Source organism: Vitis vinifera, chromosome 8 (assembly GCF_030704535.1).
Source record: "Vitis vinifera cultivar Pinot Noir 40024 chromosome 8, ASM3070453v1".
NCBI lineage: Eukaryota > Viridiplantae > Streptophyta > Magnoliopsida > Vitales > Vitaceae > Vitis > Vitis vinifera.
Genome location: NC_081812.1, coordinates 11,817,269 through 11,889,357, shown reverse-complemented (window position 1 = coordinate 11,889,357; position 72,089 = coordinate 11,817,269). Strand labels below are relative to the sequence as shown.

The following is a 72,089-nucleotide window of genomic DNA, read 5'->3' as shown; positions in this document are numbered from 1 at the left end:
TTAAAATTAAACACAAGAAGCTATACAAAAAGAACTTTCATTTCACAACCTTGTTTATTTTTATATAAAAATCAATTTCCTTGAAAAATGCACAAAAATGAAGAAAAGACTGTTTGGTAGGCATGCTAATCTAGACCTTGGAAATGATAAATGTATACACCCGAATTGGGAGCTACATTTATTAGTTTCGTACATAAATGTGTGGCACAAAATTCCCCATGATTCCTATTCTTTGGTTGACCCCCAATCACACTACGAGGTAGCAAATATTAATGTATTTGGAGGTAAAATTATAACCTAAAAAGGCTTTTATCTCCGATGAATACGAGGACTGAATTTACAGTAAAATTAACAAGGCATCCTTCTGATAACCTTGCTTTCATAACTTTTTTTTTTTTTCTTTTCAAAATTCTTTTCAAATGCATATTTTCAAACTTAACAGAGGAGTATGGTCACTTTCTAACCCCACGTCCCAAGTCTCTAACTACATGATTTTGATACTTGTCTTACATGGGGTTTGTTTTTTGAAATGATGGAAAAAACTAAAATATTTTATTTCTTCCGATAAGTTAAAAGTAATATACTAATATCTATCAATATAACTAAAGTAATTTGTTGATAAGAGAATTATCACTTTCTAACTTCATGTCTTTAGTTTCTAACTATATGATTTCAATTTTGAGGTGTTTGTTTTTTGGTTGAATAAAAAAAAAACTAAAATATTTGATTTTTTTATATTAAATATTTGATTTTTTTATATTAAAAAAGTAATAATATAAATCAATATAACTAAAATAAACTTATTAACAAAAGTATTGCCACTTTTTAATTTCGTCTCCTTAGTCTCTAATTACATAATTTCAATATTTGTATTAGGTAATGTTTGTTTTTTAGTTGAATATAAAAAATCGAAATATTTGATTATTTTTATTAAGTTAAAAGTAATATGTTGATATTAACAATAACTAAATTGAATTTATTTTTATATTGATTGATATCAATATGTTATTTTTAACTGAATAGAAAAAATTAAATATTTTGATTTTTTCTATTCAATTAAAAAATAAACCCCATCTTAAATTAAAAGTATTTTTAAGTTGTTTTTATGCATCTTTTCTAATAAAGGCCTTACTCTATTCCATACTTTTGGTCTGGAATAGCGGCCTTTGATAGTGCCGGCAATAATGTTCCTCTAGTTGTCCCGAATAGTCAAGTTATATTTTCGAGTTCGATATAAACAACTAGTTACTAGGAATTTCGCTACCTTAGGACAGGTAGAGTTACTGCCGCCGTTTACCGGGGCTTCCATTCAAAGCTTATAACACTTCTCCTTCCGACCTTCTAGCACCGGGGAGGGGAATGATCCTTAGAAGTTGTCGCTCGATCGAAAGGATATAACACATACGAAACCTTAGCTTCACTGACTTTCTAAGGTATAACCTTCGCCACGACATTGGGCTCATGGTAAAAGCCCCCTTTGGAATTACCACACCAAGCTGAATTATGAGGGAGTTACCTTCTAAAGGCTAGAATCAAGCTTGTTTAGAAAATCATTTTATATTTAACATAATTTGTGCAATGCCCCTTCTAAAATATTAAATTTTTTTTTACTTTGATTTGAGATTATAATTATGACTAATTAAAGCTAGTCAGCTCACATGGACATCAGTCATTTTCAATATTATTTGATAGCATGCACATAATGCATACTGTCCATGGTGAGTCTAATGAATTTTTATGATTTAAAAGGTATTTATATAATTAAAAGAAGCCTATACATCCACTTTGTGAAAAATATTTTTTTCTTATCCTTCTTTCCTATTGTTTCATGGTCATATTTTTCTAGTTATCTTAAATTTGATTCCAGAGACCTGTTTGTTTCCTTTTCTTTTTTCTGTGTTTTTCTCTTTCCTGGACACTAGAGAGAGAGAGAGAGAGAGAGAGAGAGAGGGTAAAAGTTATATAATATGATAGGGTCCAGCAACCAGCAGGGATATTTATTACATGCAAGTATGCAACCGCTCCAGTAGATGTCATACAACCACAGAGAGGAATATGACGCCAGTACTAGTACTACTAATACTAAAGGCTGAGTGGTCCAAGTGGAGCCTCTACCCTCCACTTCTTTATTCTTATGCTAGTTGCTACCATAGCTCATCCTACTCCACCTTTTGCTTCAAGTCACCCTGAACACATTCACAAAAAAAAAAAATTCAGTCGCAGAAATCTTATTGGTTAATCAAGCTGAATTCTATATAAATATATCATGAGTAGTGAGAGATTAATAGAGCATACTTGGAGCAGTCAGTGGAGGGGCTGATCTTGTAAGGAACGCTGACACCACACTTGCCCGGAAGCCCACTTGCAAGACCGAAATTGATGCCAGGGATGGAACCAGAAAAGGTTTTCAAGCACTTACAAGCGGCCTGGCGATCAACTGTGGTCTTAGCCGCGCTGTTGAGGCTCTTAATCCCACTGCAGCACCCAGCTGGCACTGAACCACCTTTCTGCAAGTAGCTAGCGCACGGGCCCACGGCAGATGCCACCTGACCACATGTTATGGTTGCTTCCACCGCCGCCGGTGCCGCCACCACCATGCATATCACCATCACACAAGCTAGCTTCACAGCTCCGGAGCTACCCATGATGACTACTCAGTGTCTGAGAAAATTAGTAAGGCTAGGAGAGAAGAGAAAGTGAAGGTCTGGAGAGTGATGATGGAAAAGGTTTCAACGAGGGATGTGTTTATATAGAGAAAGTGGTGGGTCTGGGCACCACTCAGTAAGGGGCATGCATGAGAGATGGGGAGGAATTGGTTGGCAGTTGGATTTAATTCCGTGATTTAATGCGCTTGCTTACTTTTCAATGTGTAGTTTGACATGCGATAATCATGGAGGATCGACACCCAACTTTTGATATCAATTACCCCTTATATATTTTGTACCATTGCCCTTTTTTTTTTTCTTAATCCTTCCAGCGTTTTCCATTTCTTGGTGGCATACTTCACATTTTATTCATGTTTGAGTGAAATTGGACGAAAATATTCAATACGATACTAAAAGAGTAATATTATTTAATATTAAACATCGAGGCTTTTGTTGCTGGAAGTATTTTTTAAAAACGGTTGTATGATATTTTAAAAAATAAAAGTCTATTTGAGAACTTCCCCTTCTTTTAATTTGTGTTTTAAATGTATTTTAAAAACATAGTTATTAATTTGTTGATAAGTTAAAAGGAGAAATATTTAGATTATTCACCTGTCAAACTTAAAAGATTTCATCATAATAATAATAATTATTTAACAATAATAACAATTTAACAAGAATTGAATAATAATAATTTAAGAATATTCAAGAAAAAAGTGTATTAAATATAACGGTGAAAAAACCTTTCAAATGAAGGTAAAAAATTATAAAGAAATTTTTTTGGCTTCAATAAAACTGGTATACAAATAATCAAATCCTTATTTATTTGTTCATTTTAAAAACTTATATAAATATATCTTAATACTTGAGGTAGAAATCCATCATCTCAATAAATAATGAATAGAAAGAGATTAAGAAAAAATCATATCACAAGAATTTTTTTAAAAGATGGATGAAAGAATTTATAACTTTACCCTTGAACCCTAGTAAACAACCTTAATTTATTTTATTTTTTTAATATATACTTGTTGAATATTAGAGGACACACTCATCAAGGAATTATTATATGCTATTAATGTATTAATTGAAGATGTTTATATTAGAGATGAATCATTCAATTCCGTAGCTTACAACCACAAATGCCATGCTCAAGATTATAGACTACCATTTAGGGTGGGTGGCCGGTGTAAATTTCAAATCTAGGTCGTTTTCAACTACTTATACGTGTTAAACCTAGGGCAACCAGACAACCCTTGATCCTTGTTTTTTCCTTTAATTTTGTCTCGATATATATATATATATATTTATCATCAATTTGGGGATTAATACTGTTCATATAAATGGTTTAGGATAATAACATAAGGATGTGAATTATCAGAATCGTAAGTCTTACATGTGGGTAGACGAATTCTTTGACCATTTGTCTCGTCTCAAAAAGCACGCCGGACTGAGAAATAGAAGTAATGGAGAGAGGCCCAACATGTTGGCCACATTAAAACCCAATGGGGATGGGCGACTTTCCACCCATACGGCCATACGCACCGCAATTTAATCACTGCCCCTTGTGTTGAAAAGTCTTCTTGTATGGTAATTTTATTGCACAAGAAAAAAGGAAACCAAAGAAAAGGTCAAAAAACTTACTCCAAATTTTGTCGGCAACCAAACACAGTGACAAGTCTTCGAACCAAGATACCTCAATAAATGCAACACCGTCGGTTTTTGTTGTTCTTTATTTCATGAAAGTTGGTTTCTTTTTCTTGTTAATTTACATTCACTCTATTTTTACTGAAGCTTTTATTATTATTATTATTTTTTCACCAAAACACTTTGGCTTTGTATAACAAAGATACAATGTAGGTGTAATTTGGAGATTGAAAAATGAAAGGGACAAGTACAATTTGCCAACATATTGTTCCACCAATTGGTTGATGTGTACACTCCTTGAATTTCAAGCCCAGCGGCCCTGGGCCCGTAGGCTACGTGTGCCATGCAAGAGGTAATCAAGTCTTTAAAGTTACAAATGGCGGATTTTTTTGGAGTATCCATCTCATCTTGTTTTTAATGGGATACATTTGTTTATATATTTGAAATTTAAATAAACGATTAAGGATGTGTTTGAGACTTTTTTTTTAAAAACTCGAAACAAGTTTAGATATTTTTTATTTCCATTATATATAAAATTAATTTAATTTTTATTTCTCTGTTTTAATATATAATAATAAAAATATTTTAAATAAAATAAATTATAAAAAATTATAATATTTTAATTATTTATAAAATATATTTATTTTAATGTAATTAATTTTTTTTTAATAAAAATAGTTAAATAAGATGAGGTAAGGAATTCCTCATACTACTCTCATCTCATTTTAAATTTTAAATAAAACGAAAATAAGAATTATTTTGAATGAAGGGATGAAGTTGGAACGTGGTGATCCACTCGAGCTCACCTGTTGTTATTCTTATATGTATTTAAGAATATAAAAAATATAATAATATATGTATAATTATTTTTTATTTAAAAATATTGATAATTTTATTTATAAGTTTATAATTTTTTTGTATTTAAATATATGTGAATATAGGAAAAATCCACTATAATAACAAAGTCAATGAACGATTTACAATTCAATTTTACTAGTTTGAATCTTTAATGAATTTTCCAAATTTGTCAAATATTAAGAGAAATATTAGAGATGATAATTTATATTAATGGATCATGTTCGTATCATATCAAAACTTAAGTATTTTACCGCAAAGGTTAATCCAAACCCAATATTAATTATTATTATAGAAAAAATATAAGCCCAAATACCACTTGACTATTAAATGGATAACACATTATATAACCTATTTAACTCATTTAATAATTAAATTGGGTTAGGTTTTATACACGTCTATAGGATTAATGTTTCAATTAAACATGTTTATAATTTAATTGACCTATTTATTTAAAAATAAATTTAATACTATTAAATAATTCAAAATTATAATTAGATAATCAATAGAATTATTAAATAAGTCAATTTTGTTCACATTTATGTGTTGCCTCCAAAACCTATTTATTTATTAAATGATTTATGTAACTTAACATGATTTTAACTAAAATTCAATTATACTCTATCAAAATCCGTGAAAAACATGTTAAGTTTGAGTCGTATCGATAAATTGTATCAAATTTTGTCACCTTCAAGGAAAAGATGATAAAATCCAGAAAAATATCCCAAAAAAATTTCTGGTTGTGTTTTGAAGTCCACACGGGCCAAAATCCGAAAATATTTACCAATATTCCCTTCATTTCAAAATTTGACAATGTGGCGGGGTTGTTACGACCAGGGAAAGAAAATCTCAAGCTATTGTATGATTCTCAGTGTCAAATCTGAGTCCATATGGTAGATGTAACAAAATCTAAATTAAAATAACATTAAAGTTTTTAAAAAATAAATTTATAAACGACAGGATTTTTTTTTTTCAAAAAATGTTATTTTAAAAAAATAAATATAAAAGTATAATATCTTTTATCATTTTTTAAAAAATTTTATACTAAACTCGTGGTTTCAAAAACTAAATGCATTTTTTTATATTAAACTTGTTTTTCCGCTGAATTTATTTTTCAAAAGATAAGTTTTATTCTTACTTTAAAATTTTTAATGTTGACTTCGTCTGTCAAAAAAACGAGTTTACTTTATTTTATATTAAAATCGTTTTTGAAGAAACGAGTTCATTTTTATATTCAACTCATCTTTTCAAAGAGTTATTTTTGATGTTACGTTGTTTTAAAAAATAATTTAAAAAAATACACAACTTCAAAACGCCTTAAATGGCTCCATTACTATGCTTACCTAACTGTTCATTTAATTTTTATTTATTTATCGTAATCATAGACCCATGCCTTTTTTCTGCTACCAAACAACCCTAAGATTTTGAACAAGATTGGGGTTTGGTCTCCAATGTGGTTGGGCCTTTAAAACAAAGAGCATTAATTTTTACCGGGAGGTCATCAGCGACATCCATGTCCACACCAGGGATGGAAGCAACATCATTTATCAAGCACCGGCAAGCGGTCCTGTGGTCATCTGGGGTTTCGGCAGATGTTTTGAGGCTCCCAACACCGTTGCAGCACACCGAGGGCACTGGACCAGCAACCCCAGATCAGGTAGGAGATGCAAGGGACCAAATAGGTTGCTACCTGATGACAGGACAACCCTTCGACTGCCATGGGCGAAGCCACCAACATGCTCATGACCACCAGGCATGTGACCTTGACACCTACTCTGTAACACCCCAAAATTTACATTAGGGGCAAAATAGTAAACTAGAAGTAATTAATTAATTAATTAAACTCTAAAAGAGTCATTTTACAATTAATAATCTAAGTATAAATTAGATATTCCTCTTGTCTTCTTTATTCAGAAAACTTTATCAACCAAAATTATAGAATTGAAGATCGCAGAGTTCAAGGGTTAGAGATTTTTGAAAAAAAAAGGATGGTTGAGAAGTGAATATCAAGTACAAAGTTTGATTAATAATAAGATGAATATATATAGGAGTATAGGCTAAAAAACAAAGTTTTGGGGCAAAATAGCCCTTTTATGTAAAAAAAAATTTAAGCTTTAACTCCTTTACAAAACTTATGTTCAAATTAGCCCATTTATTATCATATAAGAGTTAAGTCATATTTTTTTTCTTCAAAATTTAAGTTGAAGTCTCAGTTGCCAACTGATGCTTCAATTTTGAATTAAAGCATCAGTTACCAATCGAGACTTCATTTTTTAATTAAAGCCTCAGTTGCCAAACGAGGCTTCATTTTTTAACTGAAGTCTCAGTTGTCAACTGATGCTTCATTTTTTAACTAAAGCCTCAATTGACAATTGAAGTTGCAGTTAATTTTTTTTATTTTAAAATTTAATTAAAAAATTAAATTGTAAATTATTATTGAAATTAAGAATATATATTTTAATAATAAAAATTTATATATTTAAACTTTAAGATCTAATATTACTTCAATAAAGATAAATTGATAAATACAATAATAAATAAATATTTTATTTATTAATAAATTAATAATCTTAAAATAATAAAGTTATATGAAATTTAAATAAGATATGCCAATTTGCTTCGGTTATTTTATTTTATTTTTACTTTAAAATTTAATTAAAAATATTAAATTTTAAATTATTATTATTGAAATTAAAAAAATATACTTTAATAATAAAAATTTATATGTTTAAACTTAAAGATCTAATATTACTTCAATAAAGATAATTTGATAAATATAATAAATAAATATTTTATTTATCAATTAATTAATAATCTTAAAATAATAAAATTATATGAAATATAAATAAAATATAAAATCATATAATTTATTAATTTAAGTTATATCACATATAATATTAGGGAGAGACATTTTTTTTCTATTATATGAATGTTTAATGGATATTTTTTGTGACTATGATGAAACTACTAAAAATTACATTTTGTAGTAGACTTTTTCTAATTAATTTCATTAACTAATTTCAAAATGTATCTTCAAGCCATATATATTGTGTGTACAAATAATAGTTTTTATTTATTTATTTATTTATTTTTACGTTAAACTATAAATATATGCTTTAAAATAATAATAATAAAATCTATATACGAAAGTTAAGAATATACTATTATTTTAATAAAGATAAATTTGTCAAAATACAAATAAATTAATATCTTAAAAATACAACAAATTAAATATCTTAAATTAATAAATTATATAATTTTATATCTTATTTAGATTTCATATAACTTTATTATTTTAAAATTAATAATTTATTGATAAATAAAATATTTGTTTATTATTATATTTATCAATTTATCTTTATTGAAGTAATATTAGAAATTTAAGTTTAAATATATAAATTATTATTATTAAAATATTTTTTAAAATTTTAATAATAATTTATAATTTAATTTTTTAATTAAATTTTAAAATAAATAAAAAATTAACTGAAACCTTAATTGTCAATTGAGGTTTTAGTTAAAAAATGAAACCTCAGTTGGCAATTGAAACTTCAACTTAAATTTTGAAAAAAAAAAAATATATGATATGACTCCTATGTGGTAATAAAGAGGTTAATTTGAACATAAGTTTTGTAAATGGGCTAAAATTTATATATATATATTTTTTTACATAAAAGGGTTATTTTACCCCAAAACTCTAAAAAACACATCATTATCCTTCTCTTAAAGAGACTTTACCCATAAGATAAAAATATACTTAAAAAAAAAAAAAAATCAGAGAATATTCTGTATACTAAATTCATGTTTTTAAAAGGTAAACTTTGTTGATTTTGGATTGCTACCGAGCCCTCAGAAAGCCACTCTAATGCCTCATTCCCTTGAATCAACAAAAATGTGTGTTTAAATGATTTTGGACGGACCTCTTCGATGTTTAAATCAGCTTTGAGGTTTTCGGAAAAGATTTCTTAAAAAAAATTGAGGTCTGTTTAAAACCATCCAAGCACACCTTTTTATAGGTTCAAGCGGACAAAGTATTGAAGTAGTTGGTCGGAGTATCCGTCTCAGTCCAAAATCAACAAATTTGAGATAGAATTATAAAGTGTTGAGTTGAACAAATTCGAACCCTACTAGGAATAGGTAGCGCCATGATGTATAGAGTACATGCAAATAAAAAATTATTTTATAGATAAAGTAGCATTAGGCTTCTTATTCATCTTATGTCTTCATTGTGTTTTGGTCATTTTCCGAGTCAATTGTTGCAAAGGTGATAGTGATCCATCAGTGACCATGATATTCATTCATGCTGCATACACTTCTTGATAAGAAAAGTCCCTGTAGCTCTGAATTCTGAATTAAAACGTCGTTTGTTTATCATTCAAATATTAAAAATACTATAAATACTTTATAAAATTATTCTTAAACACATTTTAACTTATAACGTATTTGATAGTAATTTTATAAAATGTTTTTAGTTTTTTTAATATTTAAAATCTTTTATCTTTTAAGCATTAAAAATATTAGAAATACTTTCTAAAATTATTATCAAACTTACTCTTAAAATATATTTAATAATAATTTTAAAAAATATTTTTAATACTTAAAATATAAAAAAATTTAAATATTAAAAAAATATATAAACAATTTCTTGTATTACTACCGAACACATTCTTAATATTTAATAAATATCCACTCACGAAATTGGTTCTCACCTTAGTAGAAAACATATCCATTTATTGCCCCGGCCCCACTAGGCATGAAATGAGAAATAAACTAAATATATATAAAAAGGAAAATTATGCCATGTTTGGAATGGGTTTTTGAAAACAACGTTTAATTTTTAAAATTCAAAACAGTTTTTTATTTCAAAGAATATGTTAGAATATATTTTTTATAAAAAAAAATATTATTTTAAAAATATGTTTTGAGGTGGTTTGTTTGCCCATATGAGGTCCTATAATTCTATGTTATACAACAAAAATGTGTTAATACGGAAGGTGTTTGTGATAATTTCTTCAGCCAAGTAGATATGTTTTAAAACGGTGAGGATCATTTTGAATCCAAATGTGATAATTTCTATATGATTGGTTGTGAATGGATAAACCCTATTTTAAGAAATAGGGATTCATTCAATATCCCTTGGAGAACTGCATTTGGTGTTCTTTTAAGAATATTGAATTTTTGGAGATGGGTAGTTGTGGGTTTAAGTGTCTTAGTGTACTTTTAGATATTGATGGAACAGACTTTTTTCAATAGTACGGTAATTTAAAAAAGTTATGCTTAAATTATAGTAGTAGTAGAAGTTATTACAAATATATGGTAGTTTTTGCTACTTAGGAGAGAGGAGAGTGAATGAACAGATAAATTTCTTTTATACCAAAATCATCTTTTCAAATTTCAAAAGACGAAATCGTCTTTTCAAAAGACGATTTTAAAAAAATTTCAAAAAGGAAATCGTCTCTTCAAGAGACGAGTTCCATGAAAAAAAATATATATTTTTTTAAATTCCCCATTTATAAAAAACAAAAAAAAAAGAAAAAAAAAATTCCTCAAGAAAACTCGTCTCTTGAAGAGACGAGTTCCATGAAATATATATATATATATTTTAAAAGAATTCCCAAATTAAACAAAAAAAAAAAAAAAAAAACAATTCATCAAGGGAACTCGTCTCTTCAATAGACGAGTTTCCATAGAAAAAAAAATTCTCAAATTAAAAAAAAAAAGAAATTCCTCAAGGGAACTCGTCTCTTCAAGAGACGAGTTCCATGAAATATATATATATATATTTTAAAAAATTCCCAAATTATTAAAAAAAAAAAAAAAAAAAACAATTTCTCAAGGGAATCAAGAGATGAGTTCCCATAGAAAAAAAATTATTTAAAAAAAAAATTTCCAAATTAAAAAAAAAAAAGAAAAAAAAAATACTCAAGGGAACTCGTCTCTTGAAGAGACGAGTTCCATTAATTTTTTTTTTAAAACAATTCCCAAATTATTTAAAAAGAAAAAACAATTCCTCAAGGGAACTCGTCTTTTCCCCATGGAAAAAATATATATATATATTTTTTAAAAAAATTCCCAAATTAAAAAAAAAAAAAAAATTCCTCAAGCGAACTCGTCTCTTAAAGAGACGAGTTCCATGAAAATATATATATATATATATATATTTAAAAAAAAAAAAATTCCCAAATTAAAAAAAAAAAAAAACCAATTCCTCAAGGGAACTCGTCTCTTCAAGATACGAGTTCCCATGAAAAAATATATTTTTTTTTAAAAAAATTCCCAAATTAAAAATTAAAAAAAAAAAAAAAACAATTCCTCAAGGGAAAGAGACGAGTTCCCATGAAAAAAATTCCCCAATTATTTTTTATTTATTTATAATTTGGGAATTTTTGTTAAAATTTTTTTTTCGGGAACTCGTCTCTTGAGGAATTGTTTTTTTTTTTTTAAAATATAATTTGGGAATTTTAAAAAAAAATATATATAAAAAAAATATATTTTTTTTAAAGAGTCGATTTCCCTTGAGGAATTTTTTTTCATGGGAACTCGTCTCTTCAAGAGACGAGTTCCCTTTAGGAATTTTTATTTATTTTTATTTTTTTTATAATTTAGGAATTTTTTTTAAAAAATATATATATTTTTTTCATGGAAACTCGTCTCTTCAAGAGACGAGTTCCCTAGAGGAATTGTTTTTTTTTTTTTTTTTTAATTTGAGAATTTTTTTAAAAATATATATATATATATTTTTTTTCATGGGAACTCGTCTCTTCAAGAAACGAGTTCCTTGAGGAATTTTTTATTTTTTTATAATTTGACAATTTTAAAAAAAAAAAATATTTTTTTCATGGGAACTTGTCTTTTCAAGAGACGAGTTCCCTTGAGATATTTTTTATTTTTATTTTTATTTTTAGTAATTTAGAAATTTAAAAAAAAATATTTTTTTTCATGGGAACTCGTCTTTTCACGAGTTCCTTGAGGATTTTTTTTTTTTTTTTTTTTTAATTTGGGAATTTTTAAAAAAAATTATATATATATATTTTTTCATGAAAACTCGTATCTTGAAGAGACGATTTCATCTTTTGAAATTTGAAAAGATGATTTTGGTTTTAAAAAAAATTATCCGTTCACCCTCTCTCCTCTCTCCTCTTTCCTATCTTCTATATGACAAAAACTATCATATATTTGTAATAACTTCTTCTACTATAATAATTTAAGCATAATTTTTTTAAATTAGTGTACTATTAATGGAACGGCCAAGAAAATACATGAGTCACAAGGGAGTGTTTAACAATTAGTCATATTTCAAAAATATGTTCATTTTTGGAAATGAAATAATGTCTTCTTTTTACTCACATTCCATCTTCGATTTTCTGTTATGGGAAAAAGAAAAGAAAAGAAAAAAAATCTATTTTCTGCTAACAAACAACCCTAAGATTTTGAAACGATTGGGGTTTGGTCATCTATGTGGTTGGGCATTGTTACAGTAACATAAACTTCAATTACTTACGGAAGAATGGGGCTGAGCTCCAGTTTTTTCCTTTTAGAAAGTGGCCCTATGTGAAAATATGATTTGTCTGCCCCAACTCCCAGCCATTAATGTTCAATTGGCATGAGTGTGTGCCCTTCTCTTCACATGTCTCACCCACCCATGTGCCGCTTACCTAGCAGTGGAACCCTTTTCATTTCATTGTAGGGTACCCCTTAGTTCAGAGAGAGAGAGAGAGAGAGAGAGAGGAGTAGTATAGAAAAAAGTAGACAAGCATGGTTCCCGTAAGGATAATTATAGGGTACCCCTTAGTTCAGAGAGAGAGAGAGAGAGAGAGAGAGAGAGTAGTAGTGGTATAGAAAAAAGTAGACCAGCATGGTTCCCGTAAGGATAATTATTACATGGATAGGCACTCACTCGCTCACTCACTCAAGCAGATAGATAGATGGCAAACAAGTAGAATGGGACACGGACACACATTACTACAAATACTACAGGTCACTTGCTGGAGTGAAGTCCCGAGCACTGGACTCAACGTCCGCTTTATTTTCATGCTGCTAAACAGGTTCCTCGCTCCTCCAGTCACCTCAATTCACTCTGCAACAACAAACACCACGAGTTAGAAAATATGTAAAATTTCATGTTAATTCCTTATGAGATAAGGAGAGAAGGAAATAGAGAGAGAGGGTAGATACTGGTCGCAGTTGGTGGAGGGGCTAATCTTGTAAGGAATGTTGACACCACATTTGCCAGGGAGGCCAGCAGCCAGACCAAAGTTCACACCAGAGATGGATTTAGAAGCATTTATCAAGCACTTGCAAGCGGTCCTGCGGTCTTGTGTGGTGGCGGCAGAGTTTTTGAGGTTCTTAACACCATTGCAGCACGCCGGAGGCAATGGGCCAGCACTTCTCAGGTAGTTGATGCACGGGGCCAACTGGGTTGCTACGTCACCACACGACAACCCTTCTACTGCCATGGGCGAAGCCACCAACATGCACATCAACACCAGGCATGAGACCTTGACAGCTACTGAGCCAGCCATTCTGTTGAATTAAACTCAAGAATCACTACTCTTGGAAGCTGGGTTGAGTTCGGAAACTGATGAGTGAAGTGGGTTGGAGGCCTGGTGCTTATATAGAAGAAGTGGTGACCCTGGTGGGTGTGAATCAGAAGGAACATTGGTTAGGCGGTGGTTGGATTGAATTCAATGCCTTAATTCCTTCCCACTATTTTAAAAATCTGGTGCAATGCTGTGACATGTAACGCTGCTGTGCATGCATACTAAATGATCCGTACGCTCCCCCTAACAGAGATCCCCACGGCATGACAATTTCTTGGCTCCAAATTCCAATGCACCCTAATTTACTCGCAAGTCACAACCACTAATGCGTCTGACGAGAAATATGACTTTCAACAAAACTTACAGAACTCTGTCACCTCACATGGCCTCTTTCGAAGTTGGAGAAGTTTTCGTCGTTCACTCTACTTATGATCTCCATGTTCAATAAGAGACACTTCTTCCATTTTAATGCCACATGCCATACGTGTAATCCTGATTAAGCATGGTTTCGCTACATTTTTCAGTGTTTACCGCATTTATTCAAAGAAGTTGAAAGATACCAAGAAACCCAAAAAGAAAAAACCCATCAACAAGGAGGGTGACCAAATAAGAAAAAAAATTACAATCCTTATGGGATAAAGATAGATTTTGTGTGGATTTCGGCTTAATGTTTGTTTTGAATTAAGGGGAATTTAAAGGGGAAAAAAAAGGATTGAATTAACTATTTGACAAAACCAACTTGGTCTTCCTATTTCTCAAACCTAGATTAAAACAATTCCAAACTTATCAATTTGATACTAATTTTTTGATTGAATTTTAATTATTTTTATTTAAAAATTAATTAATATCCAATAAAAATAAATCAAACACATCACCATTTGCGCTTGACCCAAACTCAGGCATGCACCCAATATCATTACTTTTAAATGAGGTAGATAATGTACATAATTAAGGTAGTTTAATATGATTGAAAATTGATTTAGATGGTCTTTGTTTTGTGGTTAATAGAAAAAGTCAAAATTTAGTTGAAAAATAATATATAAATATTAACTAATATGATTAACGTGAATTTGTTATAATAAATTATTTTAATTAAATAAAAAAATTAAATATTTTGGTACGAAAAACATACACCACCTTAATTAGAAAAAGTGGGGTTTCCGCCCACAGGTTTTCATTTGCAAGACACGGGTGCAGCAGAGGGATGTGGACATACGGTTCGCTCAGGGAGGCTTTATAACTTGTGGAAAAAGGCCTGTTAATTTGTCAGAAACCGTACTTCAATTTACCCAAGGTGCCGACTCCCTCTCAACCTGCACCCTGCCTTTCAACCCCTAATGGTCCAGCTTACTTGTACTCTTCAGTTCAGAGGAAAAGGTGCGTTAATATCTCACTTTTTCTTTTTCTTTTTCCTTTCCCACCTTCTAAAAAGCTTCGCCATTTATATCTTAAATGGGCTTTGTCCTCTGAACAAATGAAGAATGCACATGAAAGGATAAGGTTCATGAAAATGAGGAAAATAATAATAAAACCCACAAACTTAAAGAGCTCAACACTCTTAAGACAAATCATTCAAAATTTAACTTTAGGGTTTGTTTGGATTAGAAAACTTTAGAAAAGAAAAGAAAGAGGGCAAAAAAAAAAAAAAGGAATTCCCTTATCCCTCCTCATCCGGAAATATGAGGAGATCTAGGTGACTCTCTTGCCGTTAAAATCTATTTTTGATCAATCCACTAATTCTGAGTAAGTCCAAAAATGTGACAACTCAACATATATAGGAAAGTCGTGAGGGCGGTGATCCCCTTGGAGATGGGTACCTGTCACATTGTTAGGTTATGGTCGCCCCATCTAATTGACCGACACCCCATTTTTTATCTAGAAGAATGTGGAGTAAGGACAAATAATGTATAGGTTGAGACGTGGCTACCATGCTCTTTAATGTGGACGGTATGGTGTCAGGCTTCCAACCCAAGCCTACCACTTCTGTCATTTTCTCCAACCAATTTTATTTATTGCACAACGGTACACATGGCAACCCCATTTGAAATAATCAATCTCTACCATCCTTCTTAATTATCATTATTTTTCGTTTACTCATTCCATCTGATTTTTTCCATAAAAACTGGTCTCAAGATTCAACATTTTCTTCTAAGTTTCTACATACCAAAAGTGAATTAACCCCCTTATTCAAATTTAGCTTCTTCTTTCTTTTTTTTTTTTTTAATATATATATTTTTATTTCTATGTCTCATAGGCATTAATTTAAAAAATATTACCTCTATTTGATGATAACGAGTAGTTAATGAACATGGAAGAGGCTAGCATATACCTAGAGGAAGACTGGTGGCTGAGCACCGACGTGCAGGAGGTAGTCATGAACGTAATGTTGACACGTGTCTGAGTTTGTCAGATGATGGTACATTCGCTGTCTTTTACATTTACTATGAATGGATTGGATGAGGGCCAGAGGGCCCACCCCTGAAGTACAGAAAGGAAAACTTGTGGTTGCCCTGCCCAACACTCATAGTGGGCCCCGTACATATATGACTGGACTCATTTCCATCTGCAACGCCGGCCCATAATTCAATTCGGATTTATTATTTAATTAATACATGTGAAATGCTGTGGGCAATTGCAGCTAGGCCCAAGTTCGACCCGATTTGGATAGTGTTGATACGAGCGCTGGGGATGGGTGGACTAAGCCCAATTCCTATTTCTGACGCTCCTTAGCAGCCCAAAGACTTCCAGCCCATTTACAGTGAGTCCTAGGTTAAACTAAGGGCCCAAATTAAGCATGCTGGCCTCAAGGCCCGTATGGTGAGGGAGTTCTAGTTTACATCCAAGAAAAATGTGTCTTTTAAGGAGAACTTCGTGAATGAAGAATGGTTTAGGCATAACCGATTAAAAGGGACAAAATTCCCTTCACATTGTAAAAGTAATCTCCCGCTTTTAATAACCTAAAAAATAGCCTATTATGAACAAAAATACCCCTATAGTTACCCCTTCAGCCACTTGAGCCCATTTTTCCTTTAATTATTACTTTCCGTCTTTTACTTTTTTTTTTTTAATTCTTTTTTCTCCTTTCCCTTTCCTTTTTTTCATTTTCTTCGATGGTTTCCGTTTCTCTCTTTTTCAACATATTTCTTCAAATTTTACTTATATATTCTCTTCAAATTTCTTCAACTTGAAGTGTTTAAAGTTATAATTGGATAAACGATGTATGTTTATTCTTTTTTTTCATATACTTTTTCTTTTATTTTTTATTTATTGAATATTTTCAAACATTTAATGAAATGCAATCAATATTTAAATAAGTTTGAAATTGTTATAATTTTTTTTAATATAATTGAAAATCATAAGAAAAAAAAAAAGGTTAAAAGAAGGAAAAAACCAATCTAAAACATGTGGAGAAACATTGTTTAATTGGAAAGATCAAATGATGGTAAGTAGTAAAACATATGAAATTTTATGATGGTTATAGTATTGTTTGCATATTTGTTTTTTTATATAGATATAAATATATATGGTAATAGGGTTTTGACATAATATATTGTTAGGAATATTAGGCTAATCCAACCTATGGTAATTACCCTAGAGGGGGGGGGGGGGGGGGGGGGGGGAGGGGTGAATAGGGTAATGGTCTCTTTTTACAAATTTAAACTAAGAGAATGTAAGAGATGTAGGGACCCCTCCCCTTGGGAAACACGTGGCACGCAGCTCATAGTGACGCGTGGCACGTGTTATCAGCCGGACCATCATTATCCGGATTCCCCTAAGGATATGCATGGTGTAGACATCCTATCCGGACCGCCTCAAGGAAAGGCAAACGACGTTTCATCTTCTCCTATCCAAGGAAGAGCAAACGACGCTGGCAGAGCGTACACATCCGGATAGTCTCCACAACACATCCGGATAGTCAGCATGAGCCATCCGGATATAAATCTTCTGGATGGTCAATTAAAGTAAAGCGAGTCTTACACGCAACCACAACAAGCAGCCATGGCCCACATCCCATCACCTGCAGAATGAGAAGACAAGAGGAAGTGACAGCAAGTCACTTCCCACGATCATTCTGCATAATCGCTTCCCACGATCTCTGACGGCCGCATCACCTACCATAGTCTCTGATAGCCATTCATAGGATGATAGTGCTCCTACTAACACCTATTGTCATCATCACAACAGAAAAGATCTCCTCACCATTAATGAGAGGAACAGTACCCCTGAAGCTGGATATATATACCTTCGCACGAAGAAGAAAGGGGATCTCCTGGTAACCTCTTGATACCTAGAAAAAAGCCAACTGATTTATATATCTCTTTCTCACCATGGCTAATAAAACCATCGGAGGGTGCGTCCGGACACCCTGTCCGGATGCCTTTTGCAGGTACAACCACTGAATCAAGAACCCCTTGTGTGTTGAGAATCACGTGTCCATCCATATAGCAGCAACGTGGACCATCGGATACGCGAGGCGACAACATTGGCGCCGTCTGTGGGAAACTTTTACTTTTTATTTTGATTCAGTCACTGGCAAAGATGGCCACACCTTCCCAAAGTCGATCATCTGGTAGAGAGGAAGAAGATAATCACGAATGGCGTCAAGCCATCGAAAAAAGACAGTTGGCAAGCGAAAAACAGCTAAAAGCTCTCCTCCAGGAGACGGAGAGGTTAAGGGAAGAAAACGCTGTGTTACGCATTCAAGCCTCAACATCAGGACCTCCTCGTCGTCAGCGCTCAAAAGGCCAGGTGGCAAACTCAAAGCCAGAGCCAGAATCAATATATCCTGGGTCAACAGGAGCTATCCCAGGAACGTACAACGCAAGGCCCCATGAGCCACGCACACCCATGCCTCGAGCTCCCCGTGAGGAAAGCTCAGATTCCACTCATTTCTCAGCAAAAAGACAGCGTGATAGAAAATCACAGTTGTCAAGTTCTATGCGCGCAAGACTAGGCCCACAAGAGCCTGGGAGATCAAGGCCACCAGCAGCCATAACCCGGGCGCCACGCCCCGATCCTATGATCGCTCCCATAGTGCAGAACGTACCTCCGCATCGTGACCCCATGGTCACCCTAGCGATGCGGAACGTTCATTCACACCTAGCGGAACGACCAGCTGGGAGAAACCTCCCAAACGAGCCACCCATTGGCTCCATCAGCAAAAGGCTGGATGACATGCTCTCCACGCCCTTTTGCTCTCATATCACCCATTACGAGCCCCCAAGAGGATTCCTCGTACCAAAGTTTTCCACATACGATGGGACCAACGATCCCTTCGATCACATCATGCACTATCGACAGCTTATGACGCTCGATATTGGCAACGATGCATTATTATGCAAAGTATTCCCTGCCAGCCTTCAAGGGCAGGCCCTCTCATGGTTTCATCGCCTACCTCCTAACTCTATTGACAATTTCAGGGACCTCTCTGAAGCATTCGTGGGACAGTACTTGTGCTCTGCTCGACACAAGCAGAATATCAGCACCCTCCAGAACATAAAAATGAGAGACAACGAATCCTTGAGGGAATTTGTGAAACGATTTGGCCAAGCCGTACTCCAAATAGAGGTTTGCAGCATGGATGCTGTCCTACAAATCTTCAAGAGAAGCATTTGTCCAGGCACTCCATTTTTTGAATCACTGGCAAAAAAGCCTCCCACAACGATGGACGATTTGTTCAGACGTGCTAACAAATATTCAATGCTCGAAGATGACGTGCGTGCAGCCACTCAACAAGTTTTGGTTGCCGGACGGGCTTCTAGAGATAACGCGGACAGGCATGCCAAGCCTCCAGACCGTCCAAAACCAGTTGACCGAAGACAGGACGGGCCGAGTCGTCCGAATAGGCCGCCCGCCACACCCCTATCCGTATCATACGAAAAACTTCTCCCAATGATCCAAGGGTTGTCCGACTTCAGGTGGCCTAGACCCCTCGAAACGGACCCATCCATAAGAGACCGCAGCAAGAAATGCGCCTTCCACAAAGACCATGGTCATACAACAGAGACGTGTCGATCCCTCCAGTATCTAGTTGAAAGGCTCATCAAAGCAGGACATTTAAAACAGTACCTCCGCTCAGATACTGGAGGAAGGGACGTATCTCAGCATCATAACTCTGAGGCCCCGAGGGCCCCAGTCGCCCCCAAGGCTGTGATAAACTATATCAATGGGGGCCCGTCTGACGAGGAATACGATTCCAGGCGTAAAAGGCAGAAATTGCTGCGGGCCGCGTCAATACGCGAGCGCATTAATTCCATCCGGCCGGGTCTTACTGGAGAGGGCCCTCGCCCCATAGATGGGACAATCATTTTCCCACCAGTAGATCCCACCCGGACGCTACAGCCACATCGCGACGCCCTCATCCTCTCTCTAGAAATAGGAGATTTTGATGTAAGACGTATCTTGGTTGATCCAGGCAGTTCAGCCGATCTAGTACAAGCATCAGTCATTGGCCATATGGGACACAGTCTCGCGGGTCTCGAAAACCCCGGACGAATCTTATCTGGATTCAACGGATCATCAACAACATCCTTAAGAGACATTATACTGCCGGTTCGAGCTGGACCAGTCACTCTCAACGTGCAATTCTCGGTGGTGCAAGAATTGTCACCCTTCAATATCATCTTGGGACGCACATGGCTTCACTACATGAAAGCCATCCCCTCCACATATCATCAAATGGTGAGTTTCCTCACCAATGAAGGGCAAACTGACTTGTATGGCAGCCAGTTAGCCGCTCGCCAGTGCTACCAAATAGCACGTGAAGCAGTCGCTAACCAGGAAGATGCATCTCCCCCTGAACCTAGCATTGCGCGCGACCAATAGCAATTATTGGGTCCGGTGGACAAGGATCCCCCGGTAGCAGATCCCTTACAAACAATCCAAATCTCAGAAGAGAATGATCACCTCACAAACATCAGTTCCCTCATGACACAAGAAGAAACCCAGAGCATACAGAATATCCTTCGAAGTAACCATGACATCTTCGCATGGACACATTCGGATATGAAGGGAATTCATCCCTCTATCGCCTCTCACAAGCTTAACGTCTTTCCAGCAGCCAGACCCATTCGACAGAAGATTAGACGATTTCACCCGGATAGACAAAGAGTTATCCAAGAAGAAATTAACAAATTGTTGGAAGCCGGATTCATCAGAGAGGTATCTTATCCGGATTGGTTGGCAAATGTAGTAGTGGTACCAAAGAAAGAGGGCAAATGGCGAGTCTGTGTTGATTACACCAATCTCAATAATGCATGTCCAAAAGACAGTTTTCCCTTACCGCGGATAGATCAAATTGTGGATTCCACTTCCGGGCAAGGGATGCTCTCTTTCTTGGATGCCTTCTCCGGCTATCACCAAATTCCCATGTCTCCGGATGACGAAGAAAAAACAGCATTCATAACGCCACACGGCCTCTATTGCTACAAAGTCATGCCATTCGGACTCAAAAACGCTGGCGCCACGTATCAAAGATTGATGACTAAAATCTTCAAACCTCTGATAGGCCGCTCGGTCGAGGTATACATTGACGATATCGTGGTTAAAAGCAAAACTCGAGAGCAGCATATCCTCCATTTACAAGAAGTATTTTACCTCTTGCGAAAGTATGACATGAAGCTAAATCCTTCCAAATGTGCCTTTGGCGTGAGTGCTGGCAAATTTCTGGGATTTATGGTCAGCCAAAGAGGCATAGAAGTCAGCCCGGATCAAGTCAAAGCAGTCATGGAGACACCTCCTCCCAGGAACAAAAAGGAGTTACAACGCCTCACAGGCAAGCTCGTTGCGTTAGGACGTTTTATAGCCCGCTTCACTGACGAGTTGCGACCCTTCTTCTTAGCGATACGAAAAGCTGGAACGCAGGGATGGACGGACAATTGCCAAAACGCGTTGGAAAGAATTAAACACTGTCTTATGCATCCGCCCATCTTGAGCAGCCCCATGCCAAAGGAGAAGCTATATATGTATTTAGCTGTCTCAGAATGGGCAATCAGCGCCGTTCTATTCCGCTGCCCTTCGCCAAAGGAGCAGAAACCTGTCTACTATGTCAGCAGAGCTTTGGCAGATGTAGAAACCAGGTATTCAAAAATGGAGCTAACAGCCTTAGCTCTTCGAAGTGCTGCTCAAAAGCTCCGCCCCTATTTTCAAGCTCACCCAGTGATTGTACTGACCGACCAGCCCCTTCGTAGCATTCTACACAAGCCAGATTTAACTGGGCGAATGCTACAGTGGGCCATCGAATTGAGCGAATTTGGAATCGAATTCCAACCCAGATTATCCAAAAAAGGCCAAGTAATGGCCGACTTCGTGCTCGAATATTCACGAAGACCCGACCAGCACCACGAATCAGGTGAACAGGAGTGGTGGACTCTACGAGTTGACGGAGCCTCACGCTCATCAGGCTCTGGAGTTGGGCTCTTATTGCAGTCCCCAACTGGGGAACATCTGGAGCAGGCCATCCGGCTGGGATTCTCCGCGTCTAACAATGAAGCAGAATACGAGGCCATCCTGTCCGGATTGGACCTCGCTCTTGCGCTATCCGTCTCCAAACTCCGAATCTACAGCGACTCGCAACTAGTGGTAAGGCATGTCCAGAAAGAATATGAGGCTAAGGACTCACGCATGGCGCGATACTTGGCCAAAGTAAGAAGCACCTTACAGCAATTCACCGAGTGGACAATTGAAAAAATTAAGCGAGCTGACAACGGGCGCGCTGACGCCTTGGCCGGTATAGCTGCTTCCCTCCCCATCAGAGAAGCCATTCTATTGCCTATCCATGTACAAGCCAATCCTTCTGTCGCAGAAAATTCCACTTGCAACTCCATTGAAGCAAACCAAGCGGATGATCAAGAATGGACGCATGATATTGCAGAATATCTCCGGACAGGAACTTTACCCGAAGATCCTAAACGAGCGCACAAAATCCGGGTGCAAGCTGCCCGTTTCACCCTGATTGGGGGGCACCTGTACAAGAGATCCTTCACAGGGCCTTATCTTCGCTGTCTTGGGCATTCAGAGGCCCAGTATGTGTTAGCTGAGTTACATGAAGGAGTATGCGGAAATCATACGGGAGGACGATCCCTAGCACATAGAGCTCATTCACAAGGATACTATTGGCCAACAATGAAGAAAGACGCGGCAGCATATGTCCAAAAATGTGATAAATGTCAAAGATACGCTCCCATTCCACATATACCATCAATCGCATTAAAATCGGTCTCAAGCCCATGGCCTTTCGCGCAGTGGGGCATGGACATAGTGGGACCCCTCCCAGCAGCACCCGCCCAAAAGAAATTCCTTCTTGTCGCCACTGATTACTTCAGTAAATGGGTAGAAGCTGAAGCATATGCAAGCATCAAAGATAAAGATGTTACCAAGTTCGTATGGAAGAACATTGTTTGCCGTTATGGGATTCCCCAAATCATCATAGCTGACAACGGTCCACAATTTGACAGCATTGCATTCAGGAATTTCTGTTCGGAATTGAATATCCGGAATTCATACTCCACGCCACGTTATCCTCAAAGCAATGGCCAGGCGGAAGCCACAAACAAAACTCTAGTCAATGCCTTGAAGAAAAGGCTGGAGCGAGCCAAAGGGAAGTGGGTGGAGGAACTACCCGGCGTCCTGTGGGCCTATCGGACCACACCCGGACGACCAACAGGAAATACTCCTTTTGCCCTCACATATGGAATGAATGCAGTCATTCCCACTGAAATAGGTCTTCCTACTATCCGGACTGATGCAGCAAAGCAAAAAGATGCCGACACGGAACTAGGAAGAAATTTGGACTGGGCAGACGAAGTCAGAGAAAGCGCATCCATCCGGATGGCAGATTATCAACAAAGAGCATCAGCGCATTACAATCGAAAAGTCAGGCCCAGAAACTTCAAAAATGGTACGCTAGTACTTAGAAAAGTTTTTGAAAATACTGCTGAAGTAGGCGCAGGAAAATTCCAAGCCAATTGGGAAGGACCCTACATAGTGTCTAAGGCAAATGAAAATGGAGCCTATCATTTACAAAAGCTAGATGGCACTCCGTTACTCAGACCATGAAATGTGTTTAATTTAAAGCAGTATTATCAGTAGAAAGTGTACACAAGTGCAAATGAGAAAGAAGTAAGTTTTATTGATATGAGTAAATGTAAATTACAAAGAGACATCCGGACCACAAAAATATACAGAAGGAAAAATTACAGCAGAAAAATTGCAAGAAGATATAAACTATCAGGGAGCAGGTTTCTCATGGAGCTTCTTTTCTTCACTTGGAGGAATTGAAGGGGTATCTCGCTTTATACCGTTCTTCTTCATGCAGCAGCGATACCCAAAGATAAATGTATCATCCACTTGTCTCTGGTAATCCGCTGCAAGTTCCTCCCTTTCCACAGCAAACTCCCGTTCAAGTTCCTCTTTTTGCACATCCAGACGCAGCTGCAAGTCTTCCTTCTGTTTCTTTTCATTCAAAACTTCTGTCCGGAGTCGACTCAATTCATCCCTTAGCCGGGCTGCCTCACCCTCCGCCTCATGAAGGCGGCCCGCAGTTGATTCTTCTTGACCCTTTGCCTCAGCCAACTCCACCCGGAGGGCTTCATTTTCCTCTCGCATGGTGGATAGACTGGCCTCAGCCTCCTCCATTCTCAGACGCAGTTGATTTTCAATCTCTTGGTGCCGAGAGGAGAAGGTCCTCATATAGTCTGCGGTCTGCAGCAGCTGAGTAAAAAGAGCGTGTTGTTGAGACATGCTGCGGAGGCCCCTCACCAGCTAACACACAAACAAGAAAAGCAAAAACATAAATCATACTACAACAAACACATCAGTGCAACAAAAAGTCAAAAAGCAAAAACACAAGACAACGGCGTACCGTTTCTATCATATCAAACATCTTAGCAGAGGGCTTGATGGCTTTCCAGTCAGGAGTAATCTGCTTTAACTTAGCTTCCAACTCCGCGTAGCTGAAAGGGCTAGCGGGAGCGGCATCATCAGCAGATTCCTCCTCGGATGAGGAAGGAGAGGGTAGCTCGTGTCCCGGAATCGGAGCCCCCATATTTTCGTCCGGGCACATAGGTCCGGATGCATCCTCAGCCGGAATTATTGCCGGAACGGCTGAGGTCTCAGTAGCCATCTCCACCTCGCCTCCATCCGGATGAGCGTCATGGGCAGAAGCGCAGCTAATTTCAATCTCTTGCTGCCGCTCTTGAAGCCGCTCAAAGAGTCCGGACTGTAGATCGCGCGTCAAACGCGGCTTCTTGAGGGGAGGCTCTTTCACCAGGACTATAGCCAGGCGATCCGGGTCGTCGGAAGGCTGACTTTGGCTTTCTGCCCCCGCTTCCTCCAACGGGGCCGTTTCAGCTGCATCCGGATTGAGGTTGCCCGGATGGTTGATAGATGCAGCTTCCTCAGCCACGTTGGCTAGACGCGCAGCCGCGACTAAGGAGGGACCTGAGTGATTCAACCCCGACATGCGCCCGGGGCCGCTTGAGATAGAGTGCGGAGCAGCATTTACTGGCTCCTCTATCATTACTTCCCCCTCATAGGTAGTTTGTGGAGGAGGAAACTCCTTGGGAGGAGTGGGTTCCTTCGCATCCTTCCCATGCTTCTTCACCAGCTTCCCCCTTTTTCCTAAAGTTTTCTTCGGAGGGGAGTCCGGACCCCGCTTCTGTCCGGGAGCCTTCCGGATAGTGCCTTCAGTCTTTTTCTGATCTCTATCCTCCAGGAGCTTTCGCCGCCTTTCAGCGTCAGCTTCTTTAGCTTCCTGATAGAGGGGGAGCTCTTTCACTGTATAATGCTCCCCAGGCACTATCTCATCCTTTGCCAATTTCCTAGGAAGGATGTTGATAACATATTCCTGGGGCTCCCGGACGACCTCTGTCAAATTCCGCGCCGAGAGCAATGTTTTGTAGGCCCTCTCCTTGGGATCTATTTCAAATAATTTGCAGACACAGGCAAAGGATGCCTTTTCCACCCAATCCACAAGGTGGCCCCTCAATTCCAAACCTGCATTGTCAGCAACAAAAGGTGAGAATTCCGCCCGGAAAGATCAGAAAAAATCAGCAAAGCAAAATCTGGATAAAAAAAAAAAATAAATAAAAAAAATCGCAAAACAAGATTACCCGGAATTTTTAGGGTATAATTCGGAGAAAAAGGCCTCGACGGATGCTGCGATAGCCCCGCCCATCCACCCCAGACTGCCACCAGCCCCTTCGCCCCTCCCTTTGTCGAATCTGGCAGTTCTGTCACCATTTGAAGGGAGGGCAGGTGAGCGGACACACTGAAGATATCATTCTTTGCTTTCTTCAGGGAATAGACAAAGAACACTTCCAGTAGCGTCAGGTCGAGGCTGTACAGCATGTTGATGATGCTGCATCCCATCAGCACCCGGACAAGGTTGGGGTGAATAAAGATAGGGGGAATTTGAGAGAAGTGGAGGAATTCCTTGAACAACGCCGGCAGAGGGAACCGGAGCCCCGCGTTGAATTGTTCCTTTGTGAAGAGGATAGCGTTTTTTCCACCTTTCTCAGTAGGCATAGCCGCCTCCTCGTTCACCAGGTCTATCAATACGTCATGGGGGATCAGGAATCGCTCCCGGAACTCCTTCGCATTTAATTTGTCTATCGCCTTTTCGCTAGCCTCGCTGACCCGGACAGACGAAACAATCTTTTTTGGAGCCATTTCTTACCACAAAGCCAAAGCAAAATCTACACGCAAAAACAATGCAAACGGTTCAGACCAAGCAATCAGAAAATACACAAACCCTAACTCAAAGCCGTCAGAAAAACCCCTCAAAAACCCCTCCAAACAACAACAAAGTACCAACATTCAACAACAATTGCAAACGACTCGTCCAAAACAATGCCCAAGCAAGCCAGAAAGCAAGTGTAAAGAACCAGCAAACGCAACCAAAGGAACGGCAGTAGCAAAGAGATACGTACCAAATACAGCACCGAAGAAGAAGAACGGGTACCGCCTTGATACGAAATCACCAGCAGCAAACCAACAAAGTTGCGATACAAAAGCACTGGTACAAAAGAGCTTTCGGAGTCTTTTTTTTCTCGTTTCTCAGAAAAGCAAAGGGCGTAGAAAAAGCAGTAAGAAGAAAGACTCTCAAGAGAATGCAGTAGGAAAAAATACAAAAAGAGGTACAGTACCCTATTTATAGCAGGACAGCCCCTCGGAAAGCCAAACCAACAGCCATGTTATCATTGAAACGACATATTGTCTGGGGATACGCAGGGTCGGCGGCTCGTCATAAAAAATGCCTTTTTGGCTTCCGCACCCCCACTCACCACGTGGCCCAGTCAGACGAAGGGACTTCTTCAGTTTTCAAAAGCCAGTTATTTTTAACCCGCCCATTTTTTGGGCAAAATAGGCAAGTTAAAAAGGGGGGCAATGTAGGGACCCCTCCCCTTGGGAAACACGTGGCACGCAGCTCATAGTGACGCGTGGCACGTGTTATCAGCCGGACCATCATTATCCGGATTCCCCTAAGGATATGCATGGTGTAGACATCCTATCCGGACCGCCTCAAGGAAAGGCAAACGACGTTTCATCTTCTCCTATCCAAGGAAGAGCAAACGACGCTGGCAGAGCGTACACATCCGGATAGTCTCCACAACACATCCGGATAGTCAGCATGAGCCATCCGGATATAAATCTTTGGATGGTCAATTAAAGTAAAGCGAGTCTTACACGCAACCACAACAAGCAGCCATGGCCCACATCCCATCACCTGCAGAATGAGAAGACAAGAGGAAGTGACAGCAAGTCACTTCCCACGATCATTCTGCATAATCGCTTCCCACGATCTCTGACGGCTGCATCACCTACCATAGTCTCTGACAGCCATTCATAGGATGATAGTGCTCCTACTAACACCTATTGTCATCATCACAACAGAAAAGATCTCCTCACCATTAATGAGAGGAACAGTACCCCTGAAGCTGGATATATATACCTTCGCACGAAGAAGAAAGGGGATCTCCTGGTAACCTCTTGATACCTAGAAAAAAGCCAACTGATTTATATATCTCTTTCTCACCATGGCTAATAAAACCATCGGAGGGTGCGTCCGGACACCCTGTCCGGATGCCTTTTGCAGGTACAACCACTGAATCAAGAACCCCTTGTGTGTTGAGAATCACGTGTCCATCCATATAGCAGCAACGTGGACCATCGGATACGTGAGGCGACAACAAGAGACAATTATATGCAAGTATATAATAAGCTATATAAAGACAATTGCATATAAATTAAAGAGTAGGGAAGAGAGAATGCAAACACAAGAGTTTATAGTGGTTCGGTGCAACCCAGCCTACATCCACTCTCCTCTAGCTTCAATCCCGAGCTTGAGGTTCCACTAATTCAGGTCTTCCAAACCAAGCCTTCAAGCAATACAATTGGATTATGGTTTCAATTCACCATCTTGGACTTTTGACTCCAAGCACCCTTTACACTTCTCAAAAGATACCACACTCTTGAGAAACTTCCTCTCAAAGGTTTACAAATAAATGATCTCACAAAAATCATAGTACAAGAACTTTAAACTCAAATGATACAAGAAAACTAGGATTGAAATGTGCACTAAGGATATGCAAGTTTTAGAACAATGATGCACTCAAAAACACTCTACCAAGGCTCAAATATAATCAAGAAAAGTTTAGGAATGTTAAAGTTTTTTAAACAATGAAGACTAGAGCTTTTTTATAGAAGAGAAAAGTCAAACTAGCCGTTTGGGGGTTACCGGTCGAGTTAGGGATCGACCGGTTGACTAGCTGTTAATGCTTGGCAGGTGATCATTGGACCTCGACCAGACCTCAACCTGTTGAGGTTCAACCTTGACTGGTTGAACAACTGTTTTGAAAAAAAAAGAAAGTTTTTTGCACTCTCGACCGGTTGAGCTAGGGGTCTACCCGGGCCTCAACAGGTTGAGCTGTGGGTCGACTCGGACCTCGACCGATTGAGCTGGGGGTTGACCCGAACCTCGACCGGTTGAGCTTGCGGTCGACCGGTTCCTCACCTGGTTCAACCGGTTGAGCCGTTTTTTGGCTCAACAACCAACTTTTTCAACTTAAAACCTTTTAGAACAAGTTTGAAAAACATTTAACACAAGGTTTTAGTTGAAAACATGAAATCATCCAATTTTTAAAATATTTAAAACAAAATAACTCTTGGATGATTTTGGTGCATAAGTAAAGAATGTAATGCATGAAAATCCTAGTGCACCAACAACCTTACAAAGAGATCTTATGAAGCTTGGGTTTTGAAAAATACTTCTCTTTGAGGTGGTCTTCTTCTTCATGATATCTCCTTGGCTTGATTTGTCTTTATGATTACCACTTTGGAAATCGTCTTACCTAATCACACTTGAAATATAATCATTAGTTCTAAACCTTATTTTGTTATCATCAAAATCAAGATTAATCAAACCTTGGTTTCACATATATAAAGTTATATTTTTTAGTTATAACACCAAAACTTTACCGATGTTAAGTTGAACTTAAAGTAAGTTAAATTTATATATATATTTATTTTACAGTAACATTATATTATTGTTAAATTTTTTTTAGTTATATTCAACTTGAGTTGAATCATTTGCAAACTACTATTGACATTAAATGAATTATAGTGTAACTAATCTTTTAGTAAATAAATGGATTTTCATTGTTAAAAATAGTTAAGAGTTACAATATCTTAATATATTTAATAACATAAATAATGTATTTTCTATAGCATTGTTGTTATTATTTGAAGTAGTAAAGATGATTAATAATATTCTTTATTTTTTATTTATTAAAAAATAAATATGTGTAATGAAATAACATGTATTTAATAATGAATAAATTTTTTAAATTGAATAGCTACTTATTGATGCTAATACTCCAATATAACTAAAAAATATTCTAATATTGTACATTGGTGTCAATGATTGAGATTATTTTCTTGTTTTAACGGTTGATGAAGTAGGAATAATGCTTCTATATGAAGGAGAAAGGGTACGAGATGGAAATACTTTTTATTTCAAATGAAGTAAAGATAAAGACATTGAGGTCCCAAAAACTATATCATATGAAAAGTTATTAGGGGTTATTCATCATATTCTGAAGCTAGATCCAACAAATTGTTTTCTTTCAATGAAGTATGTGTTCAATACCAACATACCCACAAGTCCTATATAGCAATGTTTTAAAAAACCGGACCGTCAATCAGTTCGACCTATCCGACCGTTGGTCGGTCATTATTCTGGTCTGGTTCGGCCATTTGAACCGACTAGCTTTTGAACCAACCTCAAATCGTTGGAAATGACGATCAGACTAATAAACCGATTGAATCGATTAGTTTTTATTTTTTATTTTTTTATTTTATGAATTGAATAGTTCGAAACCCAACTCTCCCCTCTTCTTCTTCATCCATCCCAGATCCCACCCCTGTGCCCTTCTCCCATCTAGATCTTGCATCTAGCCCCTTCTCTCTTCTTTTCCCCTCCCACTTGTTTCCCTTATCTCTTCCTCACTTGTTGGCATTGCCACTATCATTGTCGTTGTCGTTGTTGTTGTCACTGTCATTGCCCTCCTACTACCCTCCAACTCCTCATCTCCCATCTCCGGTCAATATCGAGGCCAATAGTTGTAATCCCATTTTGAGATTTTCTTAACATTTTTATTTTTATTTACTTTATTAGTTTTTTCCCGTTTATTTTATTTTAAATTTATTATTTTTTTCAACTTTATGATTTTTAAACTTTGTGATTTTAATTTAAATTAATGAAATCATTATGATTTTAAATAAATTTTTTAAAATATTATGTCACTTACATTTTAAATGATTTTTTAGTTTTAAAATAAGTTTATGATTTAAAAATAAATTTTAAAATTTATAATTTAAATTAAAATTTTGATTTTAATCTAAATTTGTGATTTGAAACTAATTTTGTGGTTTTCAAATAATATATAAGTTATTATTTTTATTTTTAATAATTATTTTTTATTTTAATAATATATAAATTCTATATTTATGACGTTACCGATTCAACCATGATTTAATTGTTGATCCAACCAATGAACCATGAATCGATAACTTTTTCGGTTCAATGACCAATCCGATTATAAAAACATTGCTATATAGCTAACTGATGATGCAGATGTGAAATTCTTTATTGGTTTTAAAATTATACAAATAATAAGTTGTCCATTCCATAATACATCACAATTGAAAAGAGAATTGAGAATCATAGTAAAAAATCAATTTGCAACTCTTGTTCTAAATATCATATGTCATTTGAAATTAATAAAGAATTGGACATAGATCTAACGTTGATGCATAAAAGTAAACAGTTTCATTGTGAGTCAATTGAAACTCTCAGTGATGATAGTGAAAATGGACTAAGATTTCAAAATGAGTCACTTGAAGGGTATAATGGTCATAATTGGAACATGAATGCATGAGATTGCTATTAATGAGGAGGATTATAGGATGGATACTAACCTTACTAATGATGAGCAAGTGATCCAAATTGGATCTTCATAACTAGTTCAACTCAAAATACATAAATTCTAACCATATTGATACAAATGATGGTTTCATGCATATCTATTAAATTTTTCCATTTTTTTATCCAAATAAAACATGCTCGAAATTTTATTTTTTTCTTCTTTTATTTATTTATTTTTATCTTTATTATTATTATTATTATTTACCTCTCTTAAAAAAAAAAAAAAAAAAACTTTCTCTAGCTCATCATTACACACCTTGTTTTCTCCCTTAAGGCACGTGTCTCTTATTCGTAATGATTTTTGGTGACATTCTGGAATAAGACTAAGACTCAAGCTTGAAATCAATACAAACTCATCTTTATTAAATCTTAAGTCATTTGACTTCAATAAAATCCACATTTCATTATCCTTTTTGGTTTCATATTGACATAACAACAATTGATTGACAATTTGGGTTGAAAATCTAAGTTTGAGAATAAGTAAAAAGTGACCAAAACATGACTTTCTAAACATCTCCAATTATAGTTCGGCTCAGTTAATTTCTTTTTAATATTTTCAATAGCTATCGAGTGAGATAAATATGCAATTTTTCCAAGAAAGTACTCCTCTTTAGGTATTATAGTTATAATTGATGGGGGAGGAAGAAAAATGTTAATATGCAAGATAATAAAAAATTGTAAAAATATCAATATAAATTGTGTAAAAATATATTAACAAACTTATCCAACTATGTTAAATCTATAGTTTTGTATTACTTCCTAATATAGATTTTCCTTTTGTATTATTCAAGGATGTCATGCTAGATGCTAATATTCTATAAGATATTACATTTCATAAGGATATTGTTGATGATATTGATGCAATTAAAGCTATTAATTTTACTAAGTTGCAGCTAGAAATAAAAATGTAAAGAATATTCTGATGTCTATAGAAACAAAATCAAAGTATTTTAAAACTCAATTTTTTTTATAATGAATTTGATAGTAGTTAAGTTCAGTTTTTTCTTATCATTAAAATATTGCTTGAGGACTTGACTATGAAAAATTGTACCTTCAACCCCATTTTTTAAAGTTTTATTGAACAAAATATCAAGAACTATTGCGAAAGATTGAAATTTTTTTTTAAAAAATAGAGATAAATAAAACATTAAGTATATAACATATTTAAATCAAAATTCTAAATATATAAATCAAATAATTTAATACAAATTTTATTCAATTAGATTAGCAATTCATAATAAATAAATTCATTAAAAAAAAATTCAAACATGGCCAAAACAAACTTAAAACTTATTGATAGTGAACTCTTAGTAGTTAAGTTCAATTTTTTCTAATCATTGAGACACTACTTCATACCTTATATTATGACCTTACAAAAATTGCAACTACAATTTTATAAAAGTTTTATTCAATTACATTATCAATTCATGAGAAATAAATTCATAAAAAATAAAAATAAAAACCTAAAATTTCTAGTAGAAAATTAATGTTTATTGATTCAATTGATTTGTTCTTAATTTCTAATGATGATGAGGGGGTTTCAAAGCAACATTTTCTCTCATTTATCTTTTTTGCTAGGATTTTATACCTGAACTTCATCAAAGAATTTTTTTTTTCTGTCATTTTCATAAACTGAATCAACTCATTGTATCAATGAGATGAAAAATAAAGTTTTTTAAAAATAAATAAATAAAGAGAACTAAAATAAGGTACTTAGGGTTTCTTCTTACTTCATGCATGAAAGTTCATATTTAGAATTCAAAGAATTGAAATTGAAGAAGGAAACGATGAAACTTACTTTGTGTTTTCCTTTCTTGTTGGCTTCTCACTTGTGTTGGCTTTCTGCTCTTTTGAAATGAATGGAAACATCCTTTGCAATTTCTTTTTTGCAAGGTAACAATAGGAACAAATAGGTTTGAAGGGTAAGAAAGGGGCACATGGAGAAAATAAGACTTGGAGGGAAAATGAGTTGAAGTGTCGGTTGAAGGGGTAGTTGTAAGGGTAGGGATATTTTTGTGTGGAATAAGCCATTTTTGAGCCCATTAAAAGTGGGAGGTTATAACTTTTGTAATTGTAAGGGAATTTTATCTCTTTTAATCAATTATCCCAATTTTTTATAATATATATATGTGGAAAATGTATGATAGGAAAAGAGAAATACTATATAAAATAGAAAAACTCATGGTTTTCAAAAATTGGTTGAAATTTTTTACTTTTTAAAGTAATTTTTAAAGACAAAATAAATCTTTCTATCTTTTATATAAAATTTTTATTGTTAAAAATAAAAAAAGGAAATATATCCCAACAAGTACTAACTTACCAAAAATTCTTTCTTTTATGAGAATTTGGTTCAAGCAAAGATGAGGTTAAATATATTTTATTATTTGCTTCAATGAAATATCTTGAATCTATATAAAATTACTAGATACATGTACCAATTAAATTAATTCATGGGTCAATTCAAAGTGAAGCCTAACAAGAAACAATTACTCTTCAAGAAAACTTAATACCTAACATATTATTTTAACATTGAAGATTATTCTCAACTCTTCTTTTATGGCTCTAAAAAACCATGAAATGAGAAGTAGTCAACATATTTTTCACTTTTTTTTTTTTTTGTCTCAATAGTACTGAGGTGCAATTGCTCTTCAAGAGAACTTCATACTGCATATATTTTTACAACACCAAAGATCATATTCAAGTCTCCTTTCATGACTTGAAGTAAGAACCTACAATTGTTGATCCATAGTTGTTATTGCATGTCAGGACTTTTATCTCCCTCATTGTCCTTAATTTCCAAAATAACATTTTCTCGGTGAACACAAAGGTCATGTACTATGGGTTAAAAAAGCCCCACATATTGAGTCCCATGTTAAGACATTAAATGAAAAAATAAAATTTATAAAATAAAAAAATAAAACATCAGTCTTTTTAAATGTTAACATACTGTACTAGGTTTGCATGGAATGATAAAAAAATTTGATCATTTCCGAGAAATAGAATTTTGATGATTAGGCCAAAGTCAACTTTTTTTTTTTTTTTTCGGTTTTAAAAATTATATTTAAATATGTTTTAAATTCAATAAAAAGATGCAAGAAGGAAATAAAAAATGAGAGGTTTAAATTAAAATTTCAAAATATAAAAACATATTTTTAAAGCATACATATAAAAAAATTTAATTATATAATATAAAAAATTATAATTATATACAATATTACACGGATGTTAGTCATATGACAATCCAAAATATAGTTTTTAATTTTTAATTACTTTAAAAAATGTTATTTTATATATGAAGGATGATATTAATAATTTAATTAAATAGGAATCTCAATTCATGTTGGAATTGTGGACATGAGTTGTATAATCCGTTACGGGCATAACTACTGAAGGGATCAGGGATCAAATTAGACATTTTCCTAGGCAAATTAAGATCATAAATGTGCTAATATTGAGCTCCTTTGTACTTTTTTAATACAACAATTGTCTATACAGATTCCATATATACAATTTTTTCCTGAACCAAATGAAACCAAATGCAATAATAGGAATGCAATCGATTTTTCCTATAGTTAGCATTATGGGATGCAACAACCACCCTATGAACATGCTGTTATGGATAGGCCCCACTATGTGGGTCCCACACATGGCATCAAGCCAGTCGATGTGCCACATGTGCACTGCCAGGCCTCTCGTGTCTACTCACAATACATATAGATGCGAGGTTTTGCGCTACTAAGAAAATAAAGTTACACCTTTGTTATTAGTTTTGTTAGGAAAGTAGAAAGCGCTTAATCCTATCAATTAGTATCAGAACAAGGTTGCAGGTTTGAGTCCCTTGAATGTCGTTGGGGGAGATTGTCTATGAGTCTCATGTGTGCATTGTGAAGCCCCTCATGCCCACTTATTCTCACTTATTTTGAGTACAATTTAAAGCATTAAAATGATATTATGATTATTTTAAGTTATCAAATGAAATTTTGTTCTTTAAAATATTAAAGAATAATTTTTAAAAATTATCCTCAAAAACTATTTTTCAGAACTATTTTTAAAAAAATATTTATAATTCTTCACCTATATATCCATAACATTAAATTTCTCAAAAATCTATTTGGGCTCCTTCCCTTTGCAAACCAAAGGAGGCATTAAAGTTAAAAGAAAAAGATGAAAGTCTCTATTTATTTTTAACGTGAAAGGAAGACAGGAAAGTGAACGAAATTACACTTGAAAACTCAATAAAGTCTCTATTTATTTTTGACGTAAAAGGAAGAGAGGAAAGTGAATGAAATTACCCTTGAAAACTCAATAACTCAATAATTCTAAGTTCTGGTGATATTGGGTGTCAAACTATTACTAAAGTACATGCAAGAAAAAATCTTCTTTACCAAAATTAGTTGAGGATTCAATACCTTAATAATATCAAATGTACAAGGAAAATTCTATTCTATTACCGCATTATCACGATTCTCTTAGTACATCTTTCCATACAAAATACGTCGTGGATGTTTAAAGGTTAAAAATAGTAAATAGATAATATTAGAAAAAATTTAAAAATAAATATTTTTTTATCTAAATTTTATTTTCGTCTAAAATATTTCAACAATTTTTTCATGAAGAAACCTTTTTGAAAAATATTTCTAAATCTATCTGTATTCATATTTTTTCTTGAATTAATTTTAATTTATCTTTTTTAAAAAATCATTGGTTATTTAAAGGAGGTAATATTTATTGATTGGAAATATTTATCAAAAAACTATTGATATGAGTCCAAATATTATTGACAAGTGAAAAGATAAAATGAAGGAGTCAAGCGAAAACCTTGATTTTGGGCATACACAAAAACCCATCTAAAATAATATTCCCGACATTAAAAATAATTATTATTTTAGCAAGATTATTAATTTACCAATAAACGCATATTTATTAACTTACAAAGAGCATTACTAATTTACCAACAAACGCATATTTATTAACTTACAAAGAGTATTACGTTTCTCCTATAGTACATATAAATTTAAAAACAATGAATTTGGTAAAAAATTATTATTAATATATAAAAGTCTAATAAACTCATTCTTATTAATTATAATTATAAAAAACAAAAAGAGTCTGAAGCGAAAAAAAAAAAAAATGGTATCAAAACTTAATATCATAAAAAGGTTTCAAGTTTGTGGGTACTTAATTGATTGTTAATTTATTTTTTCTTATGCCATAAAGATTTTTTAAAATATTATTATTTTATATATTTAGTAAGATTATTAATTTAGTATATTGACCATGAGATTAATTTTTTTTTTTATTAATTGGGATTATTAATTTATTAAATATTCATTTAGGTTTTATTGTAATTAAAAATTTTCATTTGTGTTACTTTTAACTATTCTTTTTCTAAATACAAGTGACTTAATTTGAGTGGAAGAATATACCATGTGAGAGTGATAATGTGTATTATACCATTCGTTGCTAACAAGGAAATTTTTTTATTTAAAAAAAGTAAAAAATTATAATAATAAAAAATTAAATAAGTAAAACATATATATACAGAAAATAAAATCAGAGAAACAAAAGGAAAGTAAGCTAAAAGAGAAAAAAGAAAAAGAAAAAGGAAGACAAAAAATAAAAGGAAAAGGAAATTAAGGAGAAAAAATTAAATAAGAAAAAAAAAAAAAGCTTAACCATCCTTCTTTTAAGTTTTCCATGCCAAAATATAATTAAGGAAACAATAATAATAAAGAAATGAAGATAGAATAACGTGATCAAACAATTGCCATTTGACCCATCCACCTAGTGAGACGCATGCATGGAAGATTACACGAGATTGGTGGCTCCTTAGCCGGCCCAACCGTACAATAACCGCTCACTAGTTAGATTTCATCCCACAATCGTACCTCCTCCTCCCCCACTCTTCCCTTATTTATGTGGCAAGAATGCCTCATTGTACCAAGCCACCCAAGCTTACAATACAACAATGGCCGTCAAAGCAATAATCCATATTCTGTTGCCTCTTGTCTTCTTCCTTGTCTTCAGTTCATTTGTCCCAAGAATTTACAGTGACGGTGGTGGGTGGCAGAATGCCCACGCCACATTCTACGGCAACCAAGATATGGGTAAGTATAAGTAAGGTGCCACATAATGAAAAAAAAAAAAAAAACAGTATGATCATTTGTTTTTTCATGGATTATTAATGTTGTGGTGGCTGCAGGGGGAGCATGTGGATATGGTGCCGCTACGAGCTACGGTCCCTACACCGCAGCACTAAGCAATGCTCTATTCAACGATGGGTACAGCTGCGGGTCGTGTTATGAGTTGCAGTGCACCAACGACAGACAGTGGTGCATCGCAGGCACCGTCACCGTGACTGCTACCAACAACTGTCCGCCGGACCCGAGTAAACCTAATGACAACGGTGGGTGGTGCAACCCCCCTCTCCAACACTTCGACTTGTCGGAGCCTGCCTTCTTGAAGATCGCGCAGTATAAGGCTGGGATAGTTCCGGTACTGTACAGAAGGGTTTCGTGTGCTGTGCAAGGAGGCATAAGGTTCACCATGAACGGCAACCCCGACTTCATCTTGGTATTGATATCGAATGTGGGTAGTGCAGGGGATGTCCGAGCCGTCTCCATTAAAGGATCCGGGACAGGGTGGGAAACCATGACTAGGAACTGGGGCCAAAACTGGCAGAGCAACGCCAAACTGATTGGTCAAAGCATATCCTTCAAGGTCACCACCAGCGATGGCAAGTCCGTGACCAGCAACGATGTAGTGCCAGCCAATTGGAAATTTGGACAAACTTTTGAAGGAGCTCAGTTCTAGGTTAATGATCCGCAAGTCATTTTATAGCTTTAGTGTTCTTATAGTACCTCACCAGTGGGGTGGTGGATTTTCTTTTCCAAATTGCGGGTCAATTACATTTGCTGAGCCAACATACACTGGATTTTATTTGTCCTGTCCCTTCAACTCAAATCTATTCGAAGTATTTTGCAATAAATTACGGCAGCTTCTTTAAATAGTCTCATGGTACAAAGCCTCTTTTCTGAGGCACTCGAAATAAATGGGAATTTTATCTTCTTTGGAATTGAGGTGCAATGTAGTGGGTGTTCCATAAAATTGAAAATTAAATACAAAAAAAATATTAATGCTGAATTTTAATAGGGAAAACAAGTATTTGGTATTATCTTAATTCTTAACTGTACTGAATGTAATTTGAATTTTTTTTTTTTTTTTACAATATATGGCAACTTTTAAAAGCCATTATACACAAAACTGGTGTTTGTTTTCACGATTTATTATTAATTTTTTATGAAATAGAAAAAATTAAAATATTTAATTTTTTTTTAAATAAAAAAATAACATATTGATTTTTTTTTACTTTTCTTAAATGATATTTTATAAAAGTTAAGTAATGTACGTGATATCTCAAAGAAATAAAAATATAAGAATATAATTTTGTATGTTAGGATTAAAATTATAAAAAAAAAAATATTTTTTTTATCCTACATAAATGCAAGAACTGTTTTTTAATTATCAATTATTTTTAAAGTAAGTATAAATATTTAAAAATTTTATTGGCAGTTACCCTCTAAGGAAAAAATTAATATCAAACATTCATTTAATATTTTCTTAACTTCAAATTTTTAATTATAATAAAATTAATTAAATAAATTTTTATTTATAGTTATACATATAATAAAGTCTTTATTTTAGAAAAAGTACATTTTTATTTTTAAAAAATTCAGTACACTTCTTGTAAATCCAACACTTTTGTTAGTAAATTTTTTATATTAAATAACTTAATTATGAAATAATAAATGAATTATAAATATAATATTTCATAAATAATAAAAATTAGAGAATTATTCATTTAATTCATCATAATATATTTTCTTCTTTTAATAAAAATTATTTAGATTACGTTGGGTTTAAAAAAAAATGCTAAAATAGAAAAAAAAAAGATTATAAAAAAATTAAAACATTTTCCTAAAAAATAAGGAAAGTTTGAGAAAATGCATTTTTTTTAATATTTTAAATTTCTTTCTTTCAAATTTTTAAGGATGATGAAGCAAAATAAGTTTTATTCATTATTTTCTTTCCTTCTATTTCACTTTTCTATTTTTTTTTTTCATTTTTTATAACTAAATATAGTATTTTCTTAAATAATATATAATAAGGAATTAGTAAAAATATATTGTTGAGTAAAAATTGCAACAAAAATATACAAAATCTTACATAGCACAATTAACATTTCGTAAATAAAACTATTGTATTACTTAATTTATTTCATCATAATTTTTATTTTATTCTATCAAAATAATTTAAAATATATATAATCTAGATTTTTAATTTTTTCATTAATCCTATAATAAAAATTTAGTCCTTATCAACGAAATTAAATAGAGTTTATTTGGAATTCTACTTTTATTTTATCATATTACGTAACTAAAAAATAAAAGATTTTATTTTGAAAGTGTTAGCCCAAAGGTTCTCTTGATCAAATTTTGATAATTATAAAACAAGGTTAAGTTTATTAATGACTTAAATCAAGTGAAGTTTTCAAGTTTAAATGTGAAAAACTAAAGAAAACTTGAGCAATTATGGAGGAAAGTCAATGCCATGAGGTCTTGGAAGTTTTGAAGACTTGAAATGACTTAAGACAACTTGTAAGATGTTATTTATTGGTGCACTTAGGTCCAGATTATTCTTCATGCACTTAAAAGCTTATATTCATCTTTTCTAAAGTTTAAACGATGTTGTTATCAAGAAAATGGATTCTTTGTTTTAATTCAAAACATTAAGCTAAATTATGTTTAAACTCACTATAAAAGGTTTGAAGAAGGGCAACACAAGTTACTGAAAGTTTCAAACCTCAAACCAGATCTTTTTAACCACTTTAAAGTGCAATTGGTTGAGGAAGCCTAGAATTGGTTGAGGAAGCATGAAATCGGTTGAAACGATTTGGAATTGGTTGAATTGATTGGGCTCAACCAATTGAGGGTTGGTCGAGGTTGCAATTTTTTTTTTCTCTCTTCTAGTAGTTGGAGTATGGCCAATTGAGGATCAATACCTTCGATTGAGCTTATAAACTCTAATGATTACCTACAAAGCATTTAACGCCCAACAGCTAGTGAACTTGTCGAATTGGAGCTCGATCGGTCAAAGGTCTTTTGAGGATCAATACCTCTGGTTGAGCTAAAAAAACCCTAATGGTTACCTACAAAACATTTAATGTCCAACAGCTAGTCAACTTATCGAACTAGAACTCGACCAATTGAGAGTCTTTTGTACCTTTTTGGGTTCCTAGGCTAGTTTTCTATAAATTAAAGAGTTTTACAATATTTATTAATAAAAGAATAACTACATTCAATTAGAAAAACCTTCTTCTCACATTCATAGCTCTTCTTAAAAGTGCTTCGATTTCTAACTTACAATCTCATTATTGCACCTTTCAAATTCATTTTAGTTTCCTTTATATTATGAGTCATACTTATATCTAAGATTGAAAGTATTAAAACATTTCTTATCTACTCGTTTTGAGTGAAGAGACTTCAAGTAGGTGGGGTACATGGGTAGTCATGATTTCACCAAGGTGCTATGATGTATTATCTTTCAATCTTGAGAGAATACAAAGTTTATGTCAAAGTTAACAATGGCTTTGTCCTACAGGTGAGATCCTAAAATGATCATATATTCCATATGGATGAGATCATTGTTGATGGAAGCCAATAGCAATAGGTACTCTCAATAAAGGTGAAAGAAATTTAATGTCTAGTCCTGATATAATGGAATTATTTAGAAAAAAGAGTTTTGGGGGGAAGGGGGAGGAGAAGGGTGTGAATAGGTAGTGTTTGAATTAATCCTCAAATGAATACTTTATTATACATTTTTAGTTTGTTTCTTTACATTAACTATTTATTGAGAGCAATCAATCCCATTCAAATATAAATAAAATCAATTACACAAATGAACATGAGGATATAATATGGAAAAGCCACCTAGCAACTTGTTAGGTGTAAAAAACCACGATTGGTTCCTCAATTGCTAAATAATCCACGAATTATGAGAAAATGATACACAATTTTATTTGATCAGATTTACCTACTCCCTAAGGTTTTATATCATTATCACCTACACTTCTTTTCTATGCCCCCAATGCAACACTCTCCTATGCTCCTTAATAGATCTCTCGAAGCCCTTATCAAAGTTTTGCGATGAGATCTCTTACCTTTGTTGTAGTCAAAAGTTATTCTCAAGAAGGATTTTAAAAGTCTGAGAGTTAGATGATCAATTTTTTTTAAGAATGGCTATGCTCTCTTAGGGTTCATAAAACTCTATACTTATTTTTAAATAATATATATTTAAAGATAAACATAATCTTAAAACTTACTAAAAAATATTCTGAAAATTGTTTTTTAGAATCAAATACAAATTTGAAGATAAACATAATTCTAAAACTTATTAAAAACAATTTTTGGAATTAAAAATATAATAGAAACTAAATTAGGAAATAGAAAGTATACTTCATAATTTCTTGTATTAGCCATTCTAAAAACTTTTGTCAACCATAAATGCATACTTCCCTTAAATTTTATGACTCTAAATGACCTTAAATATGACTTTGATGAAGTTCGAAGTTGCATTGAGATAGATAAGACCTAAGGAAGTAAGTTGCATCTATTTAGTAAGAAACAAACAAAATTTTCAACAAATTAAAATACACTAATAAGAGGCACCATGAGATTGAGACAATGTGTCTTCTTGGGTAATTTTAAGGAAGTGTATTCATTAAAGTATGGTCATAGTGGTTCCTTATGTATAACTTAGTATAATCTATCTATGAGTTAAGACATGTCAAATGATCATACAATAGGAAAATCTATAACTCAAGGATGGTAAAAGTAATATCAAGAGACTGATAGTTTTCATCTTGTCAGATTATACACACTAGTTCATAGGAAGACTATATATAGTGGATAGTAGGTTACAAACTTGAGCATTTAGTATCCCATTGTAATAAACATAAAGTACTAGAGTACAATTGTTTCTTTATAGTAGGATGTTAAGTTGAATTCAAAATTGGATTGTGAAGGAGCTAGAACAATCTTATAGGTCTCAATGGTCCTTGTTTGAGTTCATATACCTTGATGACATGGTTTATAAGGTTTAGATCAGTTTTAGTTTACTTATGTGTATAAGGATATTTTGATAATCATGTAAAATTGCCCAAAGGTTAGTGAACAATGTCTCTAAACTGGTCTAATTGATTAATTAGAACCCTATTGAGTTAATTAATCAATTATGACCATTTTCAATTAAATTAAGTGACCTAAGTCCAAAATGGGCTCAAGTCACTTAAGTCAAATAGGAAGCCTATAAATACCCCCTTATGGGGTTAAGAATTAACTCTTATTTTATTTTATTTTTCTCTCTTACATACAAAGAGAAAATCCTAACATCAAACTTTTAGAGATTTTCACCATCTTTATGTTTAACTTCAAAGAGTCATTAGGCAGAAAATTGATGGTTTGTGAGATTATCTTCAACTATTAGAGTATTCTATGACAATCTTCACTAGAAGGAATCAATTTAAGAACATCTAGATCTAGGTGGGCACTCCTAACTTGTTTTACTACATCTAATAAAGTTTTAAATGTTATTGTTTTCCAGTCACTTAAGTCAAATAGGAAGCCTATAAATACCCCCTTATGGGGTTAAGAATTAACTCTTATTTTGTTTTATTTTTCTCTCTTACATACAAAGAGAAAATCCTAACATCAAACTTTTAGAGATTTTCACCATCTTTATGTTTAACTTCAAAGAGTCATTGGGCAGAAAATTGATGGTTTGTGAGATTATCTTCAACTATTAGAGTAATCTAGATCTAGGTGGGCACTCCTAACTTGTTTTACTACATCTAATAAAGTTTTAAATGTTATTGTTTTCCACTATTCATAGGATCTAATAGCCTTGGGAATAGATGCATGCACCTAATGAGTTCCAAGGCTTGGGAAAAGAGTAATTTGAAGTACATTACATTTAATGCCCAACGACTAGTGAATCGATTGAATTGGAGCTCAATTAGTCAAGGGTTTTTTTTGTAGCTTTTTGAGTTCCTAAACTAGTTTTCTAGAAATTGAAGTGTTTTAGAACATTTGTTGATGAGAAAACAATTGTATTCAATAAAAAAACCCTTTTTTCACATTCATAACTCTTCTTAAAAGTGCATTGATTTCTATCTTCTAATCTTATTAATGCACCTTTCAAATCCATCTTAGTTTCCTTTGTATTGTGAGTCATACTTGTATCCATGATTGGAAGTATTAAAATCCCCCTTACCTACTCATTTTGAGTAAAGAGGCTTCAAGTAGGTGGAGCACTTAAAAGAGATTTTAAGTGTCCATTGGAGCCCATAAATCTAATTATAAAGCTTGAAGACTTGATTTAGAAGCTTAATAGTGGAACCCTCGTTCAAATTAGGAGCTTAAGGAGAATGGACATAGGCAAATTGTCAAATCACTATAAAAGAGTTTACACATTTCTTCTCCTCATCATTTACTTAATTATTGTCTTGTTTAGTAATTCTTGTTCTTTTTGTGATTAATTGGTTGCTTTAGAAAGTTTTTAATACTCAATTTTCTCTTCCCCTTTTGGGTGATTTATTTAATCAAATTAGCAGTTTTTCACCAAAAAAATAATAATCAATCTTAACTTAAATCAATTAAAAAATAAAATTTGATTCAATAGAATTTCCATGTCAACTAAAACCAGTATTTTTTTTTTAGAATTTAACTTCTTTATATTAAAGAACTAATAATAATAATAAAATTGACTTAAAAGGAAATATATTATAGTATTAATTAATAATAAAAATCTTTATTCTATAAAAGGATAAATATGAAATAAAAAAATTGTAAAATTTAAAAATTCAATGATCATGTTTGTTATAAAGGATTAATCAAATCATTTTTATTAAATTAATAAGTTCAATAGTTTGAATGATGATTATATCAAATAGTTTAAAATTTATGTAATCAAACCTAATTAAAAGGGAACAGTGGGATTTGATTCACTAATATGAAAATATATGGAAAAAAAAAACAATTTTTTTAAAATTAATATTATCTTCATCTATTTAAAAATAATTTGAAATACATGCTTTTTTTAACAAGTTATCCAATTATTTCCAAAAATGTCCTTTTATTTGTCATGCCATTTAAATTCATTAACAACTACACTCCTCCGTATAGATATTTCCCCTCCTTTTAGATATTTTATTATTATTATTATTATTATTTGGTTTTTTTTTTCTTTAGAAACAAACACCTCATAAGATTCTTATTTTAATTTCTTAAGGGGGTGTTTGGTACACGGGAATAGGGAGTGGGAATAGACATCTCATTCCTTTTCTCCCTTATTCCTATGTTTGGATAAATGTTAAGAATGCGGAAATAATATAAAAAATTATTCCGGCAGAAATCAAATCCAACTTATGAGTCGGATTTGCATTAATTAAAAGTAGGTGGTATTCTGATTCATTAAACCTATTTGATAATATAAAATAACCTAAATTACTATTTTACCCTCTTACCTTGTTTTTCAAACCCGATGTTTATCTTCTTTGTAAAGGTAGAGATCCATTCATCATCCACTTCTTATCTTCTTTGCAAAGCTAGAGACCCACTCATCATCCAATTCTCTGCAACAAGTGATTCTTCCAAATTGAATCAATTAAACCTTCCACGATATTTTAAAAAAAAAAAAATCAATTTCTAATTTATAGGGTTTTGGATGTTCATTTTGATTGTTGGATCTAGGATTCGTCATTGTTTGCTGCAACTAGGTTTTGAAAACTCCCTTCTACATCTTCGATCAGGTTTACCTTATTTTCTCTTTCTTCTTCTACTTCTTTATATGTGTTTCTTCTTCTCTATAAATCGATTATTTTTTTTTATTAATTTATGTTTGGAATCTTTGATGTTTCTTTATCTTGTATTAATGGAAACTAGAGAGAAAAATTGAAATGGTTGGAAAAAGATTTTTCGATTTCACGTGTTTACAATATTGAAAATTTTTAATGGTTAGGAAAAAAATAAAAAGAAAAAAACAAACAAAAACAAAACTTTTGGTTTTTTCCCCCTTTGTTTATTATTATCAGCGTCTTCCTTTCCTAGTTAAAGCTATGGATTCTGCCATCTCGCAGAAAATCTGCTGCGTTTCCGGCTCATTTTGGAACTTTAGCATGGGCCACAGTGAAGATCTCTTCATATCATTGCTATTTAACAGTAAACAAACCATTAAAATAATAATTGAATATTTGTGCATTAGGGTTATACGATTTTTTATGGTTAATTTTTTATTTATTGAGTATATATATATTTTTTAGTCTTATTATTTAATAACAAAAAACCTCTCAAATTTTATTTTTTTAAAATAAAAGTAAAAATAAAAAAATATTTTAAATTATATGTAAGGATGTTATTGTAAATTTATTTCTTTTTCATTTTCATTCCTATTGTTATCAAACATTGGAATGGAAACAAATAATCATTCCAATCTTGCATTCCTAAGTTCATCCAAATACTAGAAATGGAATCATCAAATTCATTCCATTCCACTAAAAAATAGGAAAGGAAACAAAATATTATTTCTATTCCTTATTCCGACATACCAAACACCCCCTAAAAGTTTAGGAAATATTGTGCAAAAAAAGAATCCTATTTAAATAGGATTAATATTTTTTTATTTCCTATAATTTTAAGAGGAAATATTATCAAACAAATCATATTTAATCATAATTACCAATTTAAAAAGTAATAAGGTTGTTTATTAAATAATAAATAATAATTTAATAATATATAACTATTTTAATTATGATTAATTTATTTCATATAAAATATTTATTTATTTATTTTTATACTATATATCAAAATACAACCATATTGTAAAATATTTAATATCTGAAAAACTCTTTTCTCTATTATATTAAACGATTATTAATATTATAAAATAAATACAAATTTATTATTGGTTTATTTATTATCAAGAATATGAATTTATTTTTAACTTATTAATATTAGAATAAACTTTTTTTTGTCAAATTCTTATCATATAATGTTTGAAGAGAAAAAAAAATTCAAATAATAAAATAATAAAATATCTAAAAGGAAGAAAAACATTTACATGAAGGAGTTTCGATTGGTTTGGATTATATAGTAAGTAAAGAATATTTTTAAAAATAATTGGATGACTCATTAAAAAATGTATATATTTTAAATTATTTTTAAATAGATTGAATAATACTAATTTAAAAAATTTGAAATTCTTTTTTTTATACATTTTCATATTAGTAAATCAAATCCCACTTTTCCCAACTTAAAAAAATGACTCACCAACCCTATTTTATTTTATTTTTTGTCATTTATAAGTGATAAACTATTTTATCAAATATCCCCATAGTTGCCAAGTTACAAGACCAATTTTATCAGCAAAGGATTGGCCTACGGCCAGTTACAATATATATATATATATATATATATTGTTCCTGTTGTTGCAACTTGCCATTTTGGTCTAAATCCACAACTGTCAGCTACCAAAAATGAAGTTCCTTTTCCCTGTTAAAAATATAAACATATGTTCCAGGGACACATTATAAATCCCATATGGGAAAAAAAAAGAAATACATCTTCTACCATCTTCACAAAATTCCCAAGAAAACAGAATTTACCACCAAGAAGGAAGAAACTCCACAAAACTCCAAAACACTTCCTCAACCTGTTGGTTTCAGTGCACTATGCCACACCTTGGTCCATCAAGACTGCCATACTTTATGCCAATGATGTACACACACGAGGGGGGGGGGGCGGAAGCCTCTACCCAACAGCTGATGCTGCACATCATGAGATAGATCTACTAGTAAACTCAGTAATTTAGCAATGAATACTTCACTCTCAGTACAATTTTCCCTTTCTCCACCCCAAGCTTTCCACCTGTGACCAACCAATGACCTGGAGGATCTTGTGGCCCCTTGGTCATCTCAGACATATCAACAAACTTTGCCAACTTGTTACCAGTATTTTCTCTAGAACCCGAACTTGAGTCACCATTATTGACAATACTGCCGGTAGTGATCCCTTTCTTTAACTTGTCGTTAGGGGCATGGTCCCACAATGATCTTCGAATTGTGCAGCCTGGTAGCCTAGAATACAACAGCTTCAAGTACAGGACATTTCTTGAACCGAAATCCCATACCCCAAGCTGAGCTCCAGTGACTATGAAAATGGCAGAGATGTCACCCACGAAGGTCTCAGGGTTCTCAATTGGTGCGGTGCTCACATGAGAAAAATTCTTCCATTTAACAGGCTCAAACCATCTGCTATCTTGCTCCTCAGGTCCCTGCCACTTGGGTGCACCAATAGCCACATGGGTGTCCCAGTACGGTTGGAGGATCTTTGGAAGAGATGCTAAATGTTGAATATGAATACTTAGGCGATTCTGCTTGGATCCTTCTAGGCATAACCGCAAGCCTGTTACAGGCTTACGTCCTACAGAGACCTGCATGTATAGCAAGATAGAAAGCAAAATGAATTAGAAGATTAACTGTTTACCCAATCAAGGATGGTTTCTTTGGTAACATATGCCATAACATTCTCATCAAATCATGAGTAGACCTTAAGATGAGCAATTACCAACTACAAGATGTATGGGAGGTTCCCTATGCAAAGTCAATTCTTGAGATGGAAGGCTGCAACTCCAGCTGAGTTTCTCTGGGTGGCCAATCAATTATCTAGTAGGGTGTATTTGAGTCTCCCAAAGAAACATATATTTTCCATAATGTTTTATCCATAGCATTTCAACATGAGTTGGTTGCACAGAAAGGTCACACTATAGAAGTGCTTTCATTTATCAAGATAATAAGATTTTATGTTTCAAACAAGTTTGAAAGAAAGCAAACCAATTCAAAACTCGAAAAAAAAAACAACACTTGTGACAAATGCCTCATAAAACACCATGGAGCATAAAAGAGATTTAAAAATAATAATAAGAAAAATAATTAGCTATGTAGCTTCAACAGGCAAAAGTTTTTCGACAGGGTAAAATAACCAGGTGGTTCTAAAAACTAGACATGAAAATGATATAAAATGAAAATGGTACCTGCTCTTGACTGACATAGAGCTTTTGGCCCATCATACTGAACTGCAAAGATGGGCAAACAGGCTCCTTTCTTTGGTGCCCAGGAAGCTTGTCCTGTATGGGGGCCCATATCCGAGGGATTTGAAATTCTAGGAAATATCTTAACTCTTCAAGTTGAGGCTTGTCTGTGCAGGATTAGCCAATAAGAATTTTTGAGTTCACAGTCAGGAAGAATCCTTCTAAAATCTTTATAATTATTATTCATTGAAAAGAGGAGGAGGGCATTTATTAAGATGCCTTACATTCAAGATAGAGACCAATCGCATGAGCTAGATGCTCCTTTCCAGTTACTCCTTCAAGAAGAGCTGTGATAGGGAAGAAAGTCATCTCAATGACATCTGGAGAGGACCGAACAGATGTTGCCCACTGGGTGTGGCTTTGTTCTAGATCATCTCCTCCCCTCCTTCTGAAAATGACTGTAACATCCTGCATGAACAAGGAGCCCAGAAGATTTTGAGTTCTAGGACTCATAGAAATTCAACAAGCCAATCAGTAAATTAGAAGTCAACAAAAGAGCCACCATATAGTACTGAAATCCTGACAGTACATAACTTTGGCTCAACCACTTGTGCAAACACCATAGTTCAACCTTTAGATTTGTTTGAAAACTGTTTTTTGAAACAATTTTCTGTTCTCCAAAAACAAAAAAATAGAAAAACATGTTTGACGATAAGAAAACAAAAAACGGTTATTTATTCTTAAAAACAGAAAGCAAAATGTTTTTAAAGAATATTTTTTAGTTATTTTCACTTGTTTTTTAAGGGTTGTTTTAAAAAATAATTATATAAATATGAAAAATGATTAAAAATAAATACTGCACATAAAATTTGTTTTTAAAACATATTTAAAGACATAGAAAACAAGTCAAAAATATTTTAGATTCCCAAATAAACATTTGTTCTACAAAATAATAAAGAACAATTTTCAAAAACTATTTTTTAGAATTGTTTTGAAATGTGTTTTCAAAAATAGTTTTGAAAAATAGTTTTTGAGAATTGTTTTTGAAAGTTATTCTTTGATATTTATAGAACAAAAGTCTCTTGAGAACTTAAAATGTCCTTAACCTGTTTTCTATGTTTTTAAATATTTTTTAAAAGTAACTTTCATCCATAGTGTTTATTTTCATTCACTCTCCATTTTTGTATAATTATCTTTTAAAACCACCATTAAAAAAATTGAAAATAACTTGATACGACTAAAATATGTTCTCAAAAATTTCTCATAATAGAAAAATGGTTTTTATTTTCTAATTGTCAAACACATTGTTTTTTTGTTTTTTGAAAAACTTCCAAACATACCCTTACTGCCTCATGCAAATTACTATTTATGATCATCAAATAATAATAATAATAAACACTAAATTTTCAGTGCAACACCAATAAGTACATGTTTTTGACAAAGCCCTCTTAAAGGGGATTGAGAATTTGGCCATGGTGAAGCAAAGATCGATGCTCCCGTACCCATGAGTGACTTGGGTTAGCTCAAAGATGCCATAAGAACAAGAAAAAGGCAAAGAGAATGTAGGTCGAGGCAGAGAGAAATGATACTCTTGCTAAGGATTAACATGTAGGATATGGTTCTAGATAGAACTAAATGGTTAAAAGGGATATACATAGCAGATGCTATGAAGTTCTGATTACAAGCTTCATTGAGTTTAGTAGTTGCAACAACCAATAAAAAAAAAAAGAGGGATTCAGGTTTCAATTCGGCAGCATAATACTTGCAAGTGTGTGTTAAAGACTTAAAAACCCCTAACTAGGTGATATAGAATGCATACAAACAACGTAAAGCCCACTTATCAGGTTGATTGTTAAATTTTAAATAAAATGTACAAGGATTTAGATGCTATGAAGTTCTGGTTAAAAGCTTTGTTGAGTTTAGTAGTTGCAACAACCAATAAAAAAAAATGAGGGATTCAGGTTTCAGTTCAGCAGCATAATACTTGCAAGTGTGTGTGTTAAAGACTTAAAAACCCCTAACTGGATGATATAGCATGCGTACAAACAACGTAAAGCCCACTTATCAGGTTGATTGTTGAATTTTAAATCAAATGTACAAAAAATGGAGTGAAGTATGAAAATTGGGTCAAATGTGCATCTCAATGCGCTTTTTACTTGATTTTATCAATGCAATGCAATTAAAGTTCCTTTTATTTTTAACAAGGGCTCCAAAATAAATTCCTTGAGAAGACAAAAGATGAAGGATAAAAAACCTCCAATTGTCATTAATTTGAGCACAAGGTTTTCCAAAGCAATCAATCAGAATTTTGATGACAAAAAAACAAAAGATTGGGATTTAATCATTTCTATTAAGTGACCCTTGAGGTCTAGCTCAAGTGGTAAAGGGATGGGAAGGGTTTGTAGGAGGTTCCAGGTTCAAGTCCCAATGGGGGAAAAAATATCTATAAAAAAAAAGATAAATAAATAAAAAATAATTTCTATTAAGTATATGCAGGTTGGAGAATTTAGTAAGGCAAAATAAAAAATCTTATCAAGAAAGATATGTTGATCAAATTAAATTTTCAATGTTAGTGCAAAAATGAGGTTAATGTTTTATTTCTTCTTGTAAGCTAGGCCTAAGTCCAATCAAAGATTCATGCATAATCATAAAATGATTCAAGCACTCTTAACCATTCTTTTAAGTATAGACCCTGACCAAATTTCTTGAAAAATCTTTTCCAAAGGTTTACTTTAAATCCTTTCAAAACCAGAACACATTCTTGAAATATCTTTTGACTTAAAAGGGTTTTCAAAAGATCATGAGATCAAAATTTTCAAAGTTCAAAAGCTTGGGACCCACAAGATCTCATTATATTTGAAGTAAGGAACTTGGGCGGTCAATCAGGTGGTGTATTGGTTGCACCATTGGTAACATCCCAAATCCCCTCTTGTTGGTAGTGTCTAACGATGTGCCTTCAACTGGCATAACAGTCGACCAGTAAGCAGGTTTAGCCTATAACAGTCACCTGCAACTTGCATTTAATGCCAATGGCCAGCTTGGTGGTCAACCGAATTAATGGGAAATTGTTTCTAACGGCTAGGTTGTGCCCAAAATCAATATAAATGTCTCTCCAACTTCATTTGTGAGAGTGCCAAAACAATTTAGAGTGCATTAGTTTGTTCACTTGCATATGATTGATTGCACCCTTAGAGCCTAGCACCCCTTTCAAGTGTACTTCAACCCTTATTGTGCTCGCTCTTGTAACCTTTAAAAGATTTCTTTGTGATTTCTATGAGAGAGAAAAATATTAAAAGTGTCGTGTGAACACTTTGAGGAGTTATAAAGGACCATTGGAACCACTAATCCAAGTGTATCAAAACATTGACGAGTCTCGGTTGAAGGAGTCCTTGGTTTCAGTGGAATACCTCCTAACTTGGGAAGAAGCCAAAGAGAGGGGACGTAGACGATTGTTCGACCACCATATATTGTTGTTTGTGATATCTTATCCCCCTATTGTTTATTTGTCATTTACCTAAATTGTTGCATTGCATTCGTCTCTATCATCAATTGTAAAAAATAACTAACACCCTATTCAAAACCCCTCCCTCTAGGGTGTAAAACTATGTTCGATTAGTTTGTCTTCATAATTAATAACTTGTATACAATAACATTACCTTTCACATAACCTTCCATGAAGCCCTAAATATCCTAGGTGCTATTCACATTGGTTTACAGACACAACGCAAACATCTTAAAGAGAAACCAGAAGCTTTCTGCTCATAAATAAGACACTAGAGGGTGGTACTAATATAATAGAGGGTAAGCTATAATTCTCATTCTGCTGTTAAAGCAAAATTGATCATCCACAAATGTTAACAGATACAAGCTGTTGGAAAGAAAAGAAGCAGGGAAAAAGAAAGGGCTAGCTGAGAGTGTGCTTTCTTTCCTTCTTCCCCCACTCTTGGGGCTGGGTGCTCTTTGTAAATGACATATTTACCTAGTATGAATTTTCTTTGTTAAGACACCTACTTCATATAATTACTATTTTCCTATTAAAAAATGAAAAAGAAATGACTACCTCAGTATAAGCATGAAAAAAAATTCAGAAAATCATGTTGGACCAGCAGTTTAAACATGTGAACTGGCTCCACCTAAATCGTGAAAAAGTTTCTCTTACCTAGAAGCATTGCATGTGTCAGTTGTCAATTTTGCAGCAGAAACCTCCTTCATAGGTGTGTTTCATTTTTATTTTAAAAAAAAATTAAAACAACCTCCACAAAGCTTTGCCCATATTGATCATAAAAATTCTCTTGAAACACACACACACATGACAGAGAGGAACAAGAACTTTTAAGATTGGTTTCAGCAAATTTTATTAACATTTGGGAGAAAACCAAGAGAAAACTAAATGCTCCTTATTATTAATCTCCAGAATTTAATGCTAAGAACCCCTTTTAGCAAATGAGGCAAAATCTAATGCATAGCCAGCAGAGCTCTGTCTTTAACAAACTACGATTCCCTCCAAATCATCCACAAACATTCTCTTTAAGGAAAAGGTAAACCATGATTCTGTTATTGTTTTTTTGATAGGCAAATAAATTGTTGTATTAGTAAAGTACCTATTCGAAAAAGAGGCATAGCCCATGAACATAGGAAGTATTCAGAAAGCCCCTCCCTCTGAGTGTGTTATCAGTCTTCAAAACTTGCATAATTTATTATTGGTGCCTAAGTACATTTAGTATCCCTTTCCTAAACTCAAAAGGTATATGTAGTAAACATCCTTTTAAGAAAGTAACAAGAAATAGATGTTTACATTTTAATACAAAACAATAACTTTTATATCAAGGCATAGTTGCTAAAAACTTACAATACACGATACGATACAACAATACAATACATTTTTTTATGGAAATTGATACGTATCACAATTTGTATCGTGTTTTAAAGTGTATCTTACAATACATATATTTTCTATAATTAAAAAAAATCAAATTAATTTTTTTTGCTAAAAGAATTTATTAATTAATTGTTTAAAATATACTAAAAGATTAAAATTGATTATAAAAAGGAGAAATAGGTAAAATAATCTTGAAAAACTGCATTTTTGTTGTCAAATGCTATATTAGAAGTCAAGTAAGTTTATTTTTACAATGAATATTGGAGAATTTTCATTTTAATGGTTTGAATGTTGACAAAGAATATGATGGTGAGTAGTGGATAATTTTTTTACGTAATATATTAGTTTCTTTTTTTTTTTAAATTTCATTTTTGGAGGAAAAGGAATGATGATAAAACTAAAAAGCTAGAACTTTGAAGATGACACATAAAGGCATATCTATCAATATAGTCTATCAAAAAAACAAAAAGAATCTATCAATATATATTTATATATATCAATTAACAACACAATAAGAGCACATGCCTGGTTAGAATTTGGAACAAAAAAATCATAACTAAAAATTGAAGAAGTTTATTTTCGTGGATTATATGATGAATTTGCATATTAAATTTATATTTTGTTAATTTGAACTTGTCAAAACTTTAACATTCAATGTTTTCATATGATATGATATTTTTTAACTCTTTAGATCCTACTATCTTCCAAAATTTGATTATATATTACTTTATACTTCATGCTTTCAATAGATATTCTTGTATATGCATATTTTTTCTATTTATTTTTCCCAATATAAACAAACTTATAATACACAATACAGAGAAATAGAAAAACGATACACGATACATTTTATGAGTTAACAACTATGTATCAAGGTGATTCCTCTGGTCAATGACTAAATGCACCTTGCTAGTCACATAGCAAGCAGCAACACTTTTTCAGTTTTAGTTTCTGTGGGATCAAACCGAACCCAATCAGTGATACCTTAGAACACCAACCTGAAAGCGACCTAACTCAAGTTTGATTCAATTCCCTCAACATAAGCCAACCCAACCCAGTTTGCACCAGAGCATAGCCTGACTTTTAATGTCAGTTTAAATGACAAACAACATAAGAAGAGAAAACTCAACTCCAAACTTAATATCTATTTGGATTATATAGGTTTCTAGACTAGGTTAAATTTACCCTAAAGGTAAAGCAATATTTATTTTCCTTTTTTTTATTTATTAATAATCAATAAATTGGAGTTTTGCAATTAAACAACAGAATAAGGGTAAGCCTACAAACTGTGAAAACAATTTAAAGAATAAACAAGTAAGATTGCTACATACTTCTTTCCCAGTGAGAATTGGTGCACTAGTGGGTTGAGGGTATATCCCTTGGCTGTTGAATAAGCAAGGATCAACACTCTGTGAAATTCAAAAGACAAAAAAACTTTTCACAAACAAAACAAAAATGTAACTGATGATCAAGAACTTCAGGCAAATTAATGAAGGAAAAAAGCAAACAAGAATAGAGAAATATTCTGGGACTAGCCTTATCCTTTAATTTCATTGGACCTGAACTTGCATTGCTTTCTGTGTCAGAAAACCTTTGGTTTCCAATATCCTGAACGTAATTTTTTATCTCCATGGTTGATAAAGGAGATGACTGATGCTGTTTAACATAAATAACATCTTTACCACCAATAGTCACAGATGTAATAACATGGGTACCAAAATTTTCAATGAAGCTGTCACAAAAAGAAAAGGCAAAAATTAGGGATCAATCTGAAATCGTGGATATCTCTCTTCATGTAACTTGAAAATCCATACCTTGCCAAAGAAGGAGGGTCCCAACAACTTGGCACTGCCCGTTTGACATTTTCTTGCAACACTAGTGGGGAGTTTACAAGCTGAACCTTGGCAAGGGAAATGAAAAATGCATCCATATAGAGGCTCTTTGTGGTTGCAGAATCCATATGCTTTAAGCCAGTAAAACTAAACGCGGCATTGAAGCTACCAAGAGGAACATTTCCTGATAAATTAGCCTTTTTATTAAAGTATTCCACCATCTGCATTCATTCATCACAAAAGTATATGTATATGTTAGAACAATTTAATGCAATAGCAAGCGTTGATGACAACCTATGTGATAATCTTAAGTTTAGAAAGTAACTCTCAGCCTGTTATTCTGCCTTTCATCTTTGAAACCAAGTAAATTTGGCGAGCATCTTTCATTCTCAAATAAAAAACTAAGATCAAAGGAAAACAGCAAATAAATTATCAAACAATTAGGCAAAGAGACAAAAAAAAAAAAAAAAAAAAAAATGATAACAGTAAAACTTCAACAGACAACCTATCTTTGCTACTAGAACTACTAGATGAATGCAAGTGACACAATTCCTAGATTCGACAAAACTTTCCTGATTGACAAGACATATACATTTCCATATAAATATAAAAACATGATTCAGCAACACTGTATAAAGATGAATTACACAAGACTGAAAAAGAAGAAACCATATCATACCTCGGGAAAACTTAAAACACCGGAAATCTCGCGGCCTTTGGTCTCTTGGGAGTTCTTGATGTCCCTAGAAACATTGGGTACAAGTAAATTATCATACAAGCACAAATCCTTAGTGTGTTCTTCATCGACCTCAACCACCCTAGACCCTGCCCCCCCTTTACAATAGAGCAACCTGGTATCGAAGTTCACATCAAAGCCCCTGCCCAGAGCCTGTACAGAATTCAAAGCTGTATGCAAGGCTACAGCTTTTTCCCCCATTTCATCAGCCCTAGAAATTGAAGTAAAATCAGTCCGATCAGAGGCAAACCCAGTATTGTAAACAACAGAACCATAAACTAAAACCCTAGCGAATTTTGAGACTTTCAATTATCAGAATACACAGAACATTCCCCACAATCCCACCCTGATCAGAAGTGAGCCCACATTCAAAACAAACCGAAACCAAAAACCCAATTCCTCATATCTTTTCCTCGAAAAAAAAAACTCATATAAATTCTCCCTAAAAACCCTGATAATTAAACCGTTTTCTCTCCTTTCTCCATTGATGAGTTGACCATAAGGGACAAAACTTTAAACCCCATTTCAATTTGAAAAATTCCAGAGACAATTCGAATCGGTAAACCATGAAATGTCCCTTACTCCACGCCTCCTCTGGATCTTGAATCCATGGAGGATTTTCCCATCTCTTCCTCTGCTGTCTACTTTCTCTCTCTACAGTGTGTTTTTGGATTGTCCAAACAGGCATTGACTCCTCAGTCTTTTAACTATTATTTGTTTACGAAAGTAACGCTGCTTCTTCGCAAGTACGTATACTCTAGATCCACACCGTCCACTTCCTTAGATCCACCTCCAGATCTCATCCAGCCCGTCAAGAGGTAAAGATAACATGGACGCAGGACGAGCTGATTTGAGCTGATTTTTCCTGGTGGTCGTCATCAATTTCTCGTCAATATATCCGCGAGAACAAAGACCCACGTCATGTGGAAAAGTATTAAGTATCAAATTCTAAGCCTTGCCTGTGAATGTTCTAAAAATCGCTTTCAAAGAATAGTTTTCCAAAATAATGTTTAAAAATAATTCACACTTTTTTCTAAAAGGAAAGTTTTGTTTATTAGTTACATATAAAAAATAATATTTTTGATTTATTTTTCTTAAAAATAATATGCACTTACTTTTTCAAAATATTTTCAATTTTTACTCAAAACATTGATGAGAAAAAAGATCAAAAACACTTTCAAGTTGTTAGAAAATATAGTTGATATTGTTAGAGATTACAATCAATAGTATTTTTATTTAAAGTATTTTAATTAAAATATATATATATATATATATATATTAAATATTTTAAAAGAATCATTTAGTATTTCACTAAAAAAATCCTCTACATCAAGTATAGACTCCATTGTAAGGAATTTGATATTAATATTTAGATATAGATCTTGTTGTAAACACAAGATGTACATAATCACTTTTGAATTGAGATACCAAAAAAGTTAGAGTGCATTTAATAGTGATTTTGTAAAATATTTTTAATTTTTTTTTCTTTTTTTTATGTTTGAAAGATAAAAAATTTTAAGTATTAAAAAAATTAAAAAAAAAAATTTTAAATCACTGTGAAACGCAAAAAACCTCTCTTTTAGGAAAAGAATGATGGGAGACAAATAAAAGATAAATAAAGTTTATAATAACTTTCTAGCATTACAAGTGATTTTTTATATTTTAAAAAATATTGACTAAAATTTCTCAAATACCTAATTTTCTTTCAAACTATTAACTAAATGGATATCTCAGTATAAGTTAAATAAGTTTAAATACTTCATATAATATATCTAACCAACGAGTGACATCCCCCGTCATAATTTTTTTTTATTTTTATGCTTCTATATTACAAAAAAAAAAAAAAAAACCTTGAGTTTTAATGCTGGAATCGAGAGGGTAGGAATATCATCCTAGGAAAAAGGTCAAATACAAAATGGGATGAAGGGGTTCTTAATTGAAGTTTGGAAGATATCGTATTACCTGAAGACTTTTATTTCTTATTATTATTATTTTTAAAAAAATTATATTGATAAATAATAGATGCTATTCATTCAAATATGAGGTGGCAGCGAGGGTCAACTAAACCAAAGAACACGTTTCTCAGAAAGCTGTTAAACAGAAGGCCTTGTCATGAAATGTGAAAGATGAATTAAAACTTAAAAGAATAATAATAATGAAAAAGAGGTGAAAGCTGCCTCTATGCTTATCAAGAAGCCATTTGCTAACCTCCACCGTTCCTTCTTCGCTCATGTTACGGGTTTCTCAATCAATCCACTGATTTCATTTTTTTTATATATAGTTTATTTAATTGTATTTCCAATAAAAGAAAAAAAAAAAAGTAACGTGGTGCACGTGTGCTCAATAGACAGGAGAAGGTAAAGGAAGGATAAGAAGAAAAAAAGTAGTCGTCGACGTATTGATCCTAAGCTCCTCAAAAGAGCTGCTTTTTGTGGAAGTTTAAGCCTTTTGGGGTTTTCCCAATTTTCAGGCCACTCAGAAGCATCACAACGGCGTGGTTAATTGCATCAAATCAAGACGACCATTAAGGAAAAAGGGGCAATGCTGCTGATCCATCGGTAAAAGGAAAAAAAAAAAAAAAGTAAGCTCTTCAAAAATTATGGACTGTGGTCTGAGACCCAAAATAACTCCCTGGGCCACCCCAATCATCCTCATACTCATTGCCCTCATGTCACAGGGTGCATCAATCATTGACCCCGCAATGTAAATTGGTTGAGCTATCAAAGTTACTCTCCAGTAACTTCATATCATCATTTTCATCTGAAATCATTCAGTGATTTTGAGGTGAAAAAAAAAGTGTGAAACTCGTCTTCACTGCAAAGGACTGACCCTCCACATCAAGGAATTGAGGGTTTGTTGGTCCCGCCAACTGTGTTTCTGTACAAAATGGTACATTTGCCTTGTCGATGCCCACAAATACACTGCAAATGGGTGGTGATTACAAAGAACAGCAGTGGTTGGCAGGGCAGTCATAGCTAGAGTTTACCACTCAATACCTGAATTGACAGAAAGTAAGGCCGGTCGATTCTGTAACTTTTTTCCAACTTTTGTCCACATCACTTAATCCTATCAATACTATCGGGTCCTACCATATGTGCCATATTCATCCATTCTTCCATAATTGATCACATTGTTTCGGCGGTCCACAAGCCAATCCCTCTCAATCTCGCTGAGATGTTCTGACCTGAGGAATTTAAATCTTACACCATGCCAGAATTTCTAGGGGGAAAACGTTTGATCATTAGCACACACATGATAACATTTGCGACTATGTATCATAACAGCTGTAATCTTTCATGAGCAAACTTGGAAAAAAATAAAATCAAATCATTGAGCCTTGCTTCTCTACACTTCCATTTGTTATCAGTACCATCAGCTGGCATGATTCACCCTATCTCTCAGATGCCTGTTTTAATGTTTGAGATCAATACTGCAGACTCTATTCAAACACTCAAATTGGAGGAAATGCAAGTTATAATTCCCCACTTAAATTTGGATGCACAACAATTCTTTAGATGCCACTTCTAGGTGGAAGTGGGTCATGGGATAAAAGCCAATGCAGATCTATAAATCACAGGCCTTGGCCCCATATACAATCGGGGTGCCTAGAGAAAAACAAATGCCCAATTCTCCATCACCATTGAGACACAACAAACTTCGACCTATGGAACATATTCTTGTTTAGAAGCATCCTGGCATCAAAACTTTTCTTAATACCCCAAGTTTAGCCATCTAAACACCAAGGACAGTTTCTAAGAAACCATTCTCAAAGAATAAGATATGCCTCTTGATCACACATGATGGCAACTGTTTAATGACCTAATTGAAATTTAACCACTAAAATTGCACCTTCAATATGCACCTTCAAAAGGATAACACTGATATGAACAAATTTCAAAATAAGATATGCCTCTTGAGAACAAGCTTACTTGACATGATTACAACTGTTTGATGAACTACAGGTTACTTGAAATTTAATGACTAAAATTGTGCTATAATATGCACCTTCAAAAGAATAACACTGCTATGAACAAATTTGAAAATATGCCTCTCGATCACTAGCTTGCTTGACATGATGGCAACCGTTAGATGACCTACAAGTTACTTGAAATTTAATCACTAAAAGTGCGCTATAATATGCACCTTCAAAAGGATAACACTGATATGAACAAAACATCTAAAACCATGTCTCACCTTTACAACAAGGTCAAGTCCTCTATTTTGCTTCTTAATTTCCAATGTGTTCTCCCATTAACACCATTTATTTCCAACATTTTCCGTACTTTAATAATCATCATTTCATACGCAATTAAGATTCACTAAAAATATGATGATATCTACCATTGCATGCCATTTCCCTTTTGAGTTGGAACAAAAAGAAAAAAAATTTCAAAAATTTACCAGCTCACTGTGAATTCCTTGTCCTCTTTGCAGCAAAAAGTTGGCGAAGGAAAGAAAACTTCCCTCTCGTACGTGCGGACAACTCGGTCATGGTACCATTGCTAGACATTGCTGCTCCATTGGTGTCAGATTCTTCTAGTAATGATGATGGAGGTGGTGTGACTTTGAAATGAAATGTGTTCAGCATGCGGATGATCTGGCTGAAGCTGGGTCGCATGTTAGGGTCCTCAACCCAACAAGATTGTATGATAAATGCAAGATCAGGGGATATGTCTTCTGGAAGACTAGGGCGCTCTTGCTGCATTCTCAGACAACATCACTATACTGATTAGTAGTAAAACAATATTGGTTCCAAACACAATAGAATTTTACATTTAATGAAAGGATTGGGATATTTCAAGCAAATCTAGAACTCCACATAAATATAAACATATTTTCCTAGAATGTAAGCTAAAAATAATAAGAAAAAAATAAAATGCCTCCCAGCTGCAACACTTTGACTTGAAGTATGTGGCACCAATGCCTCATGGAGCGGCACCCTGGCTCCATGAGTGGCCGATAACCAAGGCAATGTGAGCTGGAGGCTAGCGAAGGGCAGCACATGGCATGGCATGATGGTATTTTTCCTTTAAAGAGGAAACTTCAAAAGGGAGACTCTACTTGAAGCCAAATGTTTAAATATTCATGACTTAATTAAAATTCATTATGCCTTCTCAAGTATGGATGATGTCTCCTCCAAAATGGCCTAAAATGCTCTTTAAGAAGAAAGGGGGGAGGGGAACTTTAGTGACTTGAGGGAGGTAAGGTGGCATGGGCGTGGCCACACTTAAGGGCTTCAGTGTAAGGCCTCAAACATGAGCAAGGCACATGGGGCAAGCCTTGTTAGCATCATTGGCTACATGACATGTGGTGGCGTGCAAGCCATGGCCTTGTATGGCACATGGTGCGATGTAATCTCCCCCTCCTGACAATGGCACAAGGGTGCAATGCCTTGTGCAATGAGACGACTTGGCACAAGGGCACAATACCTTGTGTATGGAGATGAGGAATCATGCGTGCAATGTCATGATTGGTTGTTGCACCAAGAAGAGGGCTTGGGCATGGCAAGGTACCATAGCAGCAACAAGACGGATGCAAGAGCAGGTTGCCTCGAAATGGACGTGATCCAGATACGGGAACACATATGAGCATGTTTAATACGCTCAAGGAGCAACAAAACATGAACCAGGGGAAGGATTGGCACTAAGGCAAGTTTCTAGATGTGCAAGCTAAGAGAGGGCTTAGCATGCGCATGGGTTGCATCAAGATGCATGTGATAGGCTGCTTTAGAGAGCTAATCAGATGCATGGGTAATTCAAGCACATGAATAGACTAACTCAAGGCACAAGAGCAAGCACACTTGAGGCAAAACACCAAAGAGACGTCTTGGTATTGGGGAAAGTCCAACAAAGACGTGTTGCACAGCAAACCAAGAACTTGAAGGGTTGGTACGTGGATTGATACAAGAGGCAATAACATGAGGAATTTCAAATGGATGAGGAGGAATGAGCCAAGGACATTTGAAAGCTAAGAGTTGGATTCAAATTGTGATTATAGTTTGAGTTTGAATAAGAGTTCAGATTCTAATTTTAATTGTAGTTTAAGGACTACGATTGCTTCCTCCTAATCACATAAGGAGTGGTTGGTGTCACACCTATGAAAAGGAAGACCGAAAATGCCTTTTGAAATTATCTTGAGATAGAGAATATACAAAGGTATATTAGGGAGGGAGAGTCTTCTCAAAACATAGCATGAGAGAGCATGAACTCACTAAAGAAATTGTGGGATCTTGCTGAGCTATGTCTTGTATTGTTATTTAGAGAAGAAATAAAAAACAAGTTAGGGAATTGAGCCTCGTAAATCTCGTGTGACTTTTGTGGGTTTTTCTTGATTGCAATCTCGTGTGGGTTTCAACCTAAGGCAGGGAGCCTTTCAATGGTAAGTTTCATCAAGTCGATTAAGGCACAATGTCTTCCGAGAAGAACAAAGGAGGACTAGGGTTCAAAGGGCTCTCAATGTTGAATAAAGCATTGCCTTGGAAATGGTTATGGAGATTTCTTGTGAATGTATTGCCTCTGGAGTAGAGTCATAGTGGGGAAGTATGGTGAAATGGCTGGGAAGTGGTGCTCCAAGGTTGATGGAGAGGCTTATGATTGCAACCTCTAGAAAGTGATACAAAGAGGTCAGGTCTGTTAGGAAGATTTTCAAGTGAGAAGTAACATCTCCATTTATAATGATCATAGGGAATAATATTCAACAAAAATAAGTAAGTACTTTAGCATTTCTTAGTTTTAGTTGGAGCCTGTTTTTGTAGAATTGGTTTTAGAAGTTTATTTCCTAGTTAATTTCTATTAGTTTTAGTTCTAATTTGCTTTAGAAACTGAGTTATATTCCAACTATGAAAAAGAGCCTTAGTCTTATTAGGAAAAGGAGTTCCATGAGTCTTATATAAACCTATGTGTCTTCCATTTTAATGACTAGATTTATTAACAATTTTGTGACTATTTAGCTTCTTAAAGGTGTGATTGTTTCCCTTAGATGTGATTGCCAAGGAACCTTAGCGTGATTACCAAGGATCCATCTCTTCTTTCTTTCCTTTCTTCTATCATATTTGATCTCTCATCTCATTATACAACAAACAAAGATCTTACATCAAATGGTCAAACAACAAAATTTTGGACAGATGAGTGGCGTGGTGGAGGATTTGAGCCTTTTTTTTTTCCTTGCGTTTGTGGTTCATAGGGATGCTTAGGTGGAGGATTATTCAGAAACAGGAGCAGGGATAACAGCCTGCTGGAATCCAAGGTTTAGGAGAAGCTTCTTTGATTGAGAGTCGAATGTGGCAGAAGAGTTTTTGTGCCTTTTGAACCTGGTGTAGATTCGGGTCAACTCTACTGATGAGTTTGTGCAAAAGGCATCCAAGAAGGCATATTCTCAATTATGTCATGCCACAAGTCTCTGTGTTTTGATATTGCTTTGAACTTTCCAACTTCAGAAATTTGGGCTTCACCAATAAGTTTTGTGCATAAGGCATCCAAGAAGGCATATTCCCTGTCAAGCCATACTACAAGTCTCTGTGTTTTGAGGTTGCTTTGAACTTTCCAACAACTGAAATTTGGGCTTCTAAGGTATTTCCAAGGTTATCTTCTTTGTTTAGGAAGAAGATTGGGGAAAAATTCTCATGAGTGATCATACAAGGGCAAAAAGTTGGAATGAGTTGAATAGATGTTATCTTGGCATGCAATGGGAAGAGTCGACGAGTTATGTTCTACTCCATCATGATCAAGTTTTTAGACCTTGGTGCTTTCTTTATTTGAGCCACCTGGATCCTTCCAAGGAAAGTTTGTTATACCCTTAATGGATGTCACAGTAAATTTATGGGTCAAAGGAGGAAGTTGGTTTGGAAGAAGACCCCTTTATGTCTATTTTGGGACTATTTTGAAAGAAAAGAACAAAAGATTTTTTTAATGTTTTGAGTGAACATTTTTAGTGGTTAAAGACTCCTAGTCTTTCCTTGCTTTACCGAGCTACTTTGGGGTAGAAATCAACAACTTCTAACTAGATCTTGTAGATAGTTTGTGCATGAAGTAGCCATAGGTGCTGTTTTGGGACCTTTTTTTTTTTTTTTTTTTTTTGGACTTGGTGTGTCCTATATACCTCCTAAGCATTAGGGTTAGGGTTGCACCCTTTTTTTTAGGCACCTTTAAATTCATTTTTTCCTATTCACCTATCAAAGAAATTATAATATGCTAAATCTTTACATGGCTAACAATGCTTGGTCTACCATGATTGCCTTCTTGCATAATGGCTTCTATCATAAAACTTGGCAAACTGGAAGTCCTTAACCAAGGTAAGGGAATCATCTACTATAAACAGCCTCTGAACAACAGTCCCTTGGAAGATGCCAAATTATAGGAACATCAAAATACTAAGGTTTTTGTGGAATAAACAACAAAAGAAAATAGAGTTTTAGGCCTTGTTTGGTAATTGTTCTTGAAAATGGTTTTTTGTTCTTTAAAGAAAAAGAAAAAAAAAAGAGCGCTTTTTTAACTTAGAAAACACAGTTTGGCAAACCTTTGATACAAAACAGTTTTCTAAGCATTTGTTCTGAAAATTGGTTTTAAGAACACATTTTAGGTGTTTTCAGTTGTTTTGTGTAGAGTGTTCCAAGCAATAATTGAAAATGTGAAGAATATTTTAGAAACTTTTGTATTGTACATAAGTATGTTGTACCTTGATCGAGAATGAGCCCAGGAAACTTTTTTTTGTTTTTTTCATATTTAAGTTCCTGGACAGAATTCTGTTCTCAAAAATAATTGAAAACCATTTTTGAGAACAACTCTTAAAAACAGTTTTTTAAAAGCTGTTTTTGAAATTGTTCCAAACAAACCCTTATATTCATTTGGTGTGGTAGGAGATAATCTGGAAAGTAGCCTGCAAACATAAAAAATTCATGCAATCCTTGATTATTGCAAGATTGTCAAGACAAAACCATTAGATGGTAGCTCCTAATGTCCTACATGTGCACTATACAACCTATCAACAAATAACATAACAATACTCAGACTAAAAATTTCCAGTGGTACATTTGTTTTTATTTTGTAGATATATGTATTCATTATTTTAATTAATTTAGTTGAACTATCCAATCTATAACTTGTTTAGGTAGCTCAGACTTATATTATATGTGGTAACCTTTAAATTATAGTTTCCTATGTCCTCAAGTTAGATAAAGTGACATCTAAATTATCACAAATCAACAAGACAGCAAATACATCATAATAACAGAATGCCAATAGTGGAAAGATCAGATATAGTTTCTTTGCACCTTAAATGCAGCAGCATAAGCGGCCTGCAAATTTGACATGCCTTCAAATGGCATGCGATTGGTCAATAATTCCCAGAAGACAATCCCAAAGCTGTAGACATCAACCTTGTTATTATAATGCTTCTTCTCACCCTGACGCAATGTCACAGTGCTGTACAGCTGTAAAGGCACTCTCAAGTTGTTGGTAAACAGTTTGACAAATGAGCGGAGACAAACATATATGTCACAACCAAATTACAGGTGTTTCTTACACAGAATGATAATTAATTTCCCTTTTTCAAAAAGAAAGAAAAGATCAAAATAAAATGCATGTGAGTAAACACATAAACAACTCGATTCAATCCCAACAAAGCACCAAGAGTTGCACAACCAGCACCCTGTTTGCATTGATGTGTTTTGCCAAGAAACATCTTAGGTTCAAGAGTCCTGCAACATAGGAAATAGATGGAGCAAAAAAAGAAAAAAAGAAAAAGGAAGCATAAAAAAGAGCGTAACTATTTTCCAGATTATTTATGAGACAGTCTATGCCTATGGATACAGTCAAATCAGATTAACTTCTGAAGTAGGAGAAGGTAACTAGACACACATAACATACTTGTGATGAGAACATCAAAAGAATGAATCCCAGAGAATCTAGAAATGAACATTTGTTCTTTGAGGAAGTAAATTAGGTATGATTTCTGAACATATCACAACTTCGTTGAAACCAATCCAGTTTCTCCACCAGACCTAGTTAAGGCTGTAGCAATATACCAGAAATGAACTATTTGCAACCAATAATGAAGGCATGGTCACTAAATGTGAATGGCCCAGGAGTGGTAATCAGAAGCTTTGGAACAGAAGCACCATAACAATATATGAATCACAAGTCCACAAGTGTACACTACCACTCAAAGATAGGCTACAATTGAAACATCTTGTTCAAATGATTTCAGGATCATATGTTCTGAAAACATTTGCTGGTGCTTGTATGAAAGATTTTCTTACCAATCAAACAATCCAAAATCATTTGATTATCCTAGCTATAATAGGCACGGGACTAATCTGTCATATCTAGATCTTCTACCAAAAGCATAATCTCAAAGCAATAATGCAATTACTTTGGTGTAGGTGCCCAAAAGTATGTCAGCTTGGTAAATCATTTTATGACCTAAATGAGGAATAACAAGTCCAAAACATCAGTCTGCTCCTTACCCAAACTTAGGAAGAGACATGACATAAATCTACCCCACCTCAACTATAAATGAGATGAATACTGAGTAAAAAACATGAACCAGTCATATAAATCTCTGAATAAAGGGGTAAAAAATCATACAAATCCAAGTTGAATTGCTACATTTTCACCTTAATCTGCATCCATGCCATATGCTTGAGCACAACTTCGTTGCCTCTGTAGAATGCAAAGGGCTAATCCTAACGTCAGGAGTTGTTTCTTCTTTTTAATTATGACAAGCTCCATGTTGTAACACAGAGCTATATGCTTCCAATATTCTGAACTGACAATCCCACAACCAATTTATAATAGTTCAATTTAATTCTTCAGAGTTTTTCATTTTTTTTATTTTTTTTAGGAATTACAAGTTATGGGCCATGTGCAATGCACATGAACTAATACATAAATCGAAGTATAAAATTTTATTTAAAAATTATATAACAAGCCTTAAATACAAATTATCAAATAATGATAAATGCTACCTCTGGAGAAGCTAAAATGCGTGCACAGCCAACAGTTGAGTGATTGAGAGGACCTCTCAAAAAGAGCGTGAGCAGCAAAGAGGGAGTCATTGGAAGACAAAATAAACCACAGACAACTAATCCTACACATGTTAGGTTAGTCTATCGTAAAAATAAAAATTTTCATGTCAAGAATTTTCTGTCTTTCGAGTTTTTATGGAGGTAATTTTTTATAATCATTTAACATTAACCACTCAGTGGACCAACAAATCTCACATGGTCAATTTACATCAAATAATTCAAATTCTTTGAGCTTGAGTCAACTGAATTGAGTTATATTTTCTCTTTCATGCTTAGGCCTCATTTGGTGAGCTATTACCTCAAGTAAAGTGCTTCTTTGAGAAGTAAAGAAAAGCTTGTCATTCAATGAGTAAAACAGAATTTAAATTCAGAACTTTGTCAAGTAACCTCACTTCAAAAAACAGCACTGCTATCCTGACTTTGTTGAAAGGAGTTTCTAGATCCCAAATATCTTACTCTAAATTGCTTTGCCTATAATCAGACACACTATAAAACACATTGATAGTTGGATAGTACTTTTAAGCAATAGAAAGAAGAAAGTCTGCATCAAATGGGCCTTTATTATTTCCTTCTTCCTTGTTTTACATTGGACATTCAAAAATAGAGGAATAATTAGAATTTTTTGCAACTTAGATTCTTCTGAAACCCCGCATTCTAACTACATAAAGGAATCCAGAATCCGAAATTTCTTCTCAAAAACCATCAATGGAAGTGCATCATTTGCTACAAACTAGATATTTTATATCAAATAGTCTGTATCTGTTTGTTTCTACCAGTCAAGTCCCCAAAAAATTAACATGAATATCTTTCCTTAGATCCTGTTCCTAGCATCATGCTTCTTTTTCAACTTCTTATTCTTTCACCAGACTCATCAAGGCTTTCTTACTTCATAGAAGTTTCTAGGATATGGGGTTAAGAAATGCAGCAGCAAAGATGAAAGAATAAATCCAATAAGGAGCTAAGAGGAAGAGAAAGGCCAAAGAAACATGGATTGAGACAGATAAAAATCATGATGGCATATGACAAAAGAGATGATATGACCTTATAGATGAAACTTAAAAAAAAAAAAAAATAGAAAAGAAAAGAAAAGAAAGATTCAAATAGTACTCAAATAGATGACCCAACTCAGGTAGCCAGAGTGGTCTAGGAAATCCCTAATTCAAAATAAATTATAATCACATCTGTGGTAATCAAGTTTGTCATCTCATTCCAACCTAGACATCAATGGGGCATCACATGCTTCAACTATTAACAAACTGAATGATGGTGATTAATTAAATAATGAAGAGCATTATAAGAAGCAAACCTCGGGAGCCATCCAACGGTATGTCCCAGTTTCTGCGGTCATCATCTCAGTCACAGATTCTTCCCTTGCAAGACCAAAATCTGCAAGCTTTACAGATTTCTGATTGGCCGTAAGCAACAAATTGTCTGCAGTGTTAAAATTTGATGGATAATCTTGATCAGTGAAGGGAATAAAGACACAAAAACTGAATTGCATAAAATTCCATATGTAATTCAGGAAATTTTAACCCACTTTTTTCTCATCACAATGCAGAAACAAAAAGTTAATGCATCCAGGTTGCTATGGTACAAACCACATCTTGCATATGAATATGCCTTTATTTCTTCCATTTTTTCCTCTTTTTTTACAAATACAGTTTGGGATGGGAGAGCTGAAACTGACCATGTGAAAGCACTGACATAGATGAAAACAATCCATCTAAGACTCAATTCACAATGAATCAATGAACTTTGTGCATCGTCCATGGCCAGAGCGGGTTATCCTTAGCAATGAAAGAAAAGAACAAGAACTAAATAAGATAAAGGTGAACTGCAATGAGTTTTATCCCATTAATTATAACTGAATTCCAACTTAATTTCCATATTGATTAACGTGATTTGATATGTTTCAGGATTTTTTTTTTAATGCTTTTCAATTATAAAGAGAAGGAAGGGGAAAAGGGATGGAGAAAGAAGATAAGAGCACAATGCTGTATATAAATTCAAAATGCATTTATAAACAGAATCACTAACAGCTCTAGAGTAAAAACAACAAAGTTCTAATAATCAACATAGATAAATGGTATGTATATTATTCTTGATCTAACATACTCAGGAAACAAATGAAATTCTAAACAGCTCATCTAGGCATGACGTACCAGGTTTAAGATCTCTATGTATAATCCCATTGGCATGCAAACACTCCATGGCTCGAGCAATGTCAAGAGCAAAACTTAATGCAACATGAATGTCCATCCGTTTTGGACGAATACTGGTTAAATACTTCCGAAGTGACATACCTGGTAATAGCTCTGTAACTATCACCATTAAAGGATCCTTACAAGCTCCAATAAACTGCAAAGACAAGAAATATCATATGCCCACTAGAGTGAAAAAATAAAATTAAAAAAAGAAAAAAGAAAAATAGTCCATGCAAATATGTGAATGTACATGCTTAAAGATAAGAACAAACATTTATACAAGGATGCTCACCTTGACAAGATTCTCATGTTTTACTCTTGACATCATATTAACTTCCCGGGCAAAACGTCCCTCAAGTGCAGCTCTTTCTTCTGAAGTGCTTCCACGGTGGAGAACTTTGATAGCAACAATTTGATCACCATACCTGGACAGAGATTAGACTACACCTATGTAACTAGGACGCTAATTGCCAGACAAAACTGCTCACAGGGACATGGGTACAATTTATTCGATTACATTAGGACTATCACTTAATGCTCATCGGTATAACAAAAAATTAAGTGCCATCAAAACAATCAAAAGGCCAATTTGGTTGTGAAGGACCACCAAAAAATTCTAATTTTAATTATAAAAATAAAATAATAATGCAGTTGTTTTAGTAAGGGCTAAAAAATAAGTTCTTGCAGGGTCCAACAGCAAAACCGTCTTTGGCTACAGAACCCAGCAATCACAGACTTTAATTTTCATCAAGTAATTAGTAGATATGTGCAATAATTTTAGCAAATGGGCCATCTGCATTGGCACTAGAATAAAAATAAAAATAGCAAATACATTACATTGAGGATAAGTCACCAAACTACCAAGCCTTACATGTAGTTAACTAGCAACCAAAAAGGGTAAGGCTAACAGCTTCAAGAACACAATTTAATCCCCATAATGAAAGAAGTTTGCACTCACCTTCCTTCATAAACTTTCCCATGTGCTCCTTCACCAACTTTCGATCCGATAAAAATTAATTTTGGATCAACAAGAAGATTCTCATCAATTGTTAACTGGGGGGCCATAATCGACCCATTCTGGGTGAAAGATTTTGGGTCGACCTCAACGGAATTTCTTATAATCGATTCCTCAATTTCCCCTTGTTCTCCTCCTGTATTACTCTCGCTGCAACTCATGCTGCAACCTCAGATTATGCCCGAGTTCCTCATTTCAATATCTATTCTCTGATTATTAATGATCGTCAGCCCTCCGTAGACATTTCTCCACAATCACCAAGCAAGAACCCAATCTTTCCAACTGTTTTCACGCTCTCCTCCAAATTAACCATTCAGGAGTGAACCAAGACTCTGCTATCACCTTCAACGGCTACCTCAAACGCGAAATTTTTCGCAGATAAATGAAACAAAACCACGGGAAAAGAGCTTTCCTTTAAGCCTCTGTATTCAAACACCCGAGAATTGAACCCGAGCGTGAAGCATCGTCGCCCGTGCAAATGAAAAGAAAGATAATCCCTGGATAGAAAACAAGAGCAAACAAGAGAAACTTACAGAAGAAGCAAGAAATTCCCGAGAACGAAAGAGCAACCAAAACGATGAGTCTGGATCATCTGCTTCATAGTGTAAGCTTCTTTGTTCCGAGTTGATGGTTTAAAAATTAAAACCCCAACCCTAACCCTAACCCTAAAAAAGAAAAGCAACGTCTGCGTCAATGAGTTTTCTCTCTCTAGAAAATTCAGAGATTTCTCTCTCTACAGACTGAAAATGGAGGCGTTCCGATGAAGATATTCCCAGTCTCTGTTACGGACTAAAGTGGAAGTAATTTTTTCTCTCTTAAAAAAAAGAAGAAAAAAAGACTAAAATAAAAATAAAAAAGGCAAGAAGTATATAGCGAATGAGAGAAGAGCACGTGGATAGCATGGCAATGAGGCTTCCGATCACAGGATCAGCGATTTGGACGTTCTTGGTGGAGGATGCTTAGGTGAGCAGTCGACTAGAGACAAACTCCTCCTTTCTCGGCTCGGCTCGGCTCCCCAACTTCCAATTAATTTGAGAAATTAGTTAAATAATATTTATTTTGGCTGTTATTTTGATAAATAATGAAAAACTTTAATTATTATTATTTAATTTAAAATTAAATAATGTAAGGCTAACAAAAATTTAATTAAATGTTGATAATGACAGTAAATTTTGTTGACTTAAGTTGGGTGAGCTCCGCCCTAGAAATTAATCCAAGGAGTGGGTAAAAAAATTTTAAATTATTTTAACCAATAGAAATTTAATTTTTAATATAGTTTGGGTTCGCTTGCAATTTTGGTTTTTTAATTAAGTTTGAAGATGATTTTTTAATTCATGTTGTCTTAAATTTTGATAACAAATATTTAGAGAGAAAGGTATAATAAATTTAATTGCTAAATTTATAAAAAATAAAATAAAAATAAAAATTTATGGCATGTTTAGAAATGTTTTTTAGAATAATTTTTTATTTTTTAGAAAAAAAAAAGAAGAAGAAAAAACTAGTCTATTTGATAATTACTTTTCAAAATAATTTTAAAAAATAATTTTTGAGTTTTATAGGACAAAAGTTTGTTTGAAAAACTAAAATGCTTTTAACCTATTTTTAATTTTTAAAAATAATTTTTATATATAGTATTTTATTTTTAATCATTTATATATTTATATAATTATTTTTTAAAACAATCTTCACAAGTGAAAATAATATAAAACAACTAAAAAAATATTATTTAAAAATAAAAAATAATTTTTTTTATCAAGTTGTTTCCTATATTTTTTACTTGAGATAACTAAAAATTATGTTAAAAAATAATTCTCAAATTTGACAACTAAAAACTATTTTATATTTTAAAAGAATATCTTGTAATTATTTTATATTATTTTCACTTGTTTCCTGATGAATATTTTAGAAACTAATTATATAAACGAATTGAATGATTAAAATAAATTATTAAATATAAAATATATTTTTAAAATATATTTAAAAATATTTTAAGTTCTCAAATAAATTAAAAATATTTTAAATTCTCAAACAAACTTTTATCTTATAAAACGTCATGAACATATTTTAAAAAATGTTTTCAAAAACTATT

The 72,089-nt window shown here is 33.7% G+C and overlaps 6 protein-coding genes across 7 annotated transcripts; 1 reads left to right on the top strand and 5 right to left on the bottom strand.

The window, feature by feature from the left end:
• Positions 1 to 2,176: 2,176 nt before the first annotated feature.
• On the bottom strand, positions 2,177 to 2,645 carry LOC100232872 (lipid transfer protein). The gene is given in 2 exon segments (NM_001281191.1): positions 2,177 to 2,186; positions 2,296 to 2,645. Coding segments are annotated over 2 exon segments (360 nt in total).
• Positions 2,646 to 12,975: 10,330 nt separating this feature from the next.
• On the bottom strand, positions 12,976 to 14,189 carry LOC100261985 (non-specific lipid-transfer protein P5). The gene is made up of 2 exons (XM_002270934.4): positions 13,320 to 14,189; positions 12,976 to 13,221 (listed from the first exon to the last, which is right to left on the bottom strand). Exons 1-2 carry the CDS (start codon positions 13,664 to 13,666, stop codon positions 13,212 to 13,214), a joined length of 357 nt encoding a protein of 118 aa, XP_002270970.1. The 5' UTR covers positions 13,667 to 14,189; the 3' UTR covers positions 12,976 to 13,211.
• A 9,604-nt stretch (positions 14,190 to 23,793) lies between these two features.
• On the bottom strand, positions 23,794 to 26,949 carry LOC104882436 (uncharacterized). The gene is made up of 5 exons (XM_059739354.1): positions 26,830 to 26,949; positions 26,614 to 26,699; positions 25,795 to 26,379; positions 24,546 to 25,678; positions 23,794 to 24,445 (listed from the first exon to the last, which is right to left on the bottom strand). The coding sequence occupies exons 3-5, from the start codon at positions 26,351 to 26,353 to the stop codon at positions 23,912 to 23,914; spliced, it is 2,226 nt and encodes a 741-aa protein (XP_059595337.1). The 5' UTR covers positions 26,354 to 26,379; positions 26,614 to 26,699; positions 26,830 to 26,949; the 3' UTR covers positions 23,794 to 23,911.
• A 10,178-nt stretch (positions 26,950 to 37,127) lies between these two features.
• LOC100267155 (expansin-A2) lies at positions 37,128 to 38,208 on the top strand. Its single transcript, XM_010655042.3, has 2 exons — positions 37,128 to 37,276; positions 37,372 to 38,208. The coding sequence occupies exons 1-2, from the start codon at positions 37,138 to 37,140 to the stop codon at positions 37,980 to 37,982; spliced, it is 750 nt and encodes a 249-aa protein (XP_010653344.1). The 5' UTR covers positions 37,128 to 37,137; the 3' UTR covers positions 37,983 to 38,208.
• Positions 38,209 to 46,750: 8,542 nt separating this feature from the next.
• Positions 46,751 to 56,647, bottom strand: LOC100260206 (MACPF domain-containing protein CAD1). Of its 2 annotated transcripts, XM_019221816.1 has the most exons (8): positions 55,702 to 55,798; positions 55,348 to 55,423; positions 55,005 to 55,243; positions 54,727 to 54,922; positions 54,522 to 54,599; positions 48,596 to 48,779; positions 48,315 to 48,478; positions 46,751 to 47,714 (listed from the first exon to the last, which is right to left on the bottom strand). In XM_019221816.1, the coding sequence occupies exons 3-8, from the start codon at positions 55,241 to 55,243 to the stop codon at positions 47,082 to 47,084; spliced, it is 1,494 nt and encodes a 497-aa protein (XP_019077361.1). In that variant the 5' UTR covers positions 55,348 to 55,423; positions 55,702 to 55,798; the 3' UTR covers positions 46,751 to 47,081. The 2 variants fall into 2 exon arrangements, with proteins under 2 accessions (XP_019077361.1, XP_010653345.1); XM_010655043.3 differs by lacking the exon at positions 55,348 to 55,423 and having other exon boundaries at positions 55,702 to 56,647.
• Positions 56,648 to 59,896: 3,249 nt separating this feature from the next.
• LOC100244846 (serine/threonine-protein kinase STY13) lies at positions 59,897 to 70,822 on the bottom strand. Its single transcript, XM_002270717.4, has 6 exons — positions 69,944 to 70,822; positions 69,278 to 69,410; positions 68,944 to 69,139; positions 68,088 to 68,212; positions 65,027 to 65,185; positions 59,897 to 60,457 (listed from the first exon to the last, which is right to left on the bottom strand). The coding sequence occupies exons 1-6, from the start codon at positions 70,159 to 70,161 to the stop codon at positions 60,164 to 60,166; spliced, it is 1,125 nt and encodes a 374-aa protein (XP_002270753.1). The 5' UTR covers positions 70,162 to 70,822; the 3' UTR covers positions 59,897 to 60,163.
• Positions 70,823 to 72,089: the final 1,267 nt, after the last annotated feature.

Coding starts and splice junctions, on each gene's coding strand:
- LOC100261985 (XM_002270934.4), bottom strand. CDS start 13,666: ATGGCTGGCTCAGTAGCTGTCAAGGTCTCATGCCTGGTGTTGATGTGC.
- LOC104882436 (XM_059739354.1), bottom strand. CDS start 26,353: ATGGCTCCAAAAAAGATTGTTTCGTCTGTCCGGGTCAGCGAGGCTAGC. Junction 25,679..25,794: donor TTATACCCTAAAAATTCCGG/GTAATCTTGTTT, acceptor CTGACAATGCAG/GTTTGGAATTGAGGGGCCAC. Junction 24,446..24,545: donor TGTTTGATATGATAGAAACG/GTACGCCGTTGT, acceptor TTTGTGTGTTAG/CTGGTGAGGGGCCTCCGCAG.
- LOC100267155 (XM_010655042.3), top strand. CDS start 37,138: ATGGCCGTCAAAGCAATAATCCATATTCTGTTGCCTCTTGTCTTCTTC. Junction 37,277..37,371: donor CTACGGCAACCAAGATATGG/GTAAGTATAAGT, acceptor TGGTGGCTGCAG/GGGGAGCATGTGGATATGGT.
- LOC100260206 (XM_010655043.3), bottom strand. CDS start 55,959: ATGGGGGAAAAAGCTGTAGCCTTGCATACAGCTTTGAATTCTGTACAG. Junction 48,780..54,521: donor CAATTCTCACTGGGAAAGAA/GTATGTAGCAAT, acceptor TTGTTCATGCAG/GATGTTACAGTCATTTTCAG. Junction 48,479..48,595: donor GATTGGTCTCTATCTTGAAT/GTAAGGCATCTT, acceptor AATCCTGCACAG/ACAAGCCTCAACTTGAAGAG.
- LOC100244846 (XM_002270717.4), bottom strand. CDS start 70,161: ATGAGTTGCAGCGAGAGTAATACAGGAGGAGAACAAGGGGAAATTGAG. Junction 65,186..68,087: donor ACCGTTGGATGGCTCCCGAG/GTTTGCTTCTTA, acceptor GTGCCTTTACAG/CTGTACAGCACTGTGACATT. Junction 60,458..65,026: donor CTTATGCTGCTGCATTTAAG/GTGCAAAGAAAC, acceptor CTGAGAATGCAG/CAAGAGCGCCCTAGTCTTCC.